Source organism: Zalophus californianus, chromosome 3 (genome assembly GCF_009762305.2).
Source record: "Zalophus californianus isolate mZalCal1 chromosome 3, mZalCal1.pri.v2, whole genome shotgun sequence".
In the NCBI taxonomy this organism is placed as follows: domain Eukaryota; kingdom Metazoa; phylum Chordata; class Mammalia; order Carnivora; family Otariidae; genus Zalophus; species Zalophus californianus.
Window position 1 is genome coordinate 153,587,811 of NC_045597.1, and position 72,089 is coordinate 153,659,899.

At 34.0% G+C, this 72,089-nt stretch overlaps 1 protein-coding gene across 1 annotated transcript; it reads right to left on the reverse strand.

The window, feature by feature from the left end:
• Nucleotides 1-34,583: 34,583 nt before the first annotated feature.
• LOC118356847 (60S ribosomal protein L7a-like) lies at nucleotides 34,584-46,788 on the reverse strand. Its single transcript, XM_035726852.1, is given in 5 exon segments — nucleotides 34,584-34,707; nucleotides 34,709-34,856; nucleotides 34,859-35,170; nucleotides 43,134-43,155; nucleotides 46,660-46,788. Coding segments are annotated over 5 exon segments (735 nt in total).
• Nucleotides 46,789-72,089: the final 25,301 nt, after the last annotated feature.

A 72,089-nucleotide genomic window follows, 5' to 3' on the forward strand; every position in this document is an offset into this window, starting at 1 on the left:
TATACCTTCTTTGATTAGCCTATCTAGCAACTTGGAGAAACATTTATAATTTCATATTAGCACTTGAGCTAGAGAGCTACATTTTAAAGTTGGGGTAGAAAGGAACATGCTATCCTGGGCAGGCTTCGTCTGAGTGTTTCTCTGTAATTATATTCTCAGTTTGTTTAAGTATTCATCCCTGTGATCACCTCTGAGAGGTACCTCTTATGTTTCCTCCTGCTACCCTCATGCGGACCAGCTACATTTTTTATATTGGGTAAGGGTGACTCCCTGAAGTGTATCGACATTTTAATTGTGTATTCCACTGTGTGTTTTCATCTCACTATTTTTATTGTTTCATTGCTGGAAAATTGACTTCCTTTCAGAACTCATCCTCTGTAGGTTAGAGAGTTGTGATCCACAGGCAGGGGAGAGGAAAAGGGGACAAAATTTAGCCAAGTATTTTCTTTAATTATTTCTCTCAGTGTCTTCTTTGCTGTTGTGATGTAAGAAAGGACCCAAAGTGGTAAAGAGTTTTCAACCTGGTCCCTGCCAAGCTGAGGGATATTTTACAAGCCTCCTTGAGACTTCTCTCCACATTTACCCCCAATACTACACTATAACATTTGTAGCAAGATGTGTGCATGCTACTGGTTGATTCTTTCAGTTTTTTTCTAAATTATATTTTCATCTGGACAATATTGTTTGAACTTTGTGTTATTAGTTTGAGTCTTTTCCTAGTTTGGGAATAGGACTTTTATTTTGTGGGGGATTTATTTCAGAGGGTATCATGAGGGAAGCACAGGTTTTAAATGTGTACTTGGGATACCACTATCTTTAAGGGCAAAGTAACTTAAAAACTGATGATTTTTCATCTCTACAAACCAGTATTCATTTCAAAAGTAGGGATAGGTGCTTTCTGGTTTTCTCATTCAATATTAAAAAATTTTAAATCCAAGAGAAGTTGGGATACAAAAGAAAGATTTGCTTAGCTTTTTTTTCCATCACCAATTTAAAAGTCACAGTGCAGTTATCACCTTAGAAATTCTATTTATATGTAGAGGAATCTAGTCAAGTACAAGAGATTCCAAGTTTATTTTCTGGAAAAAAAAGACTTTGAACATCAAATGTAAGCAAATCTAAATTTATTTTATATGAGTCACATGAGTCAGACCTAAGCAAATGACATACATATTTTTTTCACACTGTGGAATAATATTCTCAATCTAGAAGTTGGAGACTGAGGCACTTCTTTTGAAAAATATCAGGCCAGATTGAACGATACGTTATGGTCAGTTCCAATCTAGAACTTTATGTAACTGGAATCATACAGTTTGTACTCTTTTGTGCCTGGCTTCTTTGATTCAGCATAATGATTTTAGATTTGTATTTTGTTGTATTATTCCTTTTTATTGCTGAGTGGAATTCCAATGTATGAGTTGCCACAATTTATGCAATCTCTTATTGATGGACATCTAGGATATTCCAGCTCTTTGCTATCATGAATAACACAGCTATGAACAATCTTATCTATGTCTTCCTTTATCTTGACTAAATTATTAAAAATAATATTGCCAGGTCACTAGGTAGATATTTGTTTATTTTTATAAGAAACTGCCTTTCTAAAATGGCTATGCAAACATTCCTGCAAAGAATTTATGAGAACTCTAACTTACCCACATCTCTCTATATCTGCTATTGTCAGTTTGTTTTATCTGTTTGTTTTTAGCTGTTCCGGTGGGTGTAGTGATAATTATATTTTAATTATACTTCTCAACTTATGGTTGAATATCAAATCAGAAATCAAGCCTAATGTAGTTCGTAATCATTATACTTTAACTATATCTGTAATAAAATTTAATCTGTATTTGTTAAAATATAACTTCTAGGGCACCTGGGTGGCTCAGTTGGTTAAGCGACTGCCTTCGGCTCAGGTCATGATCCCGGGGTCCCGGGATCGAGTCCCACATCGGGCTCCCTGCTCAGCAGGGAGTTTGCTTGTCCCTCTGACCCTCTTCCCTCTGATGCTATCTCTCATTCTCTCTCTCAAATAAATAAATAAAATCTTTAAAATATATATATATACATAACTTCTAAAAATAGGTAAAACATCATGACCTATATATAAATATGAGATAAACATGTCAAATATTTTGTTGATTAATGAACCAGTAAGATGTTACAAATTGTTCAAAGGAAAATTTAAAAACCAGGACATATATAGGCCAGAAATTTATAGATAGATGCAAAACAAGATTTTTCCATGGGTGGGGTGGGGGGGATCAAGTGTTTATTAGACAACATATATTTCTATAACTATAAACAAGAATTATTTGTATTGCCTTAAGTAATCTACAGGGTTGTAAGTAACGAAAAAAATGATACAAAGGCAAAACTACATAGAATCAGATAACCTTAAAGTTTGTGCTCTAAACTATGCATAATTTTCCTTTGAAGATAGTAATTTTTTACTCTATTTCAGAACCATTCACAATTTTCCTTTACATCCTATACTTGGTATTAAAATAATCACTGACAATTTTTTTAAAATAGCAAAAAGAATTTCAGGTGTTTACATTAAAGTAAAATAATACTGTAATATCTATACTTACATATATATTGCTTTTCATAGAATATTTTTCTTATTCTGTAGTAATTAGTCATAGAAATGCTTAAACCTCCTTTTTTTGAATTTGAAATAAAAATTTATAGTAATAAAAAATAAAATAGTATTTGCAATTCCAAGAAATAAAAGTGCTTAATGATCAATTCTGTGGGTGTGTATGTGTGTATTACATCAGAAGGTATACCCATTATCCTTTCTCATATGAGATCATCCTAAACCTTGTTAAAGTTAGGCACTACATTAGATACTACATCAATGTTATTTTTTCTGATATTTTGGGACTAAGAAATGTGCTTACTTATTAAAAAATTATGTATTGTGTATACAGGGAGACACACATATTCCCTTAACAGAATTAGGATGACTGTTGAAATTTTAGCAACATGTAATGACTATAATTTTATCTATTTAGAAAAGTGATTACATCCACAGGAAGTATTCATCTAACCTTATCCATGGACAGTTACAGAAAGTTTCTTTAATGGCAAGTAACTCAGCTGTTATATACTGACTAGATCAGGTTTAAGTTGGAAGGTGTTTTGTTTTGTTTTGTTTTATTTTGTTTTGTTTTCTAAACGCAGCGTGGTCCCTTTAGAGCCTAAGGTGTTTTGTTTTGTTTTGTTTTGTTTTGTTTTATTTTCTAAACGCAGCATGGTCCCTTTAGGTCCTATTCTATCCTGAGTTATCTGTATGGACTTGCCCTCCAAATTAGCATGAGTGAAGTGAATCTTCTAAAATGTACCAACTGTACAGAGAAAGGGAGGAATTAACTAATGAATATATTAAGCAAATAAGAATCAGAATGGAGGGGAAGGGGATAGGATATTCAGTTAGATGATTGTTTTTTTGTTTTACCCCTAATGAATTCATCAATTTAATCTCTTACTGCTGGTTGCAATATTGGATTGACAACCTATAATTTGTTCAATCATTCAGTATAATTTCATTGTGATTTTGCTAAATGCTAGCCACTGTTCTAGGTATTTGGGATACAGAATATAGTCTTACTGAAAACATCCTGTCAGAGGAGATGGACAAGTTAAATTTTTTTGATAAGTTGCAATATGTGTTAAGATAGAAATTATTTTCTCAGATAGTGGTGTCAGTTTTAAATGAAGTATAGAAAATGTGCTAATTTCTCTTTGAAAAGCAGGTGGTTTAACTTTGAAAGAAAATCCTAATTTTAAATTGAATTATTTAAATTTATTTAATCTAGTTAAATGCCTTATTGGGTATACTAAAAAAGATTGATTTTTATTCAACACTTTTGAAATCAAAATTTGAAAGTATTTTGAGAAAATTGTGGATACAGATTCAACTATAAGAAGAGAGACCCTGTATACCCTAACTCAGTTCCCCCAGTGATAACATCTTGCAAAGCTGTAGTACAATAACATTACAACCAGAATGTTGACATTAATATAGTCTAGATACTGAAAAACCCATCATCACAAGGGTACTTCTTGTTGTCCTTTAAAAGCCACACCAATTTCCTCCTCAATTCTTATCCCTGACCTCTGGCAACCACTAATATGTTCTCTATTTCTATAAGTGTGTCATATCAAAATGTTCTATCACTGCAATCATGTAGCATGTGAACATTTAGGATTGTCTTTTTTCGGTCTGCATTGTTCCCTGGAACTTTATCCAGTTTGTTTGTGTTTATCAATAATGAACTCATTTTTAGTGAATAGTATCACATCGTATGGATGTACTATAGTTTGTTTAATGATTCATCTTTTGAAGGGCATCTGTGTTATTTCTGATTTGGGCTATTATGAATAAAGCTTCTATGCATTCATACCTGCATTTGCATGAAAACATTTTTATCTCTTTGGAAAAAATGTGCAAGAGGGCATTTTGCTTTATTGTATGGTAGTTGCATGTTTAATTTTATAAGAAATTTTGAAATTGTTTCTAGAGTGTTTTATCATTTTGCGTTTCTACCAGCAATGTATGTACGAGTGATTCAGTTTCTCTATATCCTCGTAGCATTTGGTGTTGTTCCTATATTTTTTATTTTAGCCATTTTGACAGGATTGAAATGATATCATGATTTTAATTTGTATTTTCCTAATAGCTATTGATGTTAAATATCTTTCCATGTGATGATTTGCCATCTGTATGTCTTCTTCCGTGAAATGTTTATTCATGTCTCTTGCCCATTTCTAGTTGGATTTTTTTTTCATTTTACTGTTGAGTTTTAAGAGCTCTTTCTGTATTTTTGTTATGAATCCTTCATCACATATGTGATTTGCAAATATTTTCTTTAAGTCTATAAGTTGTCATTTCATCCTTTAGCAGGATATTTCTCAGAAAAATTTTAAAAATTTTGAGGAGAACCAATTATCTTTTTTATTTTTATGGATAATGTTTTTGGTGTCAAGTCTGAGAACTCTTTGCCTAGCCCAAGATCCAAAAGATCTTCTGTAGGCTGACTTATATATATTTTTTAGAGTTTATTTATTTGAAAAAGAGAGAGCACAAGTTGTGGGGTGGGCAGAGGGAGAGGAAGAGGTACAAGCAGACTCCCTACTGAGTGCAGAGCCTGATGTGGGGCTGAGTCCCAGGATGCTGAGATCATGACCTGAGCTGAAGTCAGACACTTAACCAACTGAGTGACCCAGGTGCCCCTCTAGGCTACTTTTAAACATAAATGACTTAAAAAAAAAAAAAAAAAAGACTATGACTCTTGGATCTGTGTTCTGTTCTTTCTAATTTTGTAATGTTCCAGGAAAGATTAAGAATATCAGATTTGTATTTAAAATTAATTTTGGGTCGCCAAAAGCCTTTCTTTCTTTCTTTCTTTCTTTCTTTCTTTCTTTCTTTCTTTCTTTCTTTCTTTCTTTCTTTCTTTCTTTTTTTTTCTTGTTTCTTTTTTTCCTTTCTTTCTTTCTTCTGTCACTTTACCTTAAATTTGAATGTATATATTGAGAGTCCGTGTGAAAAATTAAAAATTCTATGGGTAGGGAGACACTTAATGCATTACTAGATATACTGAATTAGTTGAGCAAATTCTTGTTAGGATTCTAAGAAAATGGACCAAAAACAAATGTTTTGATAATTTGATAAATATAAAGCAGACAGATGGAAAATCATTAAGCTCCTGAGAATGGCATATAGCTTGTGAAGATAAAGTATGATAATGCTCCTTTAGAAGAGGGGCAGAGTAATATAAAAATAAAACTTTTCTTATATTTTTCTAGACTTTATCCTATCTATATATTTTTTTAATTTTTATTGTTATGTTAATCATCATACATTACATCATTAGTTTTGGTTGTAGTGTTCCATGATTCATTGTTTGTGCATAACACCCAGTGCTCCATGTAGTACATGCCCTCTTTAATACCCATCACCAGGCTAACCCATCTCCCCCACCCCTCTCCCCTCTAGAACTCTCAGTTTGTTTTTCAGAGTCCATCATCTCTCATGGTTGGTCTCCCCCTCTGATTCCCCCCCTTCATTCTTCCCCTCCTGCTATCTTCTTCCTCTTTTTTTTTCTTCTTAACATATATTGTATTATTTGTTTCAGAGGTACAGATCTGTGATTCAAGTCTTGCACAATTCACAGCACTCACCATATATTCTATCTATATTTTAATTGTTTTTTCTCAGAAATCTATAAACAATATTCATTGCCATGATAAGGAATATTGTATTGATAATGCATGCACATTTTTATTCTTATTAAAATAAGGCAGAAAAGTTAATCTTAGAACATTTCATATCTTACAGGTAAAGTAAATCTATGAAATTTTAATTGAATTTAATAACACATCAATCTACTAAATAAAATGATACTTTATTGTATCATTTTCCTGCTTATAATGGGAATGTCTCCAATGTTTGATCATTAACCATTATGCTTATTTTTTATTTGAAACAAAATTTTTAAACAATTCATACCATAATGGCATAACTTAAAACTCAAGAATGGATATAGGATATCATCAAATATAATTTTGGCATATAAAACTCAATTTTTTTATGTATGTCTTCTTTTATTATGACATTTCCCAAAACTATGATGATTTTGTGATTCCTGAAGTAATCCTTTTTGACATGGAATATAATTATTTTAATATTTTTCTGATAGTTTATGATTATTCCTTCTATAGGTAATAAATGCAATATTAGTCTGAAGTTTCTTTTTCCTGTACAATTATTTTATAATTTCTGCTGAATTTTATTGTAGCTTTGTGAAATTACTATAATATGTTCTTAATTTAATTTAAAAAAATTAAATAGGATAAAATTTTTTTCACTCTTTAAAGCCCCAAAATAACTTATTATTATGAAGGTATATTTTCTTGAGATAATTATTTGAAAATATTCTCATTTGTCTTACAATTATTGATTTATTCAGATAATGAAAAGTCTACACTAATATTTGGTAATTTTTGAGAACTTAAATATGTCTTAGCACAAAATTTTATATTTTATATCTTATTTTGATTATTAACATAGCTTCATAAAACTCTAAACTTATTTTATCTTCATCCTAGGTGTTTTAATTTTGTAAGTGGGCTTTATATTCAATATTTTATTATCAATGTATAGTTTATCCTTTGCAGAGACTATTGCTACGGTCATTTGTAATATATTTAGATTTTGATGTGCCTCATGCGTGCATGATTGATTGATTATTTTAAGATTTTATTTATTTGAGAGAGAGAAAGAGAGACAGAATGAGAAAGGCGAGCACGAACAGGGGAGAGGGGCAGAGGGAGAGGGACAAGCAGACTCCCTGCTGAGCAGTGAGCCTGATGCAGGACTCCATCCCATCATGACCTGAGTCAAAGGCAAACGCTTAACTGACTGAGCCACCGAGGCACCCCATGATTTATTTTTTAATGTATTTTTAATCTACAATAAATGGGATGCCCTATTACAATGCCCTGAATTCAATGTACTTTAAATGAAGAAAATCAATTATATATTTAATTATTAAATAAACTTTTAGTCTTCTATTGAATCAAAATTGTATTAATTCTTACTATTTTAATAATCCATCTATTCTACTGGTCTGGAGATCACACATTTGTTTTTAATCTTTTCAACTTTAATCAGGTTCTTAATTTTAATTAATATGTCAATAACATCAATTTTTTAAAAAAAATATTTCCTTCTAGGAATATTACAAGGATGATGTGGTAGTTATCACTAGTTGCTCTTCAGTATCCATACATCCTTTCTTCCATCTAAGAATAAAAGAAGTCTTAATAGACATTCATATTTTGTATATTGTCCTTTCTCCTTCTTCCTGTCTGGATCTTGGTTGTTATATCTGAAAGTGGAATAGCCATTTTGCAACCGCAAGGAATGCAATAGTTTCTATGGGTCAGGAATTTGGGTCATAGCTTAGCTGGGTGCCTATGCATGTGATTATAGTCAGAAATTTAACTTGGACTGCATTCTCATCTGAAGACTCATCTGAGAGAGGGTCCACTTCCAGACTTAATTAATATGTGATTCTTGGAAGAATTGATTGTTGATATAAAGCCCTCAGTTTCTCAATGTTTTTTCCTTGTCATGTCATTATCTCCATAGGGAAGCTCACTACATGGCAACTGGCTTAACTCAGTGAGTGAGAGAGAATTTCTAGACAGAAGCCAGTCTTTCTGCAATCTTATTTCAGAAGTGATATTTCATCACCTCAGTGGCATTCTATTTGCTGAGTCAATAAGCTCAACCCACACTCAAGAAAAGGGAGGAGATTACACAAGGTTGTAAAGGCCAGGAAGCAGGGATGATAGGGTCTCATCTAAGAATGTGTCTATCATAAGAATTACAACACAAGCTTGGAATGTTAGAGTTTATTCCTTTCCTCATAAGAAAAGGACATTTAAAGTTATTAACAATGTCTTTATGTTTTCTTGTAGCTACCATTAAGAGGTTTGTAGAATCACTCTAAATATTTATATTGATCTCTTTGGACACTTAAAGAATGTTTGAAGGATTATTAACTTAGTCCCTGACAGTATCATTGAGCAGCTACACTACTCCTGAAATTCTACTTATGGAATTCTTGTGATGTGATCCCTACTCATACATCATCCCCCAACCAAAAAATCAGAGGTGAAAATAAATAATTAAAAGGTTTGCTAAGCCACTGTACATAGCCTGTGTGCAATCCTAGAATAATTCAGGTGGTATATCCTCTGAGTTCCTCTATGTCAGATGGCATGTGGCTGCCTTCTTGCTGTGTCCTTACATGATGTTTTCTCTGTGTGCACACATTCCTGGTGTCTCTCTCTATGTGTTTAAATTTCCTCTTTTTATAAGGATACCAATCAGATTGGATTAGTATCTATCCCAACAACCTTATTTTAACTAAGTCACCTCTCTAAAGGCCCTATCTCCAAATACAGTCACATTCTGACGTATTGGGGGTTACCTCAGGAAGTTCATAAGAGACAATGAGTGTCAACATATGAAATAGGGGGGCACAATTTAGCATAATTTTGTATATACACATACCTATACTTGTTTTTGTCACTATCCATTATTGTGTATGTGCATATATGGTCTGAACCATTCCAGACCTCTGCCTGATTTTGCCCTCTGTTCATGCAAGCTCACATATCTGAGCTCAAACTAGAAGTGGTAGGTGGTAAGTAAGTGTTAAATGTTTTAAGTTGAACTCAATAGCAAAGAGTATACCTTAAGTTGAGTAAATAAATCAATTAAAAACTTAGTGAATAATTATTGTCATTCTTTTTTGATGCAAATTCTAATTTATCCTTCAACAAATTTTATATTATGTATGGTTTACTTATAAGTATTGCAGATTTAAAATATTTAAATTAATGATCCTTTAAAGCCATAAGATCTACATAAATATTATAGCAACTCTATAAACCTTCTGGGAGTGTCTATAAGAAATTAAAGAAATAGGGATGTCTGGGTAGCTCAGTCAGTTAAGCATCTGCCTTCAGCTCAGGTCATGATCCCAGGGTCCTGGGATTGAGTCCCACATCTCATCAGGCTCCCTGCTCAGTGGGGAGCCTGTTTCTCCCTCTGCCTGTTGCTCCCCCTGCTTGTTCGCTCTCTCTCTCTCACACACACACACAAATAAATAAATAAGATCTTAAAAAGAAGAAATTAAAGAAATAGAGAACAAGTACTTTAAATATTTTCCCAAATAACAACTGTATACAAAATCAGAAAGCAAGAAAGCATTTGGTGTTCCCATTCCAGTTTTGCATCCACCACCTTTCCCCCCTGCTAGCTTTGCAGCCTCTCTAAATTCCTCAGATGACCAGTGAACTCATGTTTGTTGTTGCCCATTTTGTGAAGAAATTCCTAAAAAAATTGATAAGAACATTTGTGCTCAATGTCCACAATAGCCAAAATATGGAAAGAGCCCAGATGTTCTGTTCATTGACAAATGCATGGATAAAGAAGATGTGGTGTGTATATATATATATATATATATATATATATATATATATGGAATATTATTCATCCATCAAAAAGAATGAAATCTTGCCATTTGTAGTGACATAGATGGAGCTAGAGGGTATTATGCTAAGCACAGTGAGTCAGTCAGAGAAAGACAAATACCATATAATTTCATTCATATGTGGAATTGGAGAGACAAAACAGATGAACATAGGGGAAGGGAAGGAAAAATAAAATAAGATGAAAACAGAGAGGGAAGCAAATCATAAGAGACTCTTAGCTATGGGAAACAGACTGAGGGTTGTTGGAGGGGAGGTTGGTAAAGGGAATGGGGTGATTGGGTGACGGACTATAAGAGGGCACTTGAAATAATGAGCACTGGACGTTATATTCAACTGATGAGTCACTGGATTCTACCTTGGAAACCAATGGTACAATATATGTTAATTAAATTGAATTTTTTTAAAAAAAGAACATTTGCACTCAAGGCTAAGAATTGCTAGTAACAATATGTTAATTCTCTTATTTTAATAGGAAATTATGGCTTAAACCAAAAGAATATTGGACAGAAGTAGGATTTTTTTCTTTCTTTCTATGTCAGGAGTTGGTGAAGAGATGCAGAAGTATACATATTAATTTAGTATCTTTTCTGTTTAGTCACAATGCTAGGTCTTGTCATGTTATCTTACATGAATTGAACTGTATTCCAAAATTCATGTCTATCCCAAATATGTGAATATAACCTTATTTAGAAATAAGGTCTTTGGGGCCCTGAGTGGCTCAGTCAGTTAAGCATCTGCATTAGGCTCAGGTCATGATTCTGGAGTCCTTGGTTGGAGCCCTGCATAGGGCTCCCTACTCAGCGGAGAGCCTGCTTCTCCCTCTGTCCCTCACCCCACTTGTGTTCTCTCTTTCGCTGTCACTCTCTCTGTCTCTCAAATAAATAAATAAATAAAATCTTTAAAAAAAGAAAGAAGTTCTTTGCAGCTGTTTAATCAAATTAAGATGAGGTTAGAATGGGCCCTAAATTCAAGATGACTGTTGTCTTTATAGGAAGAAGGAAATTTGAACACAGAGACACAGGCACACAAAAGAATGTCATGTGAACATGGAGGCAGAAATTGGAGTTATGCTGCCTCAAGCCAAGAAATGGTAAAAATTGTCAACAACCACCAAAAGCTATAAGAAGCATGCATTGACTATCTTAGAATTCTAAGCAAAAAAGTTCTAGAAATGGGAAACTGAGTTTTTAGAAATTAAATAATTTGTTACAAACATAGGTTCATAAGGACAGAAACATTGTTTCTGAACAAAGCTCATGCAACCACTATTACGCTAGCTGGCTGATATTTCTGAAATATCTAAATTTATCATATAGAGGGAGAAAAATTTATTCCTACAATTTCCCTGGTTGAAATTCACTGATAGGAATGCATATATGCACATACACATACACACTTTCAAACAAGTTACTTTATACCTAATAAACGTGAGTTATTTCATAGCCCTATTAAAGTATCAGGTTTTATAATCCGAAGACAAATCATTAGGAGAAAGATCTCAGCATCATCAGACTGTGGGAGTAAAACAGTTGATATACATAATAGATTTTTGGGTAAAGTGGGTGTTCGGAGCTATGAGAAAATAAATACCTCAAAACTAGGTTATAACACCAGGGAACAGCCAGAGTTGATATCTCTGATTCATGTTTATTATAACTAATCTCAGTATATGATAGATTGGATGACATTCCTGCCCTCTCTAGGTAGTAACTTTAGTAAGGTACAGGAAAGAGAGAGAGAGATTGAGCTGGAGAGAGAGAAAGAAGAGACCAAGAAGAGAGTTAAACTAGAATTGTATCAGGGTAGCAAGTACTCTTGAGAGAATCTGATCATTATCTTAGAACAATGCTTGGCATATATTAGGTGCTCAATAAGATTGTGTTGGATAATGAGTAAAGGGCTTGGTTCTTTTGTTTTAGTTTTTATTTAAATTCCGTTAGCGTAATGTAACTTTCAGGTATACAATTTAGTGATTTGACACTTCCATACAACACCCAGCGCTCATCACAACAGGTGCACTCCTTACTCCTAAAGGGCTTGGCTCTTAAGGAGTATGCTACTCCAAATTCAAAGCTACAAGCTTTTCTGGACTTTATTATGTTATAAGCTGAAAATTAGTATACATGTAAGGCTTCCCCAACTATCTATATTTGAGGCCTGGTATGCTGTCTGGTTTTTGATCCAATTCTCTCAGGATGTTTCTATGAGTTATATAAGATTGATGATCTGCAAGACCTTCTGGGCTAATAACCCTTGGGCATCAGCAGAAGAAATGGGGCCTGACATCCCCTTGTCTATTTCATGATTAACCAATAAGCACTCAATAAAAACTAAGGTGTACTGTTTATTGAATTTGTGCATATAATGGTTGTGAGAAATAATAGAGAAATAAGTTACAACTGTTCCATAGGCACAAGGATTCCTAAGGATTTCTTACCAGGACAGGTTCCTGCTCCACCACTCTCCTTTTTTTTTACATGACCAGGGCTGGCTTACCTCTCAGTAGACCAGTTTTCCTGAGAATGTTCATGTCTTATAGTCCAAGACAATGACTCCTAACCTCAGGTTGGTTGATTGTTTTTGTACTCTGTACTACATATGCAATAAGAAAATCATGCAATAGATTGACAACACACTGCTTAAAATGTGCAGTTTTTAAAAATATCATGTTGGGCAGTTTTTTAAAAAATATATTGTGTCACCAACAGCCTGTTTTTGGAATTTCACTAATATTAATCCATATTTTTCCAGTTTTGTTCATCAAGGGCTAAAACAAATTATGGAGTTCAGGGTCTGTCTGGAAAAGTGAATTATAGTTGTTTCAGGAAACAAAATAAAATAAATGAAATTTGAACTCTATAAAAAGTAAAAACTCAAGATTTATATTACTAGTAGAAGGTGACTAAATATCTACTAATAAGTTAAAGAGGTTGCTTGAGGAAAGCATATAAGGTGACTGGTAACAAATTGATGCAAACAGAGAGTGAAGTTGATACAAATAGAGGTGATGATGGCGGGAAGAAAACTGATATTGACTAAACAGCTGCTATTTACATGCTATGTTCAGATACAGTCCTTCTTATGAATTTCCTTATGAAGAGTGATTCTGTGGATGAGCAAACATAGTTGTTGCATTATAAAGATGAGGGAATAGAAAAGTTATGCATGCAAAGCAAATAATAAAGAGGAATTATGATTTAAGCACAGGTCCCTCTAACATCAAAACACATAGTAGCAACTGAATGGGAAAAAAAAAAAAAAAAACTGCTGGCATAGATGAGGAAATAAAATGGCCCAATGCCTGAGGTTTCCAGAAAGGCAAAGCTTTTCCGGAATAGATGGAATTAGGGATTTAAAAACATGAACTACGTGTACCACAGCTATTTGAGACTCCCATCAGTAACATCTAGAAGTGGTATGCATCAGTAGAATTATTTTTTAGGGTAAGGAAGAGCACAAAAGGGGGAATATTTAGAGTTTCTGAAGAGAGATGCAAATAAAAAAGTTAATGAATATTGTGAGTTTGTGTCTGAAGGGTGGGATGGAAGTATCACAGGCAAGTTATAGAACTATAAAAATGGTATTATTTTAGCAGAACCTGTGAAGGAAGAAACGATAAGATTGGGTAGTTAGACAAGGGATAGATGAGAAAAGCCCTTCAATAAACTTAATTCTAGAATAACCTTGGCTAAAAAATACAGAGTGATTAAAAAACATTAGTACCATTATATACTTAAAAAGGTAAAATTTATTCAACTAGTTTATACTGATTGGAGGAGTTTTATATTTAAACAACATGTCTGAATTAGCTTTATAATGAAGATTTGGCACTCACTAGAAATAACATTTAGAGAAAGTTTGAACTGGAAGGTGGTGTCTACCATCTGGGTAGTTTCAGATCTTATGCATTGATATAAAAATTTGCTGGCCTGTTACTTAGGTTTTTGTTTCTTTGGTTGGTGGTTTTCATAGTATTTTCGATCAATGGGTAGCTTAGTACATAGACCAGAAACCTCCTTGAGGTCTGGGATTTTATACGTTCTTATCACCTAAGCCTGTATATGCCACAGAGTAAATATATTTGTTTATTTTTTACTTTCCACATCCATTCACTTTTTTCCTCTGAAAATTATAGCCCAATTTACCTATGGATGTTAATGTCCTTCTCTCAAGTATTTCTAGTAGGATAGGCTCTGTCCCTAATCTTGACCAAGGATGAGTAGACAAACTTGGAAAATCAAACTGTAATCACAAAAATTTTTTTTTGATAATCAGAGCCAAGGGGATACATAAAGATGTTGCTATGACTTCTGTGAAAAAAAATAATTTCACTCTTTCCCTCTAGAATTAAAATGGAACCCAAGGGTACATAAAGTATGGAGCTACCAAACCCACCTTTTATGACAATTGGAGAGTTTGTGTAAAAATGGAGTTCTACCTACAGGAAACAAAAAAGAGTTCTTATATGAAGAGAAAAAACTCCCACAATATTGTTAGAGGTCTTGGGGTGCCTGGGTGGCTCAGTTGGTTAGGCATCTGCCTTTCAGCTCAGGTCATGATCCCAGAGGTCCTGGGATTGAGCTGTGCATCAGGCTCCCTGCTGAGCAGGGAGCCTGGTTCTCCCTCTGCCTCTGCTGCTCCCTCTTCTTGTGTGCTCTCTCTCTCTTTAAAAAAACTTTCCTTTATAAAAAAATTATATATATATATATATATACACATACACATATATATATAGTTATATATATATAGTTAGAGGTCTTACATCTGATTGTGCCTAAAATGTACCTTATGCTTTGACTTTCTGGTTATATTACCTTTTTTTAATATACATTTTTATATGTACTTTTTTTTAAATGTAAGTAAATTTGAGTTGGATTTTTTACCATGAGAGCCCTAACTGATATAAAGGCAAGCAATATGCTTTTGCTGAGTGAGTATTGAATTATCAGAAAGAATTGTCATGGCAGCTCAGTAGCTGTATCCTAAAGTTATTAAGTTCTAGGACACGAATATTTAACCTAGTGTCCATGGATCTGCATATATTTCTAATGGTCTACAACATGCATCAATTATATGCAAAAGTTTGAAGGGCATGCTTATTTGCATTTCCTTGTGGTGAGGGACAAACATTTTCATCATAGTCTCAAAGAAGTCTATGACCTGTAATTTTGAAAAGAAAACTAAATGCAGAAAGCATAAAATTAAAATAGAGCAGCATTTTGCATGTTATCTATATCTACAGGATTGTTGAAAGACAATTTTAAAAAATTATTAGATTTGATTTTTTTTTATTTTTTTTTAAGATTTTATTTATTTATTTGACAGAGAGAGACACAGCAAGAGAGGGAACACAAGCAGAGGTAGTGGGAGAGGGAGAAGCAGGCTTCCTGATGAGCAGGGAGCCTGATGCGGGGCTCGATCCCAGGATCCTGGGATCATGACCTGAGCTGAAGGCAGATGCTTAATGACTGAGCAACCCAGGTGCCCCTAAATTTGAATTTTAGGAGATATATGAAATACCATTCCCCCAATTTTTTAAAAGATTTTATTTTTATTTATTTATTTTACACAGAGAGAGCGAGAGGGAGAGAGACAGAGAGCAAGCACAAACGGAGGAACGGCAGGCAGGCGAGAAGCAGGTGACCCGCTGAACAAGGAGCACAATGTGGGACTTGATCCCAGGACCCTGGGATCATGACCTGAGCTGAAAACAGCTGCTTAACCAACTGAGCCACCCAGGCGCCCCTACCATTCCCCCCTGCCATTCCCCCATTTTAAACCTGAAATCAAAGTGAGACTTTTCAAAATATGTTTTTTAATTTTTAAAATTTTATTTATTTTTTATTTTATTTTTATTTATGTAAGATATTCAGGCTTAATTGACTTCACATCATTGTAATATCAATTATCTCCTTATATTAAGATAGCACTGCCACGTGTTATAACAGACTTTTGACAGAGACATAAACATTTTTTGAGATAGCAACAAATTAGAGATCCAACTGAGAAATTTGATATATGCCAATCATTTCAGGGACAAATTAAAGCTTCCACTAAAATTATCTTGTAAAGATATAAAATATAGTTTTCATGATTATTGTTACTCTGTCTTATTTTCTACCTAAATAATTTATGCCACAACAATTAATACATTACAAATATGCAAACGGTTCTCCCGGACATTTTTATGTTCATGAGACTCCTTTGGATGGGTTTAAGTCACTGATGAGCTGGTTAACTCAATGATTTTCTATAATGCAGAAATCTATTTGTATGTTTACATTAGGATTCTTTTCTTCATTGTTATTTCACAATATCTATTCTTACCACAGAAAAGGCATTTTTAACCAAAGAATTCTGTTTTATACATATTACAGGAAAAAATGAAATTTGAAGGACAAAAATAAAAGCAACTCTAGTGACCAGTTTGTCCTTCAGTTCAAAACAGATTGTCTTATAAATTGTACCTAAATCCAAATAACAAATAATTAAGCAATTGTTTTTTGCTCTAATGTAGTTTTTCATAGTATACTTTTAGAGAATGCAGTTATACCTGTAACATGGTATTTTTAATGCAGTAGAAGAGGCAACTATCCCAGTTTGATTATATTGTGTGAGTAGTGTAGACTGTAGGTATATTTTCCTGTTTTCCCTATTTATCACAGGAAAAGATGGTGGGAGCTAATAAATGAAAATGACCAGAAAGCTTTTATAGTTTATTGATTAAAACTTGGCTAGAACAATGGGTACTTCCCAGGAACTGGTGATAGATTTTAGGGTTTCATACAAACCAAGTAAAGAAATGTATACTTATATTAGAGGAGAATAGAGAAGATTCTAAGTAGTAATCATAAGCAGTGATCAGGCTAACAGTACAGGTATGCCTTCCTTTTTGAAAGTTTACGTGTTATACCGCATCACTTTTATGAAAGACCTGCATTGGTCCCTTTTTTGATAATTGAAAGAAATCTAAAGGATTTTCACTTTTATGAGAAAAGACAAAAAGCAAAAATAGAGTTCAGCATTTGTTTTGCGGTGAACCTTTATAGAGGCAAGCCCACAACCAGAAACAGTAAGAGTGGCACCACCTAGTTCCTTCCCCAGGAACTACACTCAACATCTCAGTTTTAAGCTGCCATGGTACTGAACTGTCTGTGAGCATCTGCACTTTATCTCTGTTTCATTTGTTGTTGTTGTTGTTGTTGTTCTGTGCATCCACTAGCAGGATGTGTCTTAAGGTATCAGAAAAGCCTAAGTGACATTATTTTGGGGGTCTGGAAAGGCTCAAACATTTTCCCATATAAATTAATGGTAATTGCTTCTTCGCTTTACTCCATTTCAGCTTATGAAAGCTTTTCATAGGAGCACTCCACTTTCGGATAGTGGAGGAAAGCTGTATTACATAGGTGGTTTTAACCCTTGGAAAATATGGGATCGGCTATGGCTCTGCAAGCATGAAATCGCCTCCCACAGCATCCTGGGCAAACTAAGGTAATGAATTCTTCATAACTTAATATGATTCTAAGGAATTTCTGGAAAATAGATTCTCTAATCATAAGTATATGCATCAAGAAGGATGCTATTTATTTACTGGATTCTCTTTCTCAGGAATTGGGATTAGATCAACACAGAACTGGTTAACTGGTTAGACATAGGAATTGAAGCAAAGGGAGAAACATTGTGGGCATCTTAGTTTTGTTAAAAGCCAGTTACTAGAATAGGAATCTAAATTTTGATTGCCAGGAAGGGGGTCAAGGAAATAAGTCAGGTGTTAACAGCTGAGATTCCATTTTCCTATTATTTTCCAGTTTCTAGAAGCACCATCTGTCCTGGGTTTCTATGAAGTATGAACTTCCATTTCAGGTGTAGGCAATATATCACTGATTTAATAGGTATTCTGATTGTCTCCATCCCTTGAAATTAAGTAAGCACACCTAACACTCATGGCCACATTCTACCACACTTTATGGTAGTGGAATGAAAACAGTGGAGTAGTCCATTAAACTCTGATCTTGAGCAAACACTGCACTGTATCAAGTTCAGACCTTGGTACATTATAGGTGCTCAACACGTATTCGTAAAATGAATGTTAAAAATAATCATATACAGGGTATGAAAGAGTAAAAAGGAAATAGAAAAACTGAGGGTAAAGAAATTTAAAAAATAATATTCACAGTAGTAAACATAATATAATGTTATGCTAATTTTGGATAACAGACTTGCATTGAAGGTTTGGTTTTTTTTTTAAGATTTTATTTATTTATTTTAGGGGGGGGGCACCAGGAGGAGGGTCAGAGGGAGAGGGACAGGCAGACTCCGCATTGAGCGCAGAGCCTGATGTAGGGCTTGCTCCCAAGACCTGGAAATCATGACCCGAGCCAAAATCAAGAGTCGGATGCTTAACTGACTGAGCCATCCAGGCACCCCAGAGTTTTGTTTTGTTTTTTTTTTTAATAAACATTTGTAGATCTCTGGTTGTATTAAATAGTAAAAGAAAATTCAGCATTGAATTAATAATGTTTAGAAATTCCTTAAGAATTGCATATTGAGGGCCTAGAATTAAAGAAAGAGATAGTGAAGTTCATATTTTTCCTCCTTTTCCATTGATTTTTTTTTTCCTCCGTTGCTTTATCGCTATCTAGGAATAAATAGAGATGTGTTTAAAGAATCTGATGTTACAATACTTGTGAGTATTCCATTCAACCCATAAGCATAATTTATTGTAATAAATAAAATATTGTGCTCACTTTGTTGAGATTGTAAAATATGGAGATTGTCAGGGAATTCTGGAAAAATGAACATCCTTTTTTTAGGATAAAGAAATCAGTATTCTTCCAGATGTTCTTAAAATTTCATATGTATAAAGAAAACATTTATTCTTTAATATTGAGTATTATTTTCAACTAAAAATCTATTTCTTGCCAAGTCTGGATATGAACCACAATTTTGAAAGCTATTTATTTTTCATGAGTACTTTTGGTAATATTAGACAACCTTCTTTCTACCACCTCCAGCAATGATATTTTAAATACCAATATTGTTGATAGGGTGTGTTTCTGTGTGTAGGCTGAGAATTTATCATCAGCTAAAAGGTGATATTCCTAGGATCTTAATTATTATTTTTTTTCTTTTTCTTTTTATTTGAGACTTCAGGCATAAAAATCTGTTTGGGAATTAATTCCTCTCTATGTATTTGGTTTATAATTGTTATAGGCATGCAAATTGCTTGCTGTTAACAACCATTATTTTATTTCCTTTAATTTGTAAAACTAAATTAAATTTTCTTCTTTATTGAATGCATAGATCATAGACTTAGTACAAATGACCTCTAAAGTTTATGTAAGTGGATTGCATGGCTTGAAGCCATTACTGTATCTTTACATTACTTTGTTTAATTTTAGAAAACAATTGTTATTGTATATATATATGTATATAGTAAAGCTGTCATTCATCCCCTATGTCATATAATGGATTAAAAACCATGTGACATTTTATAATCCAAGTTATGCCATATATATTGTGCAGCTTCTAGGTATGATGCCTCAGATTCCATGTCAAAATCTCTGAATCTAATTGTCTTATTCTAAACAATACATAAAAGTGTTGAAAAGGGGGACAGTTCCAGTGTTGACACATATTGAGACTGTATACATACTTTTACCTTGAATTAAATGAGATATGCCTGTTGAATTCTGGTTCAAGAGGAGAGTTCGAGAATGATTCTTTTCTGTCCTATCCCACCCCACCTCTCAGCTCCTGACTTCCATACACAAAAAATACCAGCTGTAGAACAAATTGGTTCTTAGCTCTAAGGAGACCAGTTTAGAGCCAATAAATATAAAGTATAGGAACGAGTTATTGGAAAGTCATCAGGGTCATTAATACTGCACTCAAAACTGCTGGACTATTGATACCCTATGATATGGTCTGAATGTCTGTTCCCCCCTCCCTCCATTCATACATTGAAATACTAACCTCCAATGTGATGATATTCAGAGGTGGGGTCTTTGGGAGATGATTAGTTTGTGAGGATGGAGCCATAATGAATGGGATTATTCCTTTATAAAAGAGACCTCAGAGAGATCCCTAACCTTTTGTACCATGTGAAGACACAAAAGCCAACAGTCTGTGACCTGGAATAGAGCCCTCACCTGACAATGCTGGCACCCTGATCTTGGACTTCCAGTCTCTAGAAGTGTGAGAGATAAATGTCTATACTTTATAAGCTACCGACTTTGTGATATTTTTATAGCAGCCCAAATAGGCTAAAATACCCTACTTCCGTATTATATTTAGGTCTGTTAGCAACAGCTTCCTCTACCTGAAGTAAGACACTTAAATTTCTCTCTCTAAAATAAGCAGATAATCTACCCAGGTATATTCTTTTAATGTGGGATTTATTAGATGATTTGAACACACTTTGAGGTAATCCTTTATCTTCACAATAGAAAGGAAGCAGGAGAAGGGGGGAAAGGCATCTTAGTTTAATATGGAAATATACTAAGCAGATCCATTTCCAAATTAAAGATTTCTTCACTTTGGACATTACAAGGGTTCCCAGACTGCCTACTGGTTTCCTGCTTACTCTCCCCAGAGTAAAAACTGACATTCATCTTCCACTTAAGAGAAAGTGCTTAGAAAACAAGGCTGCTGAACCATAGAGAAAAAGATAAGTTGACCTCCTATACTAGTAAAGTTAGTTCATCATTAAAAAATAATATATAAGAAAGAAATAAGAATTTCTAGTACAAAAGAAGACAAGATGGACCAACCAAAATCTCCACAAAATAATTATGAATCATCCAGTAAAGAAGAAAAATTTTAAAATAAAACTCTACTACTATTATTCTTTGAGAGGATATTTTAAGCTAAAGTAAGAAAGTGATGCAAAGCAAAAGGAAGAATTAAAGAAAATGATCTTTGGCAGTTAAAAATTACTTGCTAAATATAACTATGTATTATGATAAAAATATTGTCAATATGGAAACCTAGAAGATAAAGTCAAAGGAATTATGAATAAAGACTAAAGATATATGTTTCAATATACAGCATAAATTTTGGAGTTCCAACATCTTAATAGTAATGTAATTTCAGAGTAGAAGAAGAAACAATGAAAAGGAAGCAAAATAAACACTAATGGAGTTTTTGACATATTATATTATGATATAAAGAATATCTCAAAATCTCCCAGAGAAACTAACATAAAGAGGAATAAGAATTGTGTTTGAAACAATCTGTCATGAGCAACACCAAATGTTAGAGGTCATAAAGCAATGCATTCATAGTTCCCTATGGCAAGTGCTTTTGAACATGGTATTAATATCTTATCAACCAAGTGTGAAAGTAAATAAAGAAATGCATAGACATTCATATATTCAGGACCTTTACCAACGCTCTCAGCCCTACTTCATGAAATACTACACAACCCTGTTTAAGTATATACACACAAACTCACACACATACAAATATACACATATACACACAAATATATATGAATGCTTTAAGGTGATAAAGCAAAGGAAAGGCTTACATGTAATATTTAGATTTATAAAAGTAACTAACTTTAGAAAAAATAGTCTATAGTTGTTATTTCTGGAAAGGCATACAGATTTATAGAATATATTTGGCATTTCGTTTAACATTATTTCATTATATTTGATTTTTTAAAATTCATGCATATCTGTAATGGTGATATCAATAACAAAAATTCAAAAAGATTAAACACTTGATTTATTACATTTATTTAATACATATTTACTGAGTGCCTAACTTTGGCTAGGCTTGGTGCTAAGTGTGAGGCAGTAACACAACATATATTTTTTTTCTGCACTCACAATACTAGCATGGTGGGTAAGAATGGAAAGTTTAAAGTCAGATTGCATGAGTGTTTATTTCTATTCTAATATACATTGTGTGATTTTAAAGTTTATTAATCTCTTTGTTTCCTCAGTTTCTTCCTCTGGAAAAGAGTAACAGTGGCACCTACTTCCTCAAGGTTACTGTGAGGATTAAATTAGTTAATGTATTTTTTAAAATTAGAAGAGTACTTGTCACATGGCAAATGCATAAAAATGCAAACTATTATCCCTATCATTACATTTTAATGGGAAGAACATACGATTCTACAAATCCATACAATAAAATAAGATGAGCCTATTACTTTGATATATTGTATGTCATGGGAACATATATCTGTCTAATGGACACATACGCCTTTGTTTTTAAAGCATTGTTTCTAAGAGAGAAATAATAGCTGCTGTTTTAAAAACTAAACACTTAGGTGATGAAATGCTGTAAAACTACACTTATCCTGAAACCTCAGAAACCTAGACTCCAGGCATCATGCACATTCTATGCAGTCATTTACATAAACCATCTGGAATCTGGCATCTGTATTCCAGATTTATGATTTAGAGCCTTAGGAGCTTTTTAAAAAGCATCAAACCTTCACTTTTTTTTTTCACTAAAGTCAATTTATTTTAGGATGTTATCTTCTGCAATATAATTATATATCCTCATTTTCATATATTTTTCCTGAGTAAATTAAATGTTTTCTTTTTTATGGCATAATTATTTTTTAAGATTGTCTTTTGTTCTATAGCTCCTAACAAACATTAAGAATTGTAGTAATTGTTTCATAATTTATATTTGGGTACCCAATAGATGGGCTCTTTTTTTGTGATGATTTTTGTATTAACTTGGCACCAAGGAATTGATATCTTTTTTCCCTCAAATCCTTCATTTTGGACATTTCCATACTTCCAAGGTAGGCTTGAATCAGAAGAGTTTGTCTTGAAAGGGTAGCAGTAAAATAGCAGGATCTTTATTTTAGTCACAATAGTAGAGGAAAGGTATTACTGGGGAGGGAAACTAGAATATTAAGAAGAGTCTAGTTTGTTGTTTTAAGTAGGGCATCAAATCTAAATTACAAGATGAAGATAAAATGGAAATAAGGAACAATAGGGCCAAAAATGAGAGTGAGGAGGTAGATAAAAGTAGATGAACAAAATGTTCCAAAGTGAATAGTTCAGTTTTAAAACAGTGAGTTCCAAATAGTAACAAACAAGTGTTGAGATGATGGATTCTAAGACTCCACGCAAAAGTAGAGAAGCCATTTTTAACCAGAAATTTCCTTACCTTGCTCTTAATATCAATTTTTCCCTAACTGTTGTTTACATTGCTAATGAATCAATATTGATTAAACATCACTTTCATGCTGAAGGACAAATAGCATGAAGCCTAATCTACGCTGCTCCTTAATTTTATTATACCTAATATATGCAAATTCATTCCTATTTAGTAGCAACACTTTATACTGTTTAGTACAGAAGTCCACCTGCCTTCTTCCCCCAGCATTGTGCTCACTTTTATTTCTGAAGTTTTGCTTTTGCTCATTTTCTTAGTTGGCATGCCCTCCCTTATACCTGTTATATAACCAACTGCAATGCATCTCAACTTTTAACTCTTAAATATTCTATGAAAACTACTCTAACTGCACTAAACTCTATTTTTAAAATATCTATTTATATATAACAAAATTTATTTCTCAATTAGGTTTTTTCCATTGAACTCAAATTCTTTTCTCTCATGTGTTTCTTGATAATTCTTCAGCACAGGGTAAGATTTGCTATTCTTTGGCAATAAATAAATATAAATTAATTTCATTTGCCTTTTTGCTTCCCTTTTTCTTTGTTTCAATAATCAAGCAACATCTTTCTGACAGACAATTTTTTTAAGATTTTATTTATTTATTTGAGAGAGAAAGAACACAAGTGGGGGGGCAGAGGGAGAGAGAGAGTGAGACAGATAGACAGACAGAAGCATACTCCCCACTGAGCAGGAAGCCCAACACAGAGCTGGATCCCAGGACCCAAAGATCATGACCTGAGCCTAAGGCAGACACTTAATGGACTGAGCCACCCAGGTGTTCCTACAGAAAACTTTTTCTTTTTTTTTTATGTTTTATTGTAATGGCTAAGACCACACCATGATATTGATCAGTAATAATGATAGTTGGCCTCTTTGTCTTTCCACCTTAATGGAAAACCTCCTACATTCACTATTAATATGATTTGCTTCTTTAAAAGACTAGATATTTGCAATATTGGTTATATATTAAAATTTTCTCTGAACTAAAATTTATACTTTTTTGTAGGAGATATTTCTTATTAAATTTTTAAGTGTAGATTTTATAGCTTAATGCAGGTGGCTCTTCATTTCCATATGGGAAAAGTAGAAAAATTACCATAGAAAAATAAAAAAAAATAAGACCTCTAATTTAGGAAAAGTCAAGTGCCATTGAATTTAATGAGAATTTACTTTCTAAGTGTTCATATTCCTGTTTTCTTCCTCTTTGGGCTTACAGGATGTTATCAACCAGACTTAAACCCTTCAGGCAGGAGAGTGGAAGCATCTTTTCTAGGAAATCTGAATAGCTCAAGATGATACCTAAATATATTTAAATTGGTATGTATTCAATGACAAAGCTCAGCCAGATCACCCTATGCTAAACTGCATAGTTGATAAGTCTTACTCATGGCCACAGAATCTTCAACCCACTTTTCAGTGTCTTTTTCTTAAAATATGAGCACACGGTAAAGTATCATCATGTATCTATGGAAGCAACCAGAAACGCATTTGGAAGAAACAAAAATTATGTAGATATGTGAAATCTTTAATATTTTTGAGAGATAAAAGAATTTACTGCATTCCTGAACAAGAATAGGTTGCTATTGAAAAAGAGTATCTGGAACATAAAAGTAAGCTTTTCAAAATTGGAATTAAAATGATATAAATTAAAACCTCAAGAAAGTTGAGAGAACAAATTGAGGAAATCTCCTAGTAAGAAGAATATGGAAAACAGGAAATAAAAGGTATAATAATTAGTTCTCTATCAATGTCCAAATAGTATGAGTTACAGAGAGAAAACAAAGAAAAATAGAAAGGAAGAAATCATTAATGACAAATCTGTAGTAATCAAAACAATATAATCCTGACACAAAAATAGACATATAGATCAATGGAACAGGTTAGAGACCCCAGAAATAAACCCACATTTATATGGTCAATTCATCTCTGACAAAGGGAGGCAAGAATATGCAATGGAGAAAAGACAGTCTTTCCAATAAATGGTGCTGGGAAGACTGAACAGCTACATGAAAAAGAATGAAACTGAACCACTTTCTAACACCATGCACAAAAATAAACTCAAAATTGATTAAAGACCTGAACATGAGACCTGAAACCATAAAAATCCTAGAAAAGGACACAGGCAGTAATTTCTCTGACATCAGCTTATAGCAACATTTTTCTAGCTATGTCTCCTCAGGCCATGGAAACAAAAACAAAAATAAACTATTGGGACTATATCAAAATAAAAAGCTTTTGTACAGCAAAGAAAACCATTAAGAAAATGAAAAGACAACCTACTGAACGGGAGAAGATATTTACAAATGATATTCCAATAAGAGGTTAATACCCAAAATATATAAAGAATTTTCACAACTAGGGGCACCCGGGTGGCTCAGTCAGTTGAGTGTCCGACTTGATTTTGATTTTGGCTCAGGTCATGGTCTTGGGGTTGTGGGATTGAGCCCCATGTCTGGCTCCATGTTCAGTGGGGAGTCTGCTAGAAATTCTATCTCTCTTTCTCTCTCTCTCTCCCCCCACCTCTCCCCTCTGCTCATGCTCTCTCTCCCTTTCTAAAATAAATGAATAAATCTTTAAAAAAGGAAAGAACTTATACAACTCAACACCTAAAAGCCAAACAATTCAATTAAAAAAATGGGCAGAGAACCTGAATAGACATTTTTCCAAAGAAGACATACAGATGGCCAACAGACACACGAAAAGATGCTCAACATCACGAAAATGCAAATCAGAACCACAATAAGATATCACCTCACACCTCACACTTAGAATGGTTAAATCAAGAAAACAAGAAACAATTTTTGATGAAGATGTGGAGAAAAAGGAACCTTTGTGCGCATTGTTGATAGGAATGTAAATTGGAATACCCACTTTGTAAAACAGTATGGAGGTTCCTCAAAAAGTTAAAAACAGAAATACTATATGATCAAATAATTCCACTATTGGGTATTTACCCAGGAAAGTGAAAACACTAACTCAAAAAGATATACACACCCCTATGTTTATTGCAGCATTATTTAAAATAGCCAAGCCATGGAAACAACCAAAGTGTCCATCAATAGACAAATGGATAAAAAATGTGGTATATATACACTATAAATATTATATAGCCATTAAAAAGTCTGAGATTGTGTCATTTTTTTTTATTTATTTATTTTTAAAGATTTTATTTATTTATTTGAGAGAGAGAGAATGAGAGACAGAGAGCACGAGAGGGAAGAGGGTCAGAGGGAGAAGCAGACTCCCTGCTGAGCAAGGAGCCCGATGCGGGACTCGATCCCGGGACTCCAGGATCATGACCTGAGCTGAAGGCAGTCGCTTAACCAACTGAGCCACCCAGGCGCCCGAGATTGTGTCATTTTTGACAACATGGATGGACCTAGAGGGTATTATGCTAAATGAAATAAGTCAGACTGAGAAATATATCATATGACTCCACTTATGCATGGAATCTAAAAATAATGAACAAACAAAAAGCAGAATCAGAACTGCAAATACAAATTACAAACTGATGGTTGCCAGTGGTGGGGCACAGGGTGAAAGGGAGGGGGAGAAACAGGCCTCCATAATCATGTACCTATTTTCTCAATATATCTGCAAATATATGTTGACCAAGAATTTTGGAATTGTCTGCATAGTATTTATCTCACTAAGTAAAACCTTTTTGCTTCACTCCTGAATACTGGAAGAATTCACTTAAATATTTTTTTTATTTTTTTATTTTTTCAAAGTTCTGATTAGTGTGAGAACATATCTTACCAAGGACTCAGTTCTAGATAACCTTCATCTATTTCTTATAACTTCAATTACCCTGCCCATTTACTCCTCAGGAATAAGTGATCTATTCTTTTCTTAAACTGTTATGAAAAAGCCAACTCCAAAATATGAATATTTTTTCAGTGTAGTAGTTCATATATTCCTTCTTAAATGCCTTATCAAATGAAAGTTAAATAGGACTAGATTATTCTCTTCGCAAAGAACATTAGGAAATGATACATGTTCTTCTTTCAGATTTTAACTTTGCTCAATTCTCAGGTCTCTAACAGTGATTAATCTTGCATTTTACATTGGTAAAACTATTTTTATGTCCTATTTAAATTCTAGTCTACTGGACCCTTCTTTTTTCTCCAAGAGGAAAGAATGTCAAATTTGAATTATTAAATTAATAATGATAAATATATAAATATCTTTAATTTTCTGCTAATGTAAGAACAACTCACATCTCATCTTGGAGTAAGATACATTTGTTAATGAAGAGAATGTGTTATGCACAGTTTCTTGAAAGCCTCTCCTATGTGGATTTATTTTTTATTCTAAAATCCACTCATGGATGTATTAAAAAAATACATCAACACAAATTTGTAGTTACAGTTGATGAGAAAATATTCAAAATATGTAAAAAATTTAATAGAAAAAGTATGAGATTGAAAAATATGTTAAAATATGTTGCCTAAGTGTGTTTCTATATCATATGTTATGTAATATTTTATTATATATCCTCATTGTTTTCAACATTGAACACAGAACATAATTTTTATTCTCGTTTTATAAGTGGGGATTCTAGATCCACAGATCTTCAATGAAATGTAAAAAGTCACATAATTAGTAACAGATCCAATATAGTACTGGGAAGATCATCCCCAGTTTGCCCTTTCCAAATTCAGTCACAATATTCCTTGTTTGAAATAAATATTATCTTCCTCCTCTCACTGTATCAATCTTTAACTCATCGATTATAGAACTTGCCATCTACAGATAAAAGGACAGAAATGGAAAAGTAGACATAAATATGCAGATGTTATGACTAAGAATTAATATGAATTCAGTGAATGCTTAATTTTACAGAAGAGCCTACAAAGAGGATAGTTATTTAATGACAATTGCATTTTAACATGAATAGAAAATCTTTTTTTCCACTTTTCATTATATTTTGCAGTTCAATCTGTTTCATGCATCCTCTATCTGAAATAAATTCGCCATAATATTTGAAGATTAGAAAAATTTGTCTCTGCCCTCTAAAAGCTCATAATTTTTGATGGAGGTGAAGAGAAAGAGCTCAAATATGCCCCAAATATGTCCTTTCTACTATCTAATTACCTTAAACATTTCCATATTGTTCCTTGCTCATCTCTCATGGTTAGTGTTTTCCCTTCCTAATGAATAAGGTACACTAACATTGTTTACTTTTTCTTATTATTTATTAACATAGGAAAACTATTATATTTGTATTCTGGATCAGGCAAAAATCACATCCTTTTTAAAAAGGACCAAACAACATTTCTAGTCCTTGACTTATAAACTTCAGTGGTAACTAGAAAAACAGGTGGATGATGGGAGGCTTAGTCCTTGGGAAATCCACAGGTAAAATAAAGTTGTCCTTCCCCAGAGTACTTTCATAAAATTCAAAATGTCTTTCACTGATGTAAAAGAACATTTTGAATGCCAGCCATTAATCTAAGCAAATCAATGTGTGAAATTAGAATAGATTTCCAGGCAGGTAAATTCATTACATTATCAAAAGCCAACATATATGTATGCCTAAGTAAGCCTAATTGGTCACCCGATATATACAAATAAAAATTCAGTTAAGATACAGCTAGTATAAAAATAATGAAAAAATTATTGTGGTAGATATTACAAACTGGTTATATGGATGTTCAAGGCTTAAAGCTAAATACTGTCAATTAAAATAGTCAAAATTGCTAACAGTAATTTTGGTGGTAGTATATTTTCTAACACAGGTAATATTTCTATCTATCATCTACACATCTACCTCTCTCCCTCTGTCACATGTCATCTATTATCTATCCATCTACCTAAAATCTACATATCTATCCCAAAATAAACTGAAAATAATGGAAGAAATATATCTATATACTTTATCAAAAGGAACTCCGTATCATAAATTTATTATTCATTCTCACTTTCTTATAGTCCTATAAAACATCAAATTATGCATAGGTAGATAATAGTAAATGGAAGAAATTGGTATTTGGCATCCACAACCCTCAGGAAAAAACCTATACTAGAACAGTATTGGATTCTTGATTCCTTACAACAAGGGAAGATGCCACATGAAGTGTCTCAGCAAAAGAATGTTATAGAGATTGGGATTGTGCTATCAGATTTTGAGCAGGATTCAATGAAGCAGGGTTTTGCTTTCATTGGATGGCATTAAGAAGTAAAGGTAATTCTATGATTGAGTATCTTAATTGTTTAGAAAATGGTAAGAATTGAGCAAGTCTAAGTGACAATTTGTAAAGCAACACTCATTTGCTTTAGCGGAGAAAGGAGTTGTTTGAATATTCCTGTGGTTTGTGCAATGTATTGCTTATGTTTGTGTTCACATTTGATTATAAAGTGGTCTCTTATTTTTGTCTTGCTCCATCATAGTTAGAGAATAATCTGTCTGATGGTGTTTTATGAAATTGTTTATGTTCAACAGGAGAACGTCCTGGTTTAGTTGGGAATGCCAGGTCAACTTGCAGCAAAAATAGCTATTTGTTAGCTTCTGACTATGAAAAGCTGCTCTCCTCTTTCTCACAGATTTTCTCAAATATTACTAAGGCTAATATCTCACTCTCTTACTATCTTGTTAAAAATTTCACACAGTGAATGACTCAAATAACTGATATAGAATGTATACACACATACAGATCACTAATCTCTCTCCAAAGCAGTACTTTTCTGGGAGGACTGTAACAATTCAACATCAGAAAAGTAAAATAAGATTAAAATATAATGATAAATATGTCTTGTTTTAAAGCACTAAGTTTGTGGTAAGTTGTTATGACAGCAAAAGATAGATCATGCAACAGACTTTGTCCAGCAATGTGAAATGATTAACATTTTCAACTAATATAAAGAGGTCTTTGTTTTTTGTTAAGGAGGAGTAGTACTATAGAAATTGTAACTGTCATCTTTTTAAAAAATAGCTTATGCATTTTTTTGAAAAAAAAAAGGCAGATAGTACACAAAACCTAATACGGAGAAACTAAATTTATATCAGTTGAGTGTAGGAAAACGGACAGAAGTGTAATTATGTGATATGGCCTACATCTACTACCTTTAAGACAGCGTGAAGTAAAAAGTTTTGAGATCTCATTTAGGAAACAGTAAAATCTGTTTGAAGCCTATCTATTCTGATCTCCTGATTGGGTCAATGTAGCAAAGCGGACAAAGTTCATGTCACAATGTTAGTGAGACTTGTATATGTAATTGAAGTTGTTAGTGGGAATACAATGTTGAAAAAAATGTCTCTACTAATTTTAGCATAATTAACTAACTCTGAGTTTAAACATTGAATAAGTTTGTATATTTAGATATGTACGGTAGAAGAAATCAAGTGACGTTTTTGATTCATAACGAATAACAGTTAATATTTAAGAAAAAGCACGCAGATTCATTGATAGAAACTCTTTTCATTTTAAGATGAGAAGAAAATCAAAGTATATGGACAATAAAGAAGTGCTGTGTGGTCAATGATTTTTGATTCACATTTCAAAGAAAATTAGAGGCAAACACAAGAGAATAAGCAAAAAAAGGATTTCTTGTTGCAAAAATCCAGATGGTCTAACAATCTGAAAAAAATATACTTGTTTCCAGACACCTCTGTCTTACTCTCTTTTACATTCATCTCAGTGTGGAGAGGGCTACTTATTTCTCAGAGAATATGGGTAGCAACTATTATTCTAACAAAAGTTACTTGACTGATAAACTACAGATTTAGTTGAAAGAGTTAAATTTTGAAATTTTATCTTTGCTCTAGGTTAGCACTACCAAAATAAGGTTTTGAAAATGTTATCAGTCTGTAAAACATATGTTTATTTCATTGTTCTTTCTAACTAAAGGAATCTAATCACTATCTAGATTAATTTACATTGTGAGCCTTCAAGTTGGTGTAATTATCTCATTCTTCATATTTGTTTATGGGCAAAGCTAACTTCTCTAAAACTCATGAAGACCTAGCAATGTTGATGTGGCCTCAATACTTTTTTTTCAGGGATACTTCTGCTAACACACAGAAATGTTGTACAAGATGAAGGAATAATCTTGGTATGCCTATTTCTCAAAAGATAAAGGGAAGACAGTGCTCAAAATGGTTATCGTTTGAAGTATATATCAATTATTGTAAAACTTGTATCCTTTATCTTATCCTTACCTATAATGATCAAATCAGATAAAACTGGGAATAGTGATTATGAAATAATTAAAATTAATTTAATTGTAGCTAAAATTATTTTTCTTAAAATGAAAAAGCACAAAATTTCACTTCAGTAAGATTTGGATTGACACCAGCAAAGTGAATTCGAGGTAAATTGTTTTCTCTGGATTATATGGGAAATAGAAATATCTCATGAGAGGGATGTTAGTCATTACCTCTCTAGGCCACAGGCTTATATCTTTAGATAGACTGAAAGATACTGGGTGTTTAGTGAAGCTGATCAGTGAAAAGTTAGCTCTTGGTACTTTCTGACCCCATATATACAGTTTTCACTATATCTAATACAAGTAGTTATTTACTTTTCTGTCCTCTGCCAAGCCCTGTCTTTTTTCCCTGTGAAAGCTTAATATTTGACAAGGAATTTTCTATGAGAAAGACTTGGGCTTGAAGAAGAGCTCTGTCATTGCTAACTGTGAAACCTCAGTAAAGTGTCTAAGTTTCACTCTGTTAGTAAACTGGAGAGAATTTCTGAGCCATTGGCTACTTAAATATAAAATGAGAAATATATGTTAAGTGCTTAGCAAAATGTGTGTTCTCCAGTAAGCAATTAATATGTGAGAGGGGTCACAGTTATTACAACCGTGCCTGGTTGATTCCTGGGGTCACTATCAAGATGATTTGGAATTCTCACATCAGTCCTTCTAACGTGGCATTATCCTGAATTTCAACTCATGATCAGTTCTTTGAAAAATTGTTCATGTCACCTGCCTTCCACTCTTTGACAGAAGAGTTCTTGAGTGTATGCCTTATGCCAGAATGAAAGAAGAATTAATGAGATATTTTCTTCATATAAAGTGGAAAAAATAGGGGCACTTGACAATGTATTACACTGGATAATCAGTATTAGAAGATAAATTCATGAAATTAAAACATTGCAGTTAGTAACTAATGGTAGCCTCCTGATATGGTCTCCCCTCCTTCCTGTAACTCCCCTTATTGTGTGTCTGGTGTGGACAAACCTCTGTCTACCCTATCCCTTCAAGTCCTTATTTCTGGGTTCCAAACATAAAGTGTCCATCAGGATCTACTGCCAAATAATTCCCAGGTTTTAAAATTTATTATAAAATTAGTATATTTCAGTTTATCCTGTTATGTCTGTGGGTATTTCTTTCTTATAGTTAATACTTTACTGTTTTTGTTATGAGTTTTATTGAGATACACATACCATACAATACTCATTTAAAGCGTCCAATTAGGTGAGTTTTAGTATATTCACAGAATTGTGTTTCCATTACTAGAGTCAATTCTAGAACATTTTTATTATCCCAAAAAGGAATCATACACCCCTTAGCCATCATCCTCCCATTTTCTTATTCCCCCTAGCTCTAGGCTACCACTAATCTGTTTTCTTTCTCTACAGATTTTCCTGTCCTAGGCATTTTATATATAAATGGAATCATTCAAGATGTGTTCCTTGGCTTCTTTCACTTAGCATAATATTTTCAAGTTTCATTCATATTGTAGTATGTGTCAGTACTTCTTTTCTGGGGCACCTGGGTGGCTCAGTCAGTTTAAGCATCTGCCTTCAGCTCAGGTCATGATCCCAAGGTCCTGGGATAGAGCCCCACATCACTCTCCCTACTTGGTGGGGAGCCTGCTTCTCCCTCTCCCTCTGCCTGCCACTCCCCCTGCTTGTGCTTTCTCTCTCTCTCTCTCATGAATAAATAAAATCTTTTAAAAAAATACTTCATTTCTTTTTATTGGCAAATAATATTGCATCGTATGTTTATACTGCATTTTATTTATCTATCTATTTATCCTTTGCTGGTTTTTGCATTGTTTCTACTTTTGACTATTATGAATAATGCTTCTATAAACATTTGTGTACAAGCATTTTTTGTGCATTTTTATTCTCTTGGGTATAGACTCAGGAGTGGAATCAATGATAATTATGTTTATATTTTTAAGGAACTGCCAGATGACCTTCCAGGGCAGCTGTACCATTTTACATTACCAGAAACAGTGTATAAAAATTCTAATTTCTTTACATATTTACCAACACTTTATTAAGTCTCTATTTGATTATAGCTGTCCTGTGAGTGTGAAGTGGTATTTCATTTTTTTTAAATTACATTTCCTGCTGGCTAATGATGTTGGGTATTTTTTGGGTCTTAATCATATATCTTCTTTGGAGAAATGTCTTTCAGATAATCGAGTTGTTTGACCGATGCGAGTTGTAATCGTTCTTTATATACTATAGACGCAAGCCCCTTACCAGATATATGATTTGGAAAAATGTTCCCCAAGTTGGTGGGTTGTATTTTCACTTTTTTAATGGTGATCTTTTTAAGCACAGAAGGTGTTAATTTTGATGATTCCCAGTTTATTTTGTCTCTTGTCACTCTCTTGTGCTTTGATGTAGTTGCTTACTTTTTAATAAATAGTCATATGTAATCAGTGTGAAATATTTGGAAATAACAGAAAATTTGAAATAAAAAATGCAGTTCTTAACCACCGTTCAAAGGCAACCACTCTTAATATTTTAATATCTTCTTCAGTTTTTCCATTCATTTTATACAGTTGATATTGATATATATACCCTTTTTATTGTGCTTATTTTTTAAATTAATATTGTAGTCAAGGCATTTTCCAATCCTTATGTCTCTTTAAGGCCATTTCTTTTAAAATATTCAATTGCATTTATTGATCATAGTTTAATCTAGACATTCCCCCAATGTGGTACTGGATATTTAAATGTTTCCATTGTTTTATTATTTCCATATCTTAAATTATTTCATCAATCAAGATACCCAAAGCAGACTATTATATAAAAGAGTTATGAATATGTTTAAAGCCCTTGATATAAATTGGCAAATTGCTTTCCAGTAAAGGTATACCAATTACACTCCAACTGGTGATAATTGTGCCGTGTCAGACTTACATGCTTTAAGTCTCAGTAGATGAAAGGGTTTTGTATTTAGCATGTGGATTTAAATTTCTCAATTATTATTTCATATCATGGATTTTTATAAGAATAAATATATTATTTCATAAAAGTAAATAAACATGCTTTCAGAAGTTGAGGTTGGGCTACTTGAAAATCTGTATCTTTTCTCTATTTTTTTTTTGTTTGTTTGTTTGTTCTGAAAGATAACCTTTTATTACTTTTATGTACAGAAAATTCAACAGCAACCACTCAGCCCAGTTTGGTGTCCAGTTCTTTAGACTTTGCCCTTTCCAACTTGACAATGTGAGCCATAGACTTTGGACCCAGGTTGTTGCCTCCCCAGTGACAGTGGATTTCATCATATCTGTCAGTCATTGGTCCTGATGGCTTCCATCTGCTTAGCCAGAGCTCCTTTGTCTTCTGAGTTAACCTGTATGAAGGTGACAGTGGTGCAGGTCTTCCTGTGGACCAGATGCTCCAGCCCGGCCTTCCCCTTGATAATGCAGTAGGGTACCCCCATCTATGACACAGGGCAGGTAGGAAGACAGCCAGCTCAGTGGGATCCACAGCATGTGCAATCACTACCATCTGAGCCTTCCTATTTTCCACCAAGGTGGTGACAGTATTAACGCCAGCTTGAAGGAGAGGCAACCTCTTAGTGGGGACATCCCCTTTGCTCGCAGCTTTCTTTTCAGCCTGAGCCAACCAACTCTGCTTCTTCTCTTGCTTTGTCTCTGGTCTGTATTTGTGGGCCAACTTAAGCAGTTGAATAGCTGTTTGGCGGTCTAAGGCCTGGGTGAATTTGTTAATCACAGAAGGTATTTTATTTATTTTATTTTATTTATTTTTTTGATGGCATGATGCACAATTCATTGTTTTTGTATAACACCCAGTGCTCCATGCAGTACGTGCCCTCCTTAATACCCATCACCAGGCTAACCCATCCCCCCATCCCCCTCCCCCCTAAAACCCTCAGATTGTTTCTCAGAGTCCACAGTCTCTCATGGTTCATCTCTCCCTCTGATTCCCCACCTTCATTTTTCCCTTCCTTCTCCTAATGTCCTCCATGCTATCCCTTATGATCCACAAACAAGTGAAACCATATGATAATTGACTTTCTCTGCTTGACTTATTTTACTTAGCATAATCTCCTCCAGTCCCATCTGTGTTGATGTAAAAGTTGGGTATTCATCCTTTCTGATGGCTGAGTTATATTCCACTGTATATATGGACCACATCTTGTTTATCCAGTCATCTGCTGAAGGGCATTTTTGCTCTTTCCACAGTTTGCTATTGCAGACATTGCTGCTATGAACAGTGGGGTGCATATGGCCCTTCTTTTCACTACATCTGTGTCTTTGGGGTAAATACCCAAGAGTGCAATTGCTGGGTCATAGGGTAGCTCTATTTTTAAGTTTTTGAGGCACCTCCACACTGTTTTCCAAAGTGGCTGTACCAACTTGCATTCCCACCAACAGTGTAAGAGGGTTCCCCTTTCTCCACAACCTCTCCAACATTTGATGTTTCTTGCCTTGTCAATGTTTGCCATTCTTACTGGTGTAAGGTGGTATCTCAATGTGGTTTGGATTTGAATTTCCCTGATGGCTAATGATGATGAACATTTTTTCATGTGTCTGTTAGCCATTTGTATGTCTTCTTCAGAGAAGTCTCTGTTCATGTCTTCTGTCCATTTTTTTACTTGATTATATATTTTTAATATTAGACTCTACTTATTGATTTCTCAAATGAAGCTTTTTTCTTCATCTGGTAGTTTTTGATTTTTATAACAGTGTACCAGAGTAAGTGTACCTTGACAGAAAGAAAAAAAAAAAAACACTATGTTTTATCTTCTATAATAGTTCTAATGTTCTCATTGACACTTTGTACAAAACAGTTATGGCTTAGTACATTGAATGGAGAAAAATCCTGTGGAATATATAATTATAGTACAGTATAAAATAAGTTGAAAGAGTAATCTGTAGTTCCAAAATATGAAATCTACATTAGAAGACTAAATGACAAAAATGAAAGGCAAGATGCTCTGGATAACTTGGTGCTAAAAATGACTCCCAGAATTTGCTTCATTTAATTTTTTTATAACCTACTGACAAGAATGATATATTACTTATTATTTTAAAAGATTCCTCAATAAACCAGAAAAGTGATGAAATGCTCTTTTGACCCTAGACTCAGAAATAATTATGATTATCTGCACTATTTAGCTTGAAAAGAATCAGACACTATTCATGGTCTGTTACTTCTACTATGATATTTGATAATCTATACATACAAGTCATTGAAGGTCACTCAACCTAAGTCCTAAATGGACTTAGTCTTAAATGAATAGTCAAGCATATATGCTACTTTTCTATTACCCACCTGGCTTAAAACTACTTCAGTATGAATTTTTGAATCATGAACACATTAATTTTATCTGCCATTGATAAAGCTTAAAAGAATTCAGTTATTTTGGACTTGTAAATATACTTTATTGAATAGAATATTAGAATGGAAAATATATAGATATTTCACACTATAGATGTTTGCTATCAAATGAAGCTAGGATCATAATTTATATTAAGTGCAATGTGTTCTGTTACCTCGTTTTGGGAAAGCAATACACCATGGTTGTGAAAATAATAGAAATTTTCCTGTGGTTTCCATAGCACTAATGTGGATGTTTAAAAATGTGAAAACAGACCATTTTGAAATATATAAGCATATGCTTACACATGGATTTGCAAAAACTGTATTATATAACTTTATTAAGGAAGTTCTAAAATAACAATTTTACCTATTCAACCCACAATTATCTTTGGTCCTATGGAATCTGTTTCCCTGTTATTTTCTATAATTCATCTAGTTCCTCACTGCTAACAACAGCATGAAAGTTAAAAACTGCATCTCCAGATTCTGTGGTTACTGTAAGATTTTACACTGTGTTTATTACATTTCAGTATGTCAGATCTTTATTTCATTTCCAATCGAGGGAGAACTCATGGTAAATTTTCCATTGTGGACACATTTTATTTCATTTTATTTTATTTTTTAATATGTGCATTTTTTTCTCCCAAGATTTTATTTAAATTCTAGTTAACATATAGTGTAGTATTGGTTTCAGGAGTAGAATTTAGTAATTCATCATTTACATACAACACCCAGTGCTCATCACAAGTGCCCTCCTTAATACACATCACCCATTTAACCCATCTCCCCACCCAGATCCCCTCCAGCAACCCTCAGTTTGTCTTCTATAGTTGAGAGTCTCTTATGGTTTGCCTCCTTCTCTGTTTTTCTCTTATTTTATTTTTTGTCCCCTCCCATATGTCACCTATTTTATTTCTTAAATTCTACATATGAGTGAAATCAAATGGTATTTGTCTTTCTCTGACTGACTTATTTTGCTTAGTATAATACATTCTAGCTCCATCCACATTGTTGCAAATGGCAAGATTTCATTCTTTTTGGTGGCTGAGTAATATTCCTATATATATTCCTATATATAGGAATATATATATATATATACGTGTGTGTGTATACACACACACACACACACACACACACACACACACATACTGCATCTTTTTCCATTCATCACATTGTGGACACATTTTAATTGACACTAGTAGAAAGAGGTGGTGATGAGTGTGGTATATGCATGTTTTAAATATCAAGTACAAATGAAACAACCATTTCCTATTATCCATATATCTAGGCTCAGGCAATTGTGTCTTATAACATTCTCCAAATGAATGGAATGAAGCAAAAGACACTATACATCAGGATATTCAAACCTAAGCACCAAAATTATCTCCTGTGACCTATTTTCATTTAGTAACATATCAATAATGAGTTGGATCATTTCCCAATTCTTAGTTACCAAGTGGGGATATAATTTAATCAATAGATTGTGGATAGGAAAAGTAGCTTTAAGACAAAAGAGAGATTTTACTTTAACCCCCAGCTGGATGTAATAAATGGTCAACAAGAAAGCTCTTGACCACCATTGTGATTAGATATATATGTAAAATACATAGAAATGTGCCTGGCACATAATAAACTCCCATGCATGTTAATCATTATTCAAATATGAGTTATATGTGGGTTTGGTGTTTTCACTGAGATAACATTGAGAGTCCCAGATATAATATAAAATTAGAGATAAGCTTATGAAGAAACTGATGATTTTCTTAATAAGAGGCAAGGCTAGTGAGAAAAAGTATTGAGTCACTCAAGAGCCTTTTAAGACTGAGAATTTATATATGTACTTGATTCATTGAACCTTTCAGGGTAAGGTTTTCCAAGTAATAATGCTTTTTGATGAACTTCCAAGGTATTGATCTATGCACTTTTTGCAAGAAAAATGAAATAAAATTTTATGTCCTCATTTTGAGACCAGGTGGAGATTGGGAAGGCAGAAAATGTGATATGTGTCACAGTATTTCATGAAAGCAGAATTACAATTGGCAGAGGATACTATGCCAAAAACAAAAATTTATGACAGTTAAGGTAAACAAATATGTTTGACAGTTGACTCATAGATGAGTCAGTAGTCTTTAGGTACAGCATGAATTTTGGACCAATCAAAACTTACATTTTTATGCCATTAGAAAATAACATGGCAAATGGCACTGAAAATCAATGAAATTAAAAAATATTTTAAAGTGGAAGAAAATATCTTTCCTTTTTAGTTTCATTTTAAACCTAAAATATATTAAAAATTCCACATACTCGGGGAAAAACAAAAACTAATGTATTCATTTGAACTAAAGATTTAAGATGGCTATTTTATGTAGTTAAATCAAAATAAATCGATAAACAATTATTTTTATACAACCTTATCCTCCTTTGAATACCACTATTAATCTTGAATTAATTTTCTCATACAATTGTTATAACAAGTAACAACATTATTGGTTTTTATATCCCAAATCCTATTTTAAAAAAATATAAAGGGCAAGGAGAAATATATTCTCTACAAATCAATATTAAAGAAACAGATTAAAGCTGTATTTCATTTATACAACCAAGTAACAAGATTGACTATTCCATGTTAGAGTACAAACAAATCTTCTATAAAGGGTAACATAAAAATAGTGAATTTTGCTTTTTCTCATTCTTGCATCCATAACTCCTTTTATAATATGTTTAATCACTAGCTTTCATTACCAAAAATTGCTTATGTGTACTATGAAGTCTAAATGCAAGGAGACTATTATCCTACAAAGGTTTCTGGTCAATACATGCATTTTCCTAAGACTTCACTACTGCATAATATCCATCTTTCTGTCAGGCCCTAACTATACACTAGATCCCAGGCTCTCTAAACTAATTTATTTTATGACTTTATCTTGACTTATTTCACCTATTAGTTTTCTGTTGCTACATCTCAACTATAAGCTACAGGTCCCTATCTTCCGTCCGATGAGAGAATGACAGGTCATCTCACTGGAAGGCCTTACGGTAAGTTCAATTTGCATGTGTTCAAAATGAAGCTCATGTTCTTCCTTCTAGTGTAACATTAACCCTTACTTGAGATCACATGCAAGTCACACTTATCATCTACACAGTAAATTTATTTCTCAGTAGTTTCCTATTTCTGTTGAAATACTTAAGGAACTTACTTTTAAAAATAGAGGTTTTTTTTTTCTTTTGGCTAGAATTTTATTTCTTGCTTGTGATAATTTGCTATTTCCCATTCACTGGCACTTATTTTCATCAGAATTGAGCTTAATATTAAGGTTAAAAAAGCCATAATGTATTCTTACCCCCCCCAAGGCATGAGGCAAAGTTTCATTAAGGAGGAATGGGCACTATATTTATTTCATTTAAATTTCTTTCTAATCCCATTAGCATTAGTCTGTGCAAAGTTGTGAGGAGAAGGTTCTACTTGACGGAGAGCTCCAAGGCCCATCTTATAGTAGATCTGTGAGAAAAGAAAGAACAGTGTGTACCATGAAGGAGAATGTTCCAGGTGAGCCAAGATAATTGAGCTATTCTATTTATAATGCCCTTAACTTGGTCACTACAAGCTACCTCTTCTAGCCTGGAAACCCACTTGTGTACTTGACACTGAGCCACAGTTTGGAAAATCCTGTAAAATATGAATTTGAACAAATGAAATTAATCTTTTTTTTTTTAAAGATTTTATTTATTTATTTGACAGTGAGAGAGGGAACACAAGCAGGGGGAGTGGGAAAGGGAGAAGCAGGCTTCCCCCGGAGCAGGAAGCCCAGTGTGGGGCTCCATCCCAGGACCCTGGGATCATGACCTGAGCCGAAGGCAGACGTTTAATGACTAAGCCACCCAGGCGCCCCCAAATGAAATTAACCTTGAGCTCCCCCTAGACAGTAGGCCATCTAATTATCTCATATTGTTGGTGACATAATTGTTGAAAAAATAATTACCTCTCTTCCATATGTCTATTCTTTGATTATATGGGAACCATTTTACATAGTTTAAAATATTTGTGTTTCATACTGTTTTCATGAAGAGGGTTTAATATTTGTAGGTGTCCAGAAATAAAATTTGACCTATTTTAGGTTCCTTCTATTTAAATAAATTATTTGATAAATATTTTTGCTCAGAAGTTTGAATTTCCTTTATGCTTTAATTTATCTTGTTTTTTAATATCAGTAGACATCATTTAATTTTATTTGTATCAAATTAATAATCAATACTTACCAGTGTGATCTCATTAAATCCACTTTTTTTAAACTTAGCCCATATTACTGATTTCAAAATATTTAGGTATTTCTCTGATTCTCAATAATCACCTTATGTTTCACATAATCTTTTGAGGTTGGAGACCCTGTGTAATTTACTTTCCTAGAAAGAGCATGGCAAATGAGGAATGAGACAAGACAGTAATTAAGACAGACTTTCATTTTACTGTCATTGGCAGTTAAATGTGACAGTTACAGTGAATATTTCATAATAAAAGCCATTCCCTAGGTGATGAGACTGACATTTGTAAACAGTTTAAAGATAGTGAGTAGAGAGTTCATGATTGGATGACTGATAAAATAGCAGTAAAACTTGTCCTAATGATACCCTTGTGCCCTCAATGTTATCCACTGTGGCACTACTCCTGATTCTGATTGAAAAAGGCCAGTGAAGTTCACATGATACTGTAAATGATTTAATGATCCACTACCTGAGTATGCTATAGCCTATAGAACTGTATTTGTTCTTAGTATCCTATAATTGTCTAAGAATGAAAGCCAACTCAACCACTATATGTAGTTTCTAATATTCAGAGAATAAAAGGATATTGTGGACAATTCCTTACCTACCTTCTTTTCATACTTTTAGTTTTTATTTCCTCACCCATAAGTTGGCTTTCCTCTTTTATGCCACTGTACACTAGCATGATTTAATCATAACCAAAAAGAATATTGCATAGGAAAAGTAAAAAGCTTCAAGACTAATTTGTCTGGGCCAGGGGATTATGGGAAGGATGAAGACAGAGATTGAAGGGGGGCAGAATTTGTAATCAAGAGTAGTGAGGAGGGGAACAAAAGCTCCGGAGAGTTTACCATAGGAGGTAGAGTTACTTATCAATTCATTCAACATATACATATTAAGAACCTACTGTGTGTCAGGTACTGTTTAGGTGTTAAGTATATAGCACTTGTCAAACAGACAAACTCTGCCTTGATGGGGCCTATAATGTAGTGTGGGAAGATAGCCAATAAACAAATTCAGAAACATAATTAATATATTTTCAGAGAGTTATAAGGGGTTTATAGAATCAAAATTGGTTACAGCAATAAGGAAATGCGGGTCTTTCAGGAAGAGATAGGGAACATGTTCCACATATAACCATATTGTGGGAGGCAGTCCCTTGACAGTGTGTGTGTGTGTGTGTGTGTAAGCATTTCATGAATAGCATGATAATATGTGAGCCCCCACTTCAGTTCTGCCTAAGGTAGACTGACTCCATACCTGACTCTGTTTAAATACCATTGACTGTAACTTTGAGATGAGGAAACAGCAAGCTTTCTAGGAATACCAATATCTCTGTGTCCCGTCCCCCTACACTCACACACATAAATGCACACTTCTCAGGAGAGTTTCCAGACTAGGGGAGAGGCACTCTCATCAGGTGCACAGTGGGAAAATAAGCAGTGTTAGGAAGAAGGAGAAGTCAGACTGTGACACAAATATGACAATGTCTCAGCAACATTGAATTTTGGAGCATATTAGGCCTGCCAGAATTCTTTTGTGGTAGGCCAAAATAGATAAACATTTATTTCCCCTATGGAGAAGATCATGGCTTTCTGCTGATACCTCAGCAGCACAGACAAACCCACAAGAGTTTATAGATTGGGCGACAGGTCCTTTCTTGAAGGGGGATCTACGTGCTACATCTCTGTGTCCACCATATCAGAGAGTTATTAAAACTACATTTTCTTAGCAAATTTGAGTAGAATCCATCTAATGACTTCCCCTCAATATATAAAATTAAAATAATTGGAGTTTGTGTTAGGGTTTAGACTGCTATTGGAATTATTGTTCAGTTTTCTCTCTATTGAGTAGGTTTTATTATGTACCTTATTTTTTTGTTATATGTCTTATTATTCATTGTTTTAGATTGGAAATAAAGGATTTTTTCCTAATTACAAACAAAAATGCCATTCTTAACATAATTTGGAAAATATAATTAAGTGTAAAACAGAAAATTAAAACTAACCATAACCTATCACTTAGATATTAAATGTTATTGATATATTGATGTATTTTCTTCTAATATTAAAGAGGACATAGTCACTATTTTCAGATAAAATCATATTCTCTATATGATTGTTTTCTGTCTTCTCTTTTTTTTAATGGAATATGACCTCATTTGTATTTTCTTATGATCTGCTAGAATGTAAACTTTATAAAAGTAGGCATGTACATATATTTTCTTCACTGATAAATATCACATACTAGAATAGTATCTAGTACACAGTAGATATTTAAAACATATTTTTGAATAGATGGAATATCTAAACTATTTGAAAACATTTTATAAGAGCATTTTTAGAGGTAACATCAGATCCTTAACCCCCCAACAAGGCTTGTTCTTTTGAATAAGAGGAGAGAATTTTCATACAAGAAAGTTTGTAGGATTCCCCTGAAATAATCTAGCCCTACCAATTATAGATGCCAGGGAAGCTGAACATTTCTAGTTGGCATGAATTCTTGAACCATAATAGTTTCTGTTGGTGACAGTTGTCTGTCAGGCCATACTATTTGTAAACTAAACAACAAAAAAACACACAAATTTATAGTTTATTTGTGAGGATAAGAATTAAGCTAATTAGCAGTGGGCCATTAGGTTAACACTGGGAAAATACCACCTCAAATTCCACCTTTTAATTCCTAGACTCACAAAATATTGCAATATAATAGGCAATGTCATACATTATTTGCTGCTTAGGAACATTTATCAGTGATATGGAGCTCCCAACAACTTCAAGGTTTAATTAACTAGATTTTCAGTTGAAAACTCTCTCATTCTCTAAAGCATCATTTTCCTGAATGATGTGATATGTGTCAAAACTAGAAAATTCCATTTTCCATGAAGCATCAGCCTCGTCCTTTCTAACTGTAAAGCAAATTTGTTTCTCAGAGGAAATGTAGTAAGAAGCCAAAAGTAAAAGTCATTCAGTGAATAAGTGGAAGATGTTGTAAGTGGAAGCATGGTGGGTAAGAAATAACTTAGATGAGGACAAATCACTACCTTTTCCATAACATAAATATTTAACTTAAGTCAACTCTTTGTTACTACTGGTGTTAAAAATTCTATGACTGCACTGATATTCTCTTAGCTTTTGCTATCATGGCCACATTCTTTCTTAATTTTCTTTTTTGTTTGAATATGGTTGACACACACTGTTACATTCATTTCAGGTGTATGACATAGTGATTCAACTTCTATATATGTTATTCTATGCTCTCCACAAAGGTAGCTCCCATCTGTCACCATACAATTCTACTTAAAGATCATTGACTATATTCATTATGCTTTGCCTTTTCTTTCTGTGACTTACTCATTCCATAACTGGAAGCCTGTTTCTCCCACTTTCCTGCACCTATTTTTCCCATCTCCCACCCCTCTTCCTTCTGATAACCATCAGTTTATTGTCTGTATTTATAAGTCTTCATTCTGCTTTTTGTATGTTTGTTTATTCATTTGTTTTGTTTTTTAGATTCCACATATGAGTGAAATGATATGGTATTTATCTTTCTCAATCTGACTTATTTCACTTAGCATAATACCATCTAGGTCCATCCATGTTGTTGTAAATGGCACAATCTCATCCCTTTTTATGGCTACATAATATTCCATTGGATATACATACACCACATCTTCCTTACCCATTTGTCTATCAGTGGACACATAGCTTGCTTCCATATCTTGGCCATCATAAATAAACCTGCAATAAACATGGGGGTACATATATCTTTTAAATTAATGTTTCTATTTTCTCTGGGTAAATAGTAGTAGAATTAATGGATCCTATGGTATTTCCATTTTTTATTTTTGGAGGGACTTCCATACTATTTTCCACAGGGGCTGTACCAATTTACATTCCCACCAATAGTTCATGAGGGTTCTCTTTTTTCCACTTCCATGCCAACACTTATTTCTTTTTTCTTTTTTTTAAAGATTATTTATTTATTTATTTGAGAGAGAGAGAGAGAGAATGAGAGATAGAGAGCACGAGAGGGAAGAGGGTCAGAGGGAGAAGAAGACTCCCCGCTGAGCAGGGAGCCCGATGTGGGACTCGATCCCGGCACTCCAGGATCATGACCTGAGCCGAAGGCAGTCGCTTAACCAACTGAGCCACCCAGGTGCCCCAACACTTATTTCTTGTGTTACTGATTCTAACCATTATGATTGATGTAAGGTGATATATCATTGTGGTTTTGATCTGCATTTCCCTGATAATTAGTGATGTTTAGCACCTTTTCATGTATCTGTTGACCATTTCTATGTCTTTTTTTAGAAAAATGTCTATTTGGGTCCTCTGTCCATTTTTTAATTGTTTGGGGTCTTTTTCTTTTCTTTCTTTTTTTTTTTGGTGTTCATTTGCATAGTATAGTATGTATTTTGGATATTAAGTCTGTATTGGATATATCATTTGCAATATTTTCTCTTATTCAATAGGTTGCATTTTTTTTTTTTTTTGGTTGATGAAACCTTCACTGTGCAAAAGCTTTTCATTTTGATGTAGTTCCAGTAGTTTAGTTTTGTTTTTATTTCCCTTGTAGATCTGTGAAATATACTGTTTGTATTCTAATAAGGAGTGTGTTGAATCTGTAGATTGCTTTGGGTAGTATGGCCATTTTAACAATGTTAATGTTTCAAATTCATGAGCATGGAATATCTTTCCATTTGTGTCCTCTTCAATTTCTTTCATCAGTGTTTTATGGTTTTCAGAGTATAGGTCTTTCCCTCCTTGATTAAGTTTATTCTTAGGTATTTTATTCTTTTTGGTACAAGTGTAAATGGAATTGTTTTCTTAATTTATTTTTCTGCTACTTTGTTATTACTGTATAGAAATGATTCTAATTTGGGGGTATTAATTTTGTATCCTGTGACTTTACTGACATCACTTCTGATAGTTTGGAGGGGGGTCTTTAGGGTTTTCTATGTATTGTATCATACCATCTGCTGATAACAACACTTTAATTTCTTCCTTATGGAGTGGATGCCTCTTATTTCTTTTTCTTGTCTGGTTGTTGTGGCTAAAACTTCTAGGACTATGTTGAATAAAAGTGGTGAGAGTGGACATCTTTGTCTTGTTCCTGGTCTTAGAGGAAAAGCTCTCAATTTTCCTCATTGAGTATGTTACCTGTGTGTTTTTCCTAGATAGCTATTATTGTCAAGGTATGTTTTCTCTAAACCCACTTTGTTGAGAGTTTTTGTCATGAATGGATGTTGAATTTTGTTAAATGCTTTTTTTGCATCTATTGGGATGATTATATGATTTTTATCCTTTGTTTTGTTGATGAGAGGTATCATGTTGATTTGCAACTATTGAAACCATCCTTGTACCCGCAGAATAAATCTCACTAGTTTGTGGTGAATAACTCTTTTAATTTATTGTTGAATGTGGTTTGCTAATATTTTGAGTGGATTTTTCCATCTGTATTCATCAGGGATATTGGCCTCTATTTTCCTTTCTTTGTGGTGTCCTTGTCTGGTTTTGGTCTCAGAGTAATTCTGGCCTTGTAGAATATATTTGGAAGCTTTTCTTCCTCTTCTACTTTTTTAAGAGTTTAAGGAGAATAAGTGATAACTCTTCTTTAAATACTTGGTAAAATTCACCTGTGAATCCACCTGGACCTGGACTTCTATTTTTTGGCAGTTTTTTTTTATTATTGTTTCAATGTCATTACTAGTTACTGGTCTGTTCCGATTTTCTGTTTCTTTCTGATCAGTTGTGGAAGTCTGCATCTTGCTAGGAATTTATCCATTTCTGCTAGGTTGTCCAATTTATTGGCATGTGATTCTTTTGTAGCATGCTCTTATAGTTTTTTGTATTTCTGTGGTATCAGTTTTTATGTCTCCTCTTTTATTTCTGATTTTATATATGTAGGTACTTCTCTCTCTCTCTCTGCTGAGCCTGGCTAAAGATTGATCAATTTTGTTTATCTTTTCATAGAATGAGCTCTTGAATTCATTGATTTTTTTCTACCCTTTTTTAATCTCTATGTCATTTATTTCTGCTGTGATTTTATTACTCTCTTCCTTTACTCATTTTGGGCTTCGTTCTTTTTCTAGTTCTGTTAGGTGTAAAGTTAGACTGTTTATGTGAGCTTTTCTTCTTTCTTGAAGTAAGCCTGTATTTTTATATATTTCCCTCTTAGAATTGTTTTTGCCACATCCCCAAGATTTTGGACTATTGTGTTTTCATTTTCATTTGTCTCCATCTTTTTTTTCTTCTTCTCTGATTTTTCATTGACCTATTGGTTGTTTAGTATCACGTTGTTTAGCCTCCATGTGTTATTGCATTTTCCTTTTTTTTTCTTATGACTGATTTCTAGTTTCATTCTCTTGTGGTCAGAAAATATGCATGGTATGAATTCAATTTCTTGAATTTATTGGGACTAATTTTGTGGCCTATCATGTGATATGTTCTGGAGAATGCTCCATGTCCACTTGAAAAGAATGTTTATTCTATTGTTTTTGAATGGATTGTTCTGTATATATCTGTTAAGTCCATCTGGTGTAATGTGTTGTTCAAAGACATGTTTCCTTATTGATTTCCTGTCTGGATGATCTATCCATTGATATTAGTGGGGTGTTAAAGTCCCCTACTATTGTTGTAATAACATTAAATTCTCTCTTTATGTCCCTTAATCTTTACATTACATTAATGTACATTAGTACATTAATGCTTTATATATTTAGTTGCTCCAATGTTGGGTGCATAGAAATTTATAATTGTTAATATCTTCTTGTTGGATTGATCCCATCATCATTATGTAGTGCTCTTCTTTGTCTCTTGTTACACTCTCTTTTTAAGTCTATTAAAGTCTATATAAGTATTGCTATCCTGTTTTGTTTTGTTTTGTTTTTTTCCTAATTCCGTTTGCATGGTAAATGTTTTTCTATCCCTTCACTTTCAGTCTGTATGTGTCTGTAGGTCTAATCTGAATATCCTGTATGCAGCATATAGATAGATCTTTTTTTATTCATTCACCACCCTGTGTCTTTGATTGGAATATTTAGGCTATTTACATTTAAAGTAATTACTGATAGGTATGTACTAATCACCATTTTGTGACTTGTTTTCTTCGTTTTTTTGTAGTTCTTCTCTGTTTCTTTCTTCTTTTTTCACTCTCTCTTTCTCTGTGTGTGTGTAATTGATGAGTCTCTGCAGTATTATTTTTGGCTTTCTTTCTCTTTATTTCTGTGCAGGTTTTGAGTTTGTGGTTACCATGAGGTTAATATATAACATCCTAAATGTGTGGGAGTCTTTATTAGGTTGATGGTCATTTAAGTTCAAATACATTCTAAATAATAATAATAATAATAGTAATAATAAAACAGAAAAACTTTTTTTAATCTTTCTTCCATGTTTTATGTATGTGCTGTCATATTTTACATCCTTTTATTCATAACTTTCTTACATCTAATTATTGCCATTTATTTTCCACTTAAAGAGGTCCTTTAACATTTCTTATAAATCTGGTTTAACTTTTGTTTGTCTGGAAAACTATCTTGTGTTCAATTCTGAATAATAACTTTGTTAGGTACAGTATTCTTGAGTGTAGAGTTTTATTTTTTATGTTTTTCCTTTCAGCACATTGAATATATCATGCCGTTCTCTTCTGGACTGCAAAATTTCTGGTGAAAAATCAGCTGATAGCCTTATGGGGTTTTCCTTGTATGCAACTTAGAGTTTCTCTATTGTTGCTTTTAAAATTCTTTATCTTTAACCTTTGACATTTTAATAACTATGTGTCATGGTGCCGACCTTCTTGGGTTCATCTTATTTGGAACTCTTTGTGCTTCTTGAACTTGAATATCTACTTTCTTCTCTAGGTTATGGAAGATTTCAGCTATTATTTCTCTTTTTTAAGATTTTATTTATTGATCTGACAGGGAGAGATAGAGAGAGAGAATGTGAGAGAGAGAGAGAGCACAAGCATGGGGAGCAGCAGGCAGAGGGAGAAGCAGGCTTTCTGTGGAGTGACAAGCCTGATGCAGGGCTCGATCCCAGGACCCTGGGATCATGATCTGAGCTGAAGTCGGACGATTAACTGACTTAGGCACCCAGGTGCTCCTCAGCTATTATTTCTTCAAATAAATTTTCCGTCCTTTTCTCTTTCTTCTTTTTCTGAGACCCCTTATTGTGCATGTTTATTCACTCGATGTTGTCCAAGAGATCCCTTAACCCACATTGTGTTTGTTTTTTTGTTGTTGTTTTTATTCTTTTTTCTTTTTGATATTCAGCTTTGGTGTTTCCATTACCCTGTCTTCCAGATCTCTGATGCATTCCTTTGTATTTGCTAATCTACTGTTTTTTCTCCCTAGTGTATTTTTTAATTTAGTTATTGTATTTTTCAACTCTGATTGGTTCTTTTTTATATTTTTTATCTCAGTTGAAGGTCTCACTGAGTTCTTCCACTCTTCTCTGCAGTCCAGCGAGCATCTTTACATCATTACTTTAAACTCTTTATCATGCATTTGCTTATTTCTATTTAATTTAATTTTTATTTTCTTCTGAGGTTATGTCTTGTTCTTTTTTTTTACAGTATATTCCTCTGTCTCATTTTGCTTGAATTTCTGTGTTTCTATGGGTTAGGCAGACACCTATTTCTCCTAAATTTGAAGGAATTGTCTTGTGTATGGTCATCCCTATGTAGATTGTGCATGTTCAGTGACTTTGCTGGCTGACTGGAGCTGTGGTTGGTGTGGGCTGGGGGGGTCCCAGGACTCTCCATGCAGTGGGTGCCCAGGCAGGACATCTAAAGCTGAGGTGAACACAAGTTGATGTGTCCCTGGGATCTCCAGGTGCTTTGGCATGACAGCTAAAGCTTAAGTGGGTGCCAGCCAGGAGACTGGGGCTCTACACACTGAAGGTCTCTTGGCAGGATAGCTGAGCTCAAGTGGGTGTTATCTGGAGTGTCCCTGGAGTTTCCACACAGAGGGTGCCCTGGCAATACAGCTAAAACTAAAGTAAATGCAGACTGATGGGTTCTGGAGTTCTACATGCAAAGAGTGCCCTGGCAGGACAGGTGAAGCTGAAGTGGGTGCAAGTCAGGGGTGCCTTGGCCAGGTGACTGGAGCTGAAGCTGGCATGGGTGGGGGTGTTCTGGGGCACTCCATGTAGGGAGCACTCTGGCAGCATGGCTTGGTCTGAAGCAGACTCTGCAGGAAGGTATCAGAATGCTCTGTACCAGGGATACCCTAGCAGGCTATCTGAAAGCAAAGTAATATAGGTCTGGTATATTCTGTGCTGCTTTGCACTTGTGTCACCTTGTCACAAAGGCTGAAACTATGGTGAATGCTAACTAGTGGTGTCCTGGTGTGTCCCTCCCTGTGGCCACCTTGCTGGGATGATGGGCTGATGTGGGCTAGGGACCTGGGGCTTGCATAAGTGGCAAGCCAAGCTATGGCATCCAGACCCTGCTCTAATCTGCACTTTCAAGGTGGAAGGAAAGCAAAACCTTATCACTCTCCAATCTCTCTGACCCAGAGAGAGTTCCAGTAGCTCCTCTGCCATTTGGCAGAGTTCTAGCATTGGATCTTTTATTAACTAGTTGCCCTTTTAAACCACTGGTTTATCTCTGGGCCCAAGGACAGACACATCTGCTCCCTGTCCCTTAGTACTATCACAGCATCGGGGGTGGCGGTGCCCTTCACTACCATGCCTCCATCTTTCTTGCTATTCTCTTGCCATTTTCTGTTTTATATTGGACAAAAACTGTACAGTTGGCCCTCAGTTCTTCTTTAGGAGGAATTTCTCTAAAAATAGGTGTAATTTGATGTATCTGTGGAGGAGGCGAGTTCAGGGTCTTCCTATGATGCCATCGTGGACTGGAATCCCCCATGGCCACATTCTTTGAGCACTTCGAGCAAACACTGACTAGTTGGTGAAGGAGGATGACTCCTTCTGTTTTTTTTAATTAATTTTTTTATGTTATGTTAATCACCATACATTACATCATTAGTTTTTGATGTAGTGTTCCATGATTCATTGTTTGCATATAACACCCAGTGCTCCATTCAATACGTGCCCTCTTTAATACGCATCTCCTGGCTAACCCATCCCCCAACCCCCTCCCCTCTAAAACCCTCCGTTTGTTTCTCAGAGTCCATAGTCTCTCATGGTTTGTCTCCCCCACTGATTTCCACCCCCTTTATTTCTCCCTTCCTACTATCTTCTTTTTTTTTAAACATATAATGTATTATTTGTTTCAGAGGTACAGGTCTGTGATTCAACAGTCTTACACAATTCACAGCGCTCACCATAGCACATACCCTCCCCAATGTCTATCACCCAGCCACCCCATCCCTCCCACCCCCCACCACTCCAGCAACCCTCAATTTTTTTGTTTTATTTTGTTTTTTTTAAGATTTTATTTATTTATTTGAGAGAGAGAGTGAGAGAGGGAGAGAGTGAGAGAGAGTGCATGAGAGGGTGTAGGGTCAGAGGGAGAAGCAGACTCTCCACTGAGCAGGGAGTCCGATGCAGGACTAGATCCTGGGACTCTAGGATCATGACCTGAGCCGAAGGCAGTCACTTAACGAACTGAGCTACCCAGGTGCCCCAGCAATCCTCAGTTTGTTTCCTGAGATTAAGAATTCCTCATATCGTGAGATCATATGATACATGTCTTTCTCTGATTGACTTATTTCACTCAGCATAATACCCTCCAGTTCCATCCACGTCATTGCAAATGGCAAGATTTCATTCCTTTTGATGGCTGCATAATATTCCATTGTATATATATACCACATCTTCTTTTTTTTTTTCCACTTTTCAAAACATGGCTTTATTGAGGTATAATTGAAATAAAATGAACTGCATATATTTAAAATGTACAGTTTGACAAGTTTTTTTTTTATTTTTTTATTGTTATGTTAATCACCATATATTACATCATTAGTTTTTGGTGCAGTGTTCCATGATTCATTGTTTGTTCATAACACCCAGTGCTCCATGCAGAACGTGCCCTCCTCAATACCCATCACCAGGCTAACCCATCCCCCTACCCCCCTCCCCTCTAGAACCCTCAGTTTGTTTTTCAGAGTCCATCATCTCTCATGGTTCGTCTCCCCCTCTGACATACTCCCCTTTTCTTCCTCTCCTGTTATCTTCTTCTTTTTCTTTTTTCTTAAAATATGTTGTGTTATTTGTTTCAGAAGTACAGAACTGTGATTCAACAGTCTTGCACAATTCACAGCGCTCAGCGTAGCACATACCCTCCCCAATGTCTATCACCCAGCCACCCCATCCCTCCCACCCCCAACCACTCCAGTAACACTCAGTTTCTTTCCTGAGATTAAGAATTCCTCATATCAGTGAGGTCATGTGATACATGTCTTTCTCTGATTGACTTATTTCACTCAGCATAACACCCTCCAGTTCCATCCACGTCGTTGCAAATGGCAAGATCTCATTCCTTTTGATGGCTGCATAATATTCCATTGTGTATATATACCACATCTTCTTTATCCATTCATCTGTCGATGGGCATCTTGCCTCTTTCCACAGTTTGGCTATGGTGGACATTGCTGCTATAAACATTGGGGTACACGTACCCCTTCGGGTCCCTACATTTGTATCTTTGTGGTAAATACCCAGTAGTGCAATTGCTGGATCGAACGGTAGCTCTAATTTCAACTGTTTGAGGAACCTCCATACTGTTTTCCAGAGTGGTTGCACCAGCTTGCATTCCCACCAACAGTGTAGGAGGGTTCCCCTTTCTCTGCATCCCTGCCAACATCTGTCATTTCCTGATTGTTAATTCTATAGAGCAAGTTTTCTTGACTCTATGTTTTAAAAAACCTTAAATTCTTTGTCCAATCTAAGAAGCCAGTTCATAAATCCTGTTCTTGTTTATTTCCCAAGTCCCTGACTGTCTTAGACTCTTAGTCTCTCCCAGAGAATCAGTGTAAACCTTGGCATCAGGTCATCCTTCTCTCCAAAGTGAATAAAGTACCCTGCTCCACGTTCTGCCTGCTTGGAAGATTTCCAACTTTTACTCTCCTTCAGGATCAAACCTGAGAAGGATTATAAGACTAAAACTCTCCACCCAAGACTTCACAATAGCATTTAAAATCAGGTCTGAGATTTTTAGCTTCTGTCAAGTAATCATAGAAAATTATTTTTGAAGACATACTATGGGTTGAAGGAAGATCAGCAATGAGCAAATTATTCATGCAACATATCTATGCATTCAAGACCTGATCAGGCTGAGAACAAAATTAACACTAGAAGTTGAGCTGTTGAAAAAAATATAATTATATGATTAAATGGATGAGATGGACTAGTTATGGAGGTGAAATAGGTTGTGTGGTTACTTGGTAACCATTTGTCATTTTGTCTTCATTAGAACCTAGTGATAAACTGATACCAGTTTCTTAAAGGGAGAATAATTATTTGCTGGGCTGACATGTCTGCTAGCTCTGCATCAAAAATCCAGGGGCCTTTTATCCTATTAAAATGTGCTGCAGAAACTTCAAATTTCGTTGGTTTCTCTTGGTCATATGGCCATTGTCAGAGGTACTTGTGCCATGAACTGAACTAGCTAGAGACTCTCATTATTTTATGTCTCACTAGAATATTGCAGTTTTGGGATTACCTGGCTAATAGATCAAAATAGTCAAGTATAGAAAGTGTGCCTTCCCAAGTTAAAGTGGCTCATCTGATAGTTTTCCTTCTTAATGGCAGGGTATGCAGGGTGCAACAAAATGTCTATTATTATGGTCAGATTCAGGCTTCTAAAATAGTACATATTTTACTTTATATTATCCTGTGCCATACATCTGTCTTATTAAAACTTAAAAGTAATCGCTATTACCTCCTTTCCAGGTGTTTTGAGCTAACAGTCATAAATTTAGTAGACTACTATATCCTTTTTAACAATGAGGCAATCAAATTCCATGTGGAATGAAGACAGAGGATGAGCTATCCACAAAACAGAATGACAAGGATACTGGTGTTTTTACCAGGAAAAAGCTACTGTTTCTGGTAGTCTTTATGCTTCAGATGGTGGAAAAATGCCTTTGGAAGATAAAGTATGTTACAAATATTAGAACTTGTAAATTTTCTCCAGTAAGGAGAGTACAAATGGAACAAAAACGTCCCCATGAGATTCTCCACTTGATTAAATTTAAGTAAGCACTTCTAATATCTAGAAGTCTTTGTTATTTGTTGAAATGGAGAATTGAACATAATGAAAGATATCATACTTGCATATGTTAAGTGTTCAATGCTAGCATTAATCTCTGTAGTTTCTTCAAGAGGGTAATGCATTTTATTTTCTAATTCGGTAGTAATTGATATTTAGAGCATTTTTAACTTATTGTAATAGCCCTAATTCCTTAAATATAGAATGAAATAGGATTAAGGAAAGACAGTATTCAGGGAAACTCAGGGGAACAAATGAACATTCTGTCTGCATTTGTCTTGTGAAATAATTCACCTCCAACAAATGCTTCTTTCTCTGTGCATCTCCTTTTTAATTTTAAAATTCCCAAAGTAGATAATCCCATTGATCCAAGTTTGGTCAGTTTTCTCTACTTGGATCGATCAGCCATGGCCAAGGGGCAAGAGGAATAAGAATGAGAAATGCCAGATAAGAGTCATTGTTAGTCTGGCAGCCAAACAAATTTAAACCTAAATTGGTAGTTAACTCACTACACTAAGGAAAAGAAAACAGATGCTTTGAAATTCTAGGTACATGTTAACTAACAAAGTTAATGTTCTTTCTGAAGCAGAGCATTACTTTGTATACAAATGGGAAAATGATATAAATACAGATAATGCAATTAACTTCTCTATTAAAATTTATCAAAATTTAGACAGTATAGCAGAGTATTTAGGAATTTGGACTCAAGACTCAGATCGCCTTTTGAATTCTGCCCTTGTACCACATCACCTAACCCTCTGTTCCTCTGGTTCTTCAACTGAAAATGAAAATAATAGAATCTAACTTATGGAATTGTTTTGAGGGAGAAATGAGTTAAGGTTGGACTGTGTTTACATATTTTGTCTGACACATAGTTGGGACTGTATAATGTTTGTCAAATAAATACATGAAGCTGCATTTATAGTAAGAAAAATGAAAAGTTCGCCTAAATGATTTGAAGGAATCTTGTTAAGTCCTGAATTCAGCAAGACCATGTGTGTATGTGCAGATATTCTTTCCAAGTCATATAATGCAAAACATAATTAAGTGGAAAAGTTCAAAAGAAGTTATAAACAAAATGGCTAAATAGGTAGATTATATTAAGGAAGAATATTGGATATTTAAATTACATACAAAAAATTATAATTGAAAAAGGATTTAGGAGTTCTAAAATATATGGTATGTATTTTGCTAAGCATAATGTGTAACTTAGCCCCTTCCTCAATGTCACTTTAAGAATATTCTACTTGCAAAGAGCACACATATTTTTAACTCTGCCATGTTGTAACAGGTGGCTCTGATCTTTCATAGGTGAGCAAATATGTCTGATTCTAGAGTGGAGCATTTAAAACCCCATTGTTGCCACACAATTAAACCATGATTACCAATATTTAAACTCCATCTGCTCAAACACTTTGTCTATCTTTATATTGGCTCTGAAATTAAGCTGAGAAAGGAGGTGTTATTTATTCCTAACATATGAAAACAAAAGGGAAAAGATCTCCCCTTCCACCACAAGCTAGCTGTCAAACAGAATCACTCTTCCTGTGCCTAGGCGATCATACATTCACACCTGAGACTTTTGCTCTTAAGCAAGTGATGTAGCAAAGCAGGCAAAGGAAGAGGGATGACATGGTAGTGGTGGTGACCACCTAGTGTGGTTGTGTGTGTGATGGTTGTGGAGGTGTCTAGTGGTTGCAGGGATGCACGGTTTTGATGGTGGTTTGCTACCTAGCCCTTCTGTGTTTATGCCTTTTTTCTGGGTTTGGATCTTGAGCTTTGCCATGTTCTTATTCTTTGTTTTCAATCTCTCCTTTTAGTGATGTTGTTTTAAATAATTCCATGCTGACAAAAATGGGGCAAAATGCTAGTGATTCATGAAGAAAATATAATCTTTTAAAAATACAAATGTAATGTATGTTAGACAATATAATAGAAAATATTCACATATTAGTAATTATTTGTGAAATTACAATTAAAGCCGTTAATCACAGAGAACAAAGGAAATTTAAAAATTAGTGGGAATTTTGACCTAATTATCTCTGCATGAAAATAGCAATATAACTAGATAAGTAAATTCAATAATTCACTCTTAAACCAAATTTATTCTATATGTTTTAAAGAATTTAGTCATAGAAATTAGTCTCTGACAGTTGCTACAAATGCACCTAGAGCCCCTTTATTTATAATAATTTAACTAGAATAAAACATAAATGGAAACACATCAGGAAAGTATCTTTCACGTTGTTTGAATACATGGCACTTTGAAAATTAGAAAGAATATGCTCTAGTGTCAGGGATCAATCATACAGTTCTGTTCAATGTCACCTTCAGTATGTGTAAACAAATGCCTTATAATATACCTGGAATTCACTATTTTCACTTATTTACCATATTTGTATCTTATTAGGTATCTACCACCCTCAAAGAATGTAACAGAGTATCAGGAAGAGGCATTTTCAAACTCATAATAAATTGTTCAAAAGAAATTGAGATGGTCCCTTGTTTAATGCATAACTATGAAATATGAGGTGAAGTTTCAAAGGCAGTGGCAAACTTAATGCAGGAAAAATATAAAGAATATTCCAGGTTCTGACTTTGAAAATGTTCAGGTAATACACAATACAAAATGATTCATACACAGTACCTTAGCTTTATTGTACCACACATCATCATGTAGTGTGTGCTGTATTTATCAAGGCATATTTAATTCTAAACTGAAGCTAAGCATTTCGTTACTTTTCTATACATGGAATATATACCAAATTTAAACACACACCTATACTTGGAATTCTTAAAACATTGGATAACAAAGAAATCACCACTTATTAATACAAATAAAACACATCCTTTTTGTACATATAAAACATTCATATGTGAAAAATGTCAAAATTTTAATCAGAGATAAAGGCAAAAAGCATGTTAAGAACTCCCCCTTAAAAAAATAAAAGTACAAATGAAGAAGTAAGGGAACAACATTAAGTAATTTCTAGCTATGTTAACTCTAGAACAAATAAGCACCTCTTACTAACTTATCCATTTGGAGATGTCCCAGGCAAATAATATATGCTGTGCTCTAGATTGTCCCTCTAAGAATCAATATAATTAGTGCTGATGTGCACATTGGGGCAGACTGTGCTGTGCCTAATGTTACAGCAAGGAATTGAACTCTAACCTGTGTTCCACTCACCAAACCATGAGCCTTGGGCACAGGGCTGTATCAATCTTTGAAGGCTGTCTTTATAGAATCACATCCAGTCACATTATGATCCAGCAATGGCTCTGGTATACTTTCTTACAGAATGTCTGACCAGCAGTTTTGAAATTGGTCATTGCGTAACTATGAAGGGAAGAATGGATGTCCAACTCGGTAATTCCTTCTGGGTTAAGTCATCAGTTAAAGATGTACCTTATGAGCAAATGAGTCATAAGTTCTACTGTGCATAGACAGACAGAAAACCTCAGTACTTTGATGGGTTCAAGTATACCAGAGATTTCTCTTTGGGGTTCAAGCTACTTCTGTAATGTAGAATAGAGTTACCAGGACTTGTTTGCTTTCCCTCCACCTCCAGAAGCCATCCACTCAAAGGTTCTAGGGTAATATAAAATAATACAATACATGACTGGTACAATTTTGTGCTGTGGGAATCAAACCTGATTCAGGCACATCAAAACAACAATGTCCCAAGTCTTCTCTCTAGAGTTTCATATCCTTGTCAGTATAATACCATTACTCCTCCGGCCACATGGGAATAGAGAGGATGGTGGTCCTTCATTCTCAACAACTTTCTAGTCCTGGGTTATCATAGCAACTCCTGGAAATCACTAGCCAAAGCTCTTGCCTTGAGCAGTTGAACCTGATTCCCCCTCAGCTTGAACTTCTCACTCCCCAGCTCCACTTCCCCCAAGATATCTGCACTACTAACTCCTTCTGTTCCAAATTAAATTTCTCAGGAAGGCCTCTCCTGGCCACCCTATCTAAAATTGTTTTGCCTCACAAACTCCCTCTCCCATTACCCTGTTTTATTTTACATCTTACCACTTATCATCTTATATATTTTATTTGAATATCTTGTTTATTGTCTCTGTCTCCCACTAGGCTTGTTCCCTACTGAATCCTGAGGGCTGAAAAAGTACCTGGAACAGAGGACACTGTAAGTATTTGTTGAATGAATGAATGCTGAACTCTCAACATTTCATCCTCAGAATTAAACATTAAAAGAAACTTAAGTTTTTCTAGATAACTTAGTGCTCTATACCAAACTACAAAAACCTAAATTGTACTTCTTCGTATAGCTTTCTTGAAATTAGTACTATTAATAAGCAGAACCCTGGAGGAATATTTAACAAAAGTTTTATTTATTTATTTTTATTTATTTATTTAATTCAGTTACTCTGGACATTCAGTACCATCCTGCTCTGCAAATCATCAGGTGTAGGTTTGCCTCAGTTTTCAGGCCTTATTAAAATAAATAAATAAATAAAAAAGAACAAATGGCATCTATCATAAATTTTAATTTAACTTGGATGATACTCATGGTCTTGATACTGCAATTATTTTCTAAATAATATTGACCAATGTTTAGATATGCTTTGTTATGATGTATAAAAGTTTGTTTATGGATTTCCCTGCCCTATTACATTGAATGCTTTGGGATAAGTATTAATGCCTTATATTTACCGGCCTCATACTGTACACTTTGGCAGATGTCTGTCTTAAAGTAAGTTATAGTGTAATATTACAAGTATGATTATATCTTTCTTAAGAAAGAACAATGTATGCATATATATGTATAAATATCTTTACTTATATACTTGTATGTAAGTATATGTATTTATGTACTACCCAGAGAGATAAACATCTATAGTTTTTCATATTGACATGGAGAAACAGGTGTCAAGACATATCTCATAGCCACTTTAAGAACTGGAAGAGGGGAAGGAGTGATTATTAACTTTATATACCTCAAAAGTGCTTGACATATTAGTAACAGGATTATTTGTGTACTAAACAAAAACAATAATCTCTTGAGTTGGGAGACCAGATTCATCTTTTCAACTAATTACTGCTTAGATAAATTTAGGGGAGTATTTCCATTGTGTTTGTTTGTTTTGTTTTGTAGTGGAGAGCGAGTTGTTCTATCTTAATCTTTTCAGGGTACAGGAATCTTTGAACATTTGGCCACCATTTTAATCACTACCATGCTGAACATTATTTGATGCATAAAAAATTGTGATTTTTTTTTAACAAGAGGGCATCAAATCTATATCTCACGTTACTAATTATCTGGGTATCTATATATATACATCTATAACTGTATATATGTCTCTATATATCACCAAAATGTTATTATTGATGGTTCCCAATATGTCTCAAGATAGAAATGGCAAAAAAGTAGAGAATAGAATATAATTTCTTATCTAATACCCACCATGCTAATGGAAAGGATATTTCTCAAGTAAAGATGCAATTATCAACTACACCTTTCGAATGTTTGCCTAAAAATATTTATCTCTCCCACTTTAGAGTATCAATATCTGGGGTCTGCTGTTATTTCTTCCTTATTGTGTGTAGCTTATCACATCTTGCATGTTGGACATTTCTCAATGCATATATTCATTTGTAATATAAAGTTAAAGTTTGGAGGAAGAAGTTAGCAACCCCTTTCTTCTAATGCTACCTGTGTAATAATGAAGATCCAGGAAGTTTAACAAGACTGAAACTGTCATCTTTGTGCTCCTTGGGGCAATTGCAGCTCACAATGTAATTGTGAAAGATAGGCAATAGGAGCTAGTTATTAAGAATTGAAGCTCTGTTTTCTGATTTCTTTAGTTGAAATTATATGATCTTTAAGAATGGACATGTTTGAAAAAAATGACCCATATATTCCTGTGAAATTAATCAATACGTAATTATTTAGAAGCTGTAAATGCTATCTTTGGCTGACATGTTCACAGAATGTGTTTTCTTCTGTCAATAAAGGCCAACAAATCAGAAATCTAGCATAAAAGAGGTTATTACAGAGGACAGAAGACTCACCCTCGTTTATGTACTTAGCTATTTCATCAATTTAATGGTATTTATGCCACTTTAATAAGAAAAAGAAAGAGCTAGGGCCTTACAAATATAATTGGAAAAGAGTAACAAACTGATAATACCTGAAACCACAGAAAACATAATACTTTCAAAAGAACTTTAGAGTTCACAACATTAGCAAGGCGACTCCTGAGACAAAGAAAAATAAGTAAAACCACATATTTTTTAAATGTCATGGATTGGTCTTTGTTTATTTAAATATTTATTTTTGAATCTGAAAATCAAGTTTCATTGATTGTAGTGGATACTGGAAGACTTCTTTTAGATCGAAGGCACAGTCCCTCAGCTGCGGGGAAGCTTGGCTGTTGATGGCTCAGAGCTAAACCCCTCAGACTAGGAGAGCCATCTCGTTCTGTCAAATCCCCTCCCCAAGAGCAGTACTTCCAATCACTGTTCAATGCTGAGAAATGTGGCTTCTCTTAGCCTCTTTGTCTCAAGGGACGACTCTGAAGCACCCCTCTGGCTCCAGATCTCCCTATGCGATCACCTGCTGTGGAATCCTTTGTTGTGACTGTATCAAAATTTATAGATTAACTCCTCTCTTTCCTTTCTCCCCAATCCTTTGTCTTTATTTCCTTACTAGTTTTATTTTAGGTTACTCACCAATTAACATTTTACATGAAAATCTCCCTCTCAGTTCATTTCCCATGGCACCTGACCTATGATAGTGATCAAGCAAAAACTATGTGCTTAGGTTTTAAATTGTATAAACAAAATTTTTAAGTGGTGAAATTACATGACAGAATAGCACCCTCCCTTATACGTATATGATTCCCCACCAGTTCCTTCTGTCATGCCTTCTATCACACACACTTTTACACCTTACTGTAAACTCAGAAACTCTGCCTCAGATTTAGATTTTTCCTCGTCAGTAAGAACAGACTCTTGTAATTAGTTCATCATCAATATTTTTTGCTTCTAGTATCACTGAGTTTGTATTGTTGGCATTACTAGGACTTAATCTTTACAAACTTAGTTAAATTCAACCTACACTTGGGAAGAATCACCAGTAAACATAGGTTCGCTTTTCCCCTATCATCTAGTGATCTATCTTTATCTATCTGGACATTAAATAATATCTGCATTGACTTGCTTTTATACGAAACCTGTTCATTGTAAAGTCATGATTAAACAATATCTTTCTTCTCATCTTTCTTTTCTTACATCCATCATAGTATTTTCTGGATTCTAGTCAAACCAACAAAATCACGTTTACACCAGTAGAAATGATATATAGAAACATGCACCTAGAAATGAACATCAGGATAAAAATTGACACATCTCAAGATGAAACCAGGCTTTTTAAACTCCTAAATTATAAAGGCCACCAGCCCATAACTCACCCAAATAATATAATTTTAACTTCATCTTTAAAACTTTTTATCATGACAAAGATAATGCATAAACATAAATACACCATCTAACAAACATCTATAAAGAAAACACCTGTATAATCTATAATGTGAGCCAAGAAATAGAACAATGCCCGAGACTCAGAAACACAGTATTCTTTCTTGACATTGCACCCTTCCCTCTATCTGAGAAGTGACTATTACCTTTACTTTGCTTTATAATTTTACTTCTACAAACATGTAATGATCTAGTGATTGATGGGTGAGTTAGTCATGTCTTATACACCCTAAAACTAATATGTTACCTAATTTAATCCCCTTGACTATCTTGGACTTCTTATTTAACTGCCTACTGGACATTGGATTCGTGATGCCCTCGTGAACCTGAAACTCAATATACTCCAATATAAACTTATTAAATCCTACCCAGTCCAGACTATTCTCTTGTATTCCATTGACACATCTTGTATTGTTATTGAAAGCATCAATTGTAAAATTTCAAATCCTTAAAACTGAAGTTGATTCTTTACTTCTCTTTTTCTCTTATATACTTCTAGGTGAGCCAAGTAAGTCATGTTCTTTTTTCTTTCAAAGTATTTTATTTTTTATTTTTATTTCAAAATATTCATAGTCTTTTTTTTTTCTTTTTTATTTCTACTGCCTGGTAGAGCCCTTCCCTGTATGTCTACTGGGATTTTGCTATAGCTATTTCCTTTCCTCTATTCTAGGCTCAGAATGTCGGTCCCTTGCCTACCCTCCAAAGTAATTTAATGAACCATAAGTCTGATTGTATGTTTTCTCTTTTTATGTTTCTCTTGTCTCCCTTTGACCTAAGAGACAAAGTCCTAGACTTTCATGTGTCATATAGATAAATTCGTACGTTGGCCTCATCCAGTCTCTCCCTCCTTATCTCCTGCCAGTTCCTGTCCCTAATGTTATATTACAACATTTCCAGCTGTATTATATTTCCCTGGGCAAACCACAGTGTTTGCTAACAGTACTTAATCTTTCTCTTCATTAGCCCATATTTCTGTCTCATAGACAATTACATTTTTAGAAAAAAAACAAAAAACAAAAACAAAACTAACCATTTACCAGGCAATAATTTGTCTCATCCTGGAATAACCTTCATCCTAGAAGAGTCAATGTTCTTTCCATACTATGTACCTTGGATATATACTTCTATTTTATCACAATGTTACAACATGTTTCAATGCATTCCATTGACATGTTTGTCATTCCTACCAGCTGTGAACTTGAAATTAAGAGAAAATGTGATGTATCTTTATACTCAGAAGTAAGCATAGTTCCTGTTGCACAGAAGATCATTTCTCAACACTTGTTCATTTGAATCTTTCCTTAAACTCTCTGGTTTTTTTTTTTTTTTTTGTCATATTAATTCCTATTCTTGTGACAGTACATGAGTATTTTGTTGAGCTTAATTTCCGGACTGCTTCACTGTTTCCTTAAAAAAACTTGATACTGATTCAAGGGACCCTTGCAAAGTTACAAGTGCCCTGGTCTACAAGCTCAAGCAACCACTGAATAACAAAGTCAAACCACACACACTGAATAACAAAGTCAAGCCACTGAATAATAAAGTCAAACCACACAGTTCATGACTAAAAGGACTTAAGCGTATATTTACAAACTTTATTTTCATATTATATATGATACTATAAATAATTTGGGAGACAACAGCCCATTTTATCAGCTTTAAAATGTGCCTAATGCCTATTAACCAGTGGTTTTATCTAAGAAGTAAACATATATAGTATATACAGTTCATTAATATTTGCAAGATTGAGGGCACCTGGATGGCTTAGTCAGTTAAGTGTCTGCCTCTGCCTTAGGTCAAGATCCCAGGGTCCTGGGATAGAGTCCTGCCCAGGCTCCCTGCTCAGCAGGGAGTCTTCTTCTCCCTCTGCCCCCCACCCCCGGTCACGTGCTCTCACATGTGCTCTCTCTCTCTCTCTCTCTCTCCTGTTCTCTCTCTCCCTCAAATAAAGAAAATCTAAAAAAAAAATCTTTAAAAAACATATTTGCAAGATTGAGATGGCAAAGTCACATTTCCTTTGAACTTTCTTCATTTTTGTCTAATTTATTTTCCAAAATGACTCTTTGAAATGTGCTATTATAAATAGAAAATTTGGGAAACTAAGTTCTTTGTATCCTATTTCTATTCTTTTTCTATCCTAATGGGAAAGAAGAAAAAACCTCCTTATTTTTCTATATGCTGAAGATAAGGAAGTAACATTTATTTGTGTTTGGGGACCAAATTACTTTAACAAGGAGATCTTTCTTTTAGATGAATATTTTTCTCATTTATGAACTATCATGTATGCTGCTGCTTTTCCTTAACTCCTTTCATTAAATTGGATTGTATAAAATTGCTATTTTATTATGAAAGTTATGATAAAGCTTGCTAATTTGTAAATTGTTTTTGCAAGTTTGGTGTAATTATGAAAATAATAAAAACTCATAGAAACAATAAAATAGCCTTTTGACATCTTTCCTTGGCATTCTTTTCTCCCAACAAGATGCATTGTTAATATTTTATGGAAGTAACTGTGATATTTTAGTGTTGGTTTACAGCTGGGAATTGCATATTCAATAGTGTTAAAAGATTGAAATTTGTAGCTCGAGAATGGTTTATATTTAATGATACTTGTGTGGTAAAGGGAAGAGATATAGAGCAATAGATGTTTCACCACATTTTATCAATTCATATCCACCTAAGGGGAGACTTTACACAAATGTGAAAGACAGATAGCAATACTTTTGCTAGAGTTTAAACAGTGCATGAAAGTTACAGAAGCTGGCATTGTGGGAAAACATAGTAACCTTTATTTCACTTCCGTTTATTTTATATTTTTATATAGCACTTTATATATTTTGGATTGCAGTGTGAGAATATATGCTGCTGTTCTTTTGGTGGTAATTTTGTATCACTGGTCCCTTTCTTCCTTCCTTCCTTCCTTCCTTCCTTCCTTCCTTCCTTCCCTCTGTCCTTTCCTTCCTTCCTTCCTCTGTCTCCCCTCCACCTTTTTCCATCCCTCCCTCTGACTTTATTTATTTATATTTGTCTGTTTATTTAAATTATTGTTCTAGAAATTAGGGCTAAGTACTTATGAACTTGGACATTGGTTAATAGATGCTTATGACTTGATATGTGATCAAATATAAAAAAACTGAAATGCTTAACAAATAATGTAGATAACAAGTTGCTATTCCTTTTGATTGTACTTCAATAAACATAAGGGCATCTAATAAATAATTTATTTGGCATACTTCATTATTAAAGTAAAACATTTAAGACAAGCTTTACAATGTGGTCAGTTTAATCTTCCAAATGTACAACACATATCATATCTTTTTAATGCAAATAAAAAATGTTCATTGGTGTTCTATTCACTATAAACAATGTACTACTCTGACATTCAAAGCTTTCAAACCATGGATTGAACCTTTCCAGCCTTATCTTCTCCCGTTTATTATTCCTTTCTCCATGCTTCAGTCAAATAGAGCACATACTTCCAGATAATGCTACATATTTTTTTAAATTGTGGTTAAATATACATAACTTAAAATTTACCATTTTAACCATGTTTGAGTGTATAATTCAGTGCCATTAAGTACATTCACAATGTAGTATAATCATCATGACTACCCATTTCTAGTAATTTTTCATCATCCAAACGGAAACCCCTTACTCATTAATCAATAACTCCCACATTCCTCCCCCGCCCTGGCCTCTGGCAACTACCATTCTACATTTTGTCTCTATGAATTTGACTAGTCTATGTGCCTTATATAAGCAGAATCATACAGGATTTGTCTTTGTGTGTGTGGGTGATTTTACTTAGCATGATGTCTTCAGGGCTCATCCATGTTCTAACATGTGTCAGAATTTTTTTTCCTCTTTTTTTTTTAAGATTTTATTTATTTATTTGACAGAGGGAGACACAGCGAGAGAGGGAACACAAGCAGGGGGAGTGGGAGAGGGAGAAGCAGGCTCTCCGCTGGGCAGAGAGCCCGATGCGGGACTTGATCCCAGGACCCTGGGATCATGACCTGAGCTGAAGGCAGATGCTTAACAACTGAGCCACCCAGGCGTCCCTTTTTTTTTTCCTCTTAAGTCTGAATAATATCCCATTGTGTGGGATATTCATCTGTTGATAGACATATGGATTGTTGCCATTACTCCCAAAGAGTTTCATTCCAGCTTCTTTTTCAGACCTCAGATGGTCTGTTGAATGCCTCCACCTGGATCTCTTGCCCAGAAGTCTGGGTTATAATTCCCTTATAGCTTTTATAAGCAGTTCCCACCAGATTTCCCATCCTGCATTTGAATTTTGTGAGCCAGAGATGAGCATGTCTGTCCTCCAGGTATTCCTCAGACAAGTTAGAACGCATGTATATAGTGATTTGTAAATAAAGTCTTCTCTCTTGCCTCCTACTAGAGGGAGGAAACTGGGGACCCTGGGCTGCCACCCTTCAGGACCAAGACCGAGATTGCCACTACAATGAGGAGGGAAGGTGAAGATGAGTAAAATGCCACAAAAAATTTCTATCACTTTGAATACATATATTATGTATTCAATATGCATATGTGTATATATGCATATATACACACACACACACATATATATATATTTTTCTGATTGGGTGTTCTCTTGCTTGCTATAAATCTTTGATTTTTTTTTTCCCAGAGTTCCAACAAAGTTGATTCAGATGCTGGTTGTTTTTTCTAATATTTCTTCCTTTCATCAAACAAGAGCTTGGAGTTTCCTAGTCTACTATCTTGCTCTGTTCTTCATATTTTTTCATCACAGATATTTACCTGGAAACAGCTTCCTTATTCTACAGACTCTCCGAAGCCTCACATAAAAATCAGGTCATATCTTCCTGAACATGTAACATGTTGTCTTTCCACTGACTTTTTTCTCAATTCCTTTGATTGGAAGTCACCCTTAACCTCCTGAAATAATGTTTTTCAAGCTTGAATATTATATTTTTAAAGAAAATTAAATTCTCAATGATTCTCAGTTTTGCATTTTTATAAATTACTCTCATATTTTCATTTTAACTATACCTAATATGTATAAACATAAAACGTATTTCTTTAGTAGAATACTCACATAATTATTATACCTGAAACACAAATAAAACAGAAAAAAGCTATAAAATTACTATGATTCAGATTAAAGTTACTACCGTATTATAGGGAATAAGATTGTTTTGCTTGAAATCCTGGGTTTAATAAGAGAAAGAAATATTTGTGTTTTCATTGATCTATAGAATCAACTTAATTCCTATAAAAATTCCAGCTTTTTTGGTAGAAATTGACAAGTAAATTCTAAAATTTGTATGGAAATGAAAGGGACCCAGAATATCTTAAAAAGTCTCAAAAAAGAAGAACAATTTGGAAGGACTCAACCTGTCCCATTTCAAAACTTACTACACAGCTACAGTAATAAATGTAGTGTGGCAGTGGTATAGGGATAGACATATAAATCAGTGAAGTCAAATTGAAATTCCAGAAATACATCCCTATATCTATGTTCAATTTCTTTTTTTTATAGGATTGCTGAGACAGTTTGATGGGAAAACAATGAACTTGTCAACGAATAGCTCTAGGACCACCAGATAGCCACATGAAAAATAAAAAATGAAATCAGAATTCTTTCTTATGCCATCCACAAACATTTTCTCAAAATGGATTATAATAGGCCTAAATTTAAGAGATAAAACTGTGAGACTCTTAGAAAAATTGTAGGAGTAAGTCTTTGTGACCTTAGGTGATGCAATGGGTTCTTAGATATGAGAGTGCAACAGTAATAAAAGAAGAAGAGAAGGAGAAGGAGAAGGAGAAAATGAAGGAAGGAAAAGTTGGACTACATAAAAATCAAAAACTTCTATGCTGCAAATTATATCTTTAAGAGAGTGAAAAGACAATCAACAGAATTATTTGCAGATCATAAATAGGATAAAACTATCCAGAATTCATTAAGAACTGTTGTGACTCAATAAAAAAGACAACCCAACCAAAAATTTTGAATAGATATTTCTCTGAAGTGGTTAAACCAATGACCTATAAGGGTAAGAGAATATGTTCAACATCAATATTCATAGGGAAATGTAAATGAAAGCCACAGTGAAATACTTCCTCACACCAATTAGTATTGCTTTAGTTTTGATGAGAATGTGGTGAAATTGGAACTCTCTTTCAATGCTAATGGGAATGTAAAATTGTGCAGGTATTTTGGAAAACAGTGTGGCATTTCTTCAAATTGTGAAACTTAGAGTTACCACAGGGCCCAGTAATTTGACACACACACACACACACACACACACACACACACACACACACACACACACACACCCCAAAACAAAACAAAACAAAACAAAAACCACAAGGCTTGTTAAGTCTAGCTGCTTTACACAGGGTGGTTAAAGAGATTTTACTGAGGGGCTAATATTTGAGCTAATGAAAAAATAAAGTGAGAAAACAACACATCATGTTCTGAGGGTAGAGTGTTGCAGACAAAGTTTAGTAAAATTGTATGACTCATTATTGTATGGCTTCTAAAAATTATTTATATGAAAAGCAGATATACAGTACTATGCTAATATGAAATAACTTAATCCACTTAGCAAACCAGTGCATAAATACAATTCATTCAAACCCATGAGTATATATTATTATATATAGTATATATATATTATTTTATATATTTTATATTTTATATATTTATATATTTTATATATTATATATAGTATATATATATTATTTTCCATTTTTCTATTTTCATCTGATGATACTGTAGTACACAGGGGTTAACTAACTTTTTTTAAAGATTTTGTTTATTTATTTGTCAGAGAGAGAGAGCACAAGCAGAGGGAGCAGCAGAGGGAGGGGGAAAGCAGTCTCCCCGCTGAGCAAGGAGCCCCATGTAGGACTCCATCCCAGGACCCTGGGATCATGACCAGAGCAGATGCTTAACTGACTGAGCCACCCAGGTGTCCCTAGGGTTAACTAACTTTTCCAAAAATTACATGGTTTGCAGATTAATTATTCCTAGAGTACATCATAGCAAAAAGGAGTATGCTGCTGTGGTGTAACTGACCACTGCCATCCTCTGAAAATTTACTGACCAGTTAAATAAATAAGATATGAAGAAAAGAGGTTCTCAGCACTTCTACCACCTCCAACTATGACATTACTAAAGGGATTATTATTATTAATATGTATAAGATAGGAAAATTTTGCAAGCCTTGTCTTTACCGATACATAGCAACGTGGTTATTTTGCAGAAGTGTCTAATAAAAACAATATGGAGGTATTTAAAGAATGAATTAAGAAGACCTTGTATAATAACATCTCTTTAAAGGAACAAGTGCCACTGTATATATTGCCAAATGCCTGAAGCATGAACCCTGCTACAAAAGACATTTACTCTCAGGAGTCAGGTGGAAAACATTACCCTTTCATTTTCCAGGTAGTTATAAAGGTAACCAGTCCTTGAAAATGAAACAGGGAGCAGAATATATAAAAGAGGTAGAAATGCACAAAAGGACAATTCCAGTTTCCAAGGAACAAATGTATTTCCTTGAAAAAGTTGCAAGTACATATGCTAGTTTTAAATGTAAATTAAATCTTATAAAGAGCAGTATCATCATCTAGTATTATTTTTCTGACAGCATGCCCCATATAAATAAAGGGTCTGAAAAGGGTAATAAAGAACAAAGATTGATTGATAGTTGAAAATAATTGAGTTTATTTGGAATAATGGAAGATTTCACAACACATTAGTAACAAAAGGGAGGAGAGCAGATGAAGAGTTTGTTATCCATTAAAAAAAATCAAAATATTTGAAAAGTTTTATCTTAAAGAATATAAAAATGTCAAACCTAGAAGAAATGGTTTCTATAAACAGCAGATAAATGATAAAGGTTTATTTTTATATCACATATTACTTCTAAATTCAATTAAATATGTACCATATATAGAATTTAGTTTAACTTAACTCCATATTAGTTTCACATGAGTACACTAATATAGATAAATTTTAAAAAAGAGAAAAGAAAAAAACAAACAAAAAAACCTTCTCCCATATATGTTATTGCTAGTTGAGAATGAGCATCATTCTATAAATTAATGTGTATATGAAAATTTTTAAAAAATTAATTTAAATCCATCTTTCCACCTCACCCTGTTTCACTTATTCTCAGGGCTACCCTCAGGGTTATGCAAAGTTCTCCTGTCTTAGCCAACATTAAAGGACCATCTTCTCCATATTGCTCTCTATGCTGGTTGCCACGAAACTCCCATTGTCTTCTAGAACTTTTCCCAGTTTGGGAGAAAAAGATGACTTCACATGAATGATTGTTTACTTTTTCCCCTCTGGGGCCAAAACACAATTTTTACATATAGTTTAAATTTTATCTAAAGAAGAAAAAAAAGCAGTCTAGAAGAACTTTGGACTTGAAGAGGCTTTTGTTTTCCAACATTAATATTTCAATTTGCCAGATACCAAAAAAAAAAGATGATTCCTGAGATGTCTAAATGTCCTACAGAGAGTGGGGTATTGAAAAATATTTTAGGAACATTTTAGAAATTAGTGACTATATGGATACCAAAATATGATTGAGACTTTGAGTTCAGTTTGTGAAACAAAATAAGTGATCCTATTAAATGCATACATACATATATAATAAAAACTGAAGTACTGGAATTTAGAAAAAAATACTAGAAGCATGTTTTTGTCATTCAAGAATGATGTATCATTTTGATTTATTTTTAGAAGACAATTTGGTTTTATAATAAAGGAAGATAAGTAAAATGATTTAGCAAAGTCCCCTCAAGAGTTTTAGACATGTGTCCCCTATTTGATTTACTTTTCAAATAAAGATAAAATATCCTGATATTTACAAATATATATATCAAAGTCAAGAATGATTTTAAAATAGCCTTTTAATAATGATATATCAAAGGTACTCCTACATATTTTTGGTATAAACTGAATTGAAAGGGGTGCCTCTGTGGCTTAGTCAATTAAGTGTCCAACTCTTGATTTCAGCTCAGGTCATGATCTCAGGGTCGTGAGATCCAGCCCTACATTGAACTCTGCAATGGGTGTGGAGCCTGCTTAAGATTCTCTCCCTTTCCCTCTGCTCCTCACCCCCTCTCTCCCTCTAAAAAATAAAAAAATATAAACTAAATTGAAAGATGATCTTTAAATAGACTCAAGTGTATATGAAAATGACAACACTATTAAAAAATTACTTGATTCTTTACACTTCAGTATCAAAATAGTAGAGGAAAAACAAAATTTAAGAAAATAATAAAAAAAGAGATGTAATTAATTTTAAAGGAAATGTTTAGGTAAATTATTACATTTTAATTAAACAGTAGTTTTAGAGAAATTAAAAGATATCTAAGGATAATAATAATGACATTTTAAAGAAAAATATATTTCACGAAAACTTTTTTAAAAATCAGGAAATAATACCTATAGTACTAACTTCCTGCAAAATTCCTCAGTGTTCATTTTGTTCTTTTTTCTTGAAGTAGATTAAAATTTTGAATTTTGAATTTGAGATCTTTCTTGTAATATAATCATTTTATGCTACAAATTTTTAAAAGCTTTTATAAATTAAAATTATAAAAGCACTGCTTTCATCCCACAAACCCCACTTTTTCTCACCTCATTTTTAAAAATCCTATATAGATAAATCTCATGTATTTTTTGTACATGTAATTTATTTTACAAAAATAAGCCAAAAATCATTTTTTCTTTATACCCTTTTTCTTCTTACATGAGAGGTAATGTCCTATAAATTCTCTATTGCCCTTACACCTACCTCCCCCCTCCCTTTTTTATTCATTAGTATATCCTGCTAATAACTAAAATGATAATAATAATAATAACTCTATGTCAGTTCATAGAGATATCATCTTTTATACTGCATGGCATAGAATTTTGTGAATATATCATAGTTAATTACTCTTTCATGCATGGGCATTTATCATGTTTCCAATATTTTGCAATTGTGAACAAGAACCCTAAGACTGCTTAATTTCTGCTTATGGTATTGTTTATTGTTAGAGGTGTATCATCAGGGTTAACTCCCATAAATGGTATTTCTGGATCAAAAGAAAAACTCATATGAAGTTTGTTTAGTATTGCCAAATTCTCCTCAAATGGTTTTGCCACTTTGCATTTCCACCAGTGATGTATGAAAGTTATTTTTTTGCCTAACTGCACTAATCTATTACAATGTTAAACAGTAGCAGAAATAGTTGTCAGCATTTCTTGATTTTAGTCAAAATGTGTTTTGTATGCATGTAGGTTATTGACTAGCACTAAAGTATCCTTCAAAACCTTTTAGTTTTATGGGGTGCCTGGGTGGCTCAGTTGGTTAAGCAACTGCCTT